A 72,089-nucleotide genomic window follows, 5' to 3' on the forward strand; every position below is an offset into this window, starting at 1 on the left:
AACTCTTCCAATACTTCTACAGGGGTTTGTTCTATTTTTTCCTATCGCAGTCAATTAAAGAAAATTGTAACAAGAATGTATTTAATTCAAGTTCAGGAGAATGTCTATCTTGGGGAATTTGAAGCTATCAACGGGTATCATTGTCTAAGCTCTACCCGAGCACGAAAGGGGGGGGGGGAGAATACACGTCACCAGCGTGTACTATAATGACGTCAGATGATGTCAGTTTTAGTAAACCAATAAGCGGGGCTTCCACATTTGATATCTAAAATTTCCCTCTTGTGATAATTTCTTTAAACGAAAAATCCCATTTTTACATTTTTGATTGGAAAATTACCATTTATTATCCCTCGTTATATTTTGGAGCTTTAAAATATAATTTATATAAATATCCAATTTAATTTCTTTGTGAGATAATTTCTCCACATGCCACGGACAAACGACGGTTTTAAGCGCGGTGCATTAGCTTAAGCTTAGCAGATAACTGAAAGTCGTACAATAGAGTAGACAGTGGCGTAGCCAGAAATCCTTCAATAGAGGGGTTCAAACTATGTAAAGTACCTGAAAGGGGTCGAGAAGGGGGTGACATATTAGTAGATCCAAAGTTACGCCCAAAAGGGGGTTTGGAGACGGAAACCCTCCCCTTGTCTACGCCACTGTCAGGAGAGACAAACATATGTGACTCATAACATATCCGTGGACTAAATATACAATTAGAGTAGACTAGAGCAGGCAATGTTATCAGAATTGCTTCCCGTTTAAAGAACGCTTTTCCCCCGCGAAAGTCGGTTTTCCCTCTTAAATTGCATAATTCCCTTTAAGCGTTTTGAAAGGTTGAAAAATTCTGAAAATGCGAAAAATTCCCCTCATGCCAATAAGATTCCGGACTGATTTGAATTGACGGATTTTGAAATGACGTTTTAGCGCGCGACGGGCACACAGCCTTCTTTGCGTGCTTTTCTGACCATAACATGTAGAGGTATTTTCACGCGCAAAATGAATTTTAAAAGCCGTCAATAGGTGGTTAAATAAACCCCTCAATGACTGTCTTGCCCCCCTGTTGAAAAATGCTGCCAGATCCATGCATAGAAAATTCTCAGCTTTGGCAGTATAAAGATAAACCATAGACAAACAAGTTATAAGTCCAGTCGCGGTAGCACAAACTCTATAATCGGCGATAGATGATCTTTTATTTAAACGCCTATTATAGCTCTTTATATAAAATACGAGAGGTCACGTGATTACGTTAGATTCATCGTGCAGTTAAAGTAAGAGAGCGCGCGCATATTTTGGTTTTTGTTGAGCTCGCGCGAAAACGCACGAGACCCTCTACTCGAAAATATTAAAAATAACACTTTTTATACTATGACTGAGTATATATTTTTTTATATAAAGAGCTATTGGGTTAAGACGAAACGACCTTACTTTTGAAGAATAAATCTTGAGCTCTTCCTACTTATTATACTCCACTATAGCCCTTGGGATATAACCGGTAACAAACCCTTAAAGTACGATATTTCAAAACCGCAACAAAACCAGCGTCCAAAGAGGCTAAATTGGCGAAAAAAGAAACGCATACTGAAGCAAATCTACGAGCAATAAACGTAAAATCTTTCTAATAGGTCGTGAAAAATGACCAGTATCACTACGCCTCGGGCTGTAAGTCGCTATAGCAAAAACCCTCGTTAAAGTCACACTATATACTCTGACAGATAGAACCAAAGAAAAAAAATAGCCCGTGTCCACTGATTTAAAAGTGACCCAGCCTCCCCCACCTTGTTCATCCCCACGGAGTGTCGGACATCGTCCAACCCCCCCCCCCCCCCCGGCATGCGTGGTCCAAAATATGGCACCACATAAATCTTCAAACGTGGTCCTTTTTATCGGGCAAATGGACTGACCGTGTAGATGGACGTCCACTCTCGGACCCCCTCCAAGAAAAAAAAATAGCCACTGCTTTGTTATTGTAAAAATTCGGAGGTGATTACCGGGAGTGGCCATTGCCCAGTAAAGCCAGGGTTCGACTTAGCTGGAAGTAGGTTCGGGATCGGGGACACCCAACCTTGACCATTCGTATTCGGACCCATAGAGCGTTTATTTTTTACGAACGCTAAAAAGAGCGGCTTTCGACCCCTCCCGCGTGTTCCCTCGCTGACCCCTGGAATCATGCTGACCGTAAGCGGGGTCATCTCTCAATGACATTCCCCCAAAAATGCCGATCGAGCCATCCGTATAAAGCGAAACGGGACTAGAGGATTGCAATAGCATTTTTAGGCAATGAATTACATTTTCGCGAACCGTTCCAAAAAGGAAGATTTGATTTTTATGTAAATTAAGTTTCGCCAATGTTCGGCTGATATAAATTGGTAGTCTGGAAAAACGCGTCGTTTCACGCGGGCACAATGGACAGGAAATCACCGGCGGCCGCGTCGCACTCCATATTTTAGATATCAATCTTGACTATATGGTTTTGTCTGCCGCGTACGCCAGTGTATAAATTGCGGCGCTAGAAGTTTCGATATTTTTACTTCGTGGTAAGCCTATTCCAAGATATATACATTTGACTTTTTTACCCCCTCATGGTGCGATTTTAGACGGAAAAGTTGACGATGGAAGTTGACAACTCGAACGACGTTAGAAAAGAGATTTTCAAATAATATCACTCCTATTTACTCGAAGTTGGATACGACTTTGAAGGACGATTATTGACGGCAATTTTGGCGAAAGGGGATACAAAGTAAAATAGCCTTATTCGGGGGGGGGGGGGCCTTATTAATGATTTGTGGGCCCTGAGTTGAAATAAAGGTAGGTTTAGGATAACTATATGAAAAATTCAGATTTTGTAAATGAAGGAGAAGATACTCGTGACGCCTGGAGAAAACCGTCCAAATCCGGCCCTGACTGCAATAATAATCAGCTAGGCTAATACCCAAGGCACCACCTTAGGCCTAAGTCATCAAACGACTTTTAAAGGCATTAATTCAGGTGGCCGGGTTACGATAAAACTGACGCGTACCTGAAAATTGTCGCGGGTCGTTGCGGGAAGGCGGCAAAGGTGTATCCGTGTCCGTAGATTGGGGGCCGCGGATCGCAGAAGGCGGGGTCCGGACATCCATTGGTTCGAAAGGAGAATTTCGCTAAAGAAACGCAGCCTCGGACGCAGGCGCGGATGCCGAAAAAACTTCGCCTCCGAGAGCGAGAGGAACATTTTCGCGCCAGCCTACGACCAAGAGACGCTTTTCCGACGTCCTCGGCTCGGGTCAGATTCTGGCGCCCGTGAGTCGCTTTCCCCGCGCGATTCACGTGTCTCTTAAACATAGTTATTCGGTTTACTCTGTCTTTCACTGGTAGTTGGCGCGTGCATAGCATATGTGTCTTGCAACGAGCCAACTTCCACTGAAAGACAGAGTAAAAACTTTGAGCCCCCCCCCCCTATAGGACAGTGACGATGCCTTATTTACACTTTTTTACATACAGAATGAAAAATATATCAATTTAAATTTTACGAACATCTGTGATAATTTTTAATTATTATTATTTTATTTAGTTACTAAATTATGATTACAATTTTTTTAATTTTAAGCCTACTAGTTTATTGTTTTCTAAATCATACATTTTCCTATATATGTGTTACAATTTTGCATCAAATAAAATAATAGAAAACCATAAATTTAGCCTAAATTTAAATGATACAAATATCAAGGATAATTTTCAATGTTACAAATTTCAATTTTACGAATATCAGTGATAAATTTTAATTATTATAGATATTTAATTACTTAATTATTATTAAATTTTTAAAATTTTAAGCCTACCTGTTTATTGTTTTCTAAAGCATTCATTTACCCATATATGTGTTACAATTTTGCATCAAATAAAATAATAGAAAACCATAAATTTAGCATAAATTTAAATGTTATATATATCACTAATGAATCTTAATTTTACGAATATCAGTTCGTATTATTTACTAATTGTAAAATTTCAAGTTTATCAATTAATTTAATTAAAAACGATAAAACGTTGAATTTAATTATAATTTTGAAACAAACCCGAATTAATTATTCTTAAAAAGCAATAATAGCTATTTCATTGTTTTGGAGACCCACATCTCCGAAACTAATCTATTTATTAGCCGTGATAATTAGCAAGGGCAGATTTAGGCATGGTCTTTAAGGGCTGCAGCCCTGGGCCCTATTCAATCAATTCGACCCTAGCTCACGGTCAAAAAAATTAAAACAATTTTAATTTAAAAATTTAAGAAAACTGGAATTTTTCATTAACCCTGCAAAATGCATCTGATACCCCCCAACTCGAGTAAATTGGATAGACCGCAAACAGTGTTAATCCAGGGCCCCCAAATTTAACGGTCCGCCCCTGATCATTAGACGCGTTGGACTCGGTACGAAAGAACGGGCCCCCGAATGTGGGGCAGACTTATCAGAAACACCTCGCAAACTACAATGATATCCCGGTACACTTCAAAATATCAACGTGGATCAACAGTTCCAGTTTATTTACAAGCAATCAGTCGGAGGCTTCAATTTAGCACGTTCTAAGAAGAACTCCAACAGATGGTAAGCCCGGCGGATAAGATACGAAGATTGCCAGCCAAGATAGGACTCGAATGACGGTGGCAGATTTAAACGGTAGTAAAAAAGTTCCTTTTCAATATTCGGTTCCCTTTTACAACAAATAGCGAAGTTTCTATATAGCTTTTGAGCCAGAGGTTTTGTGTCGCGATACGGGACGAGGGGGTGGATGTACTCGCAAAAAATATCAACCAGGTGGATGGCGTCTACGTCAAGGTGGTTTTCTTTTTGTCGGCCCCTTCTCTAATAAAAAAAATAAGGAACAGCGACCCTGCGAGGGTGATATTGAAGTATTTTACTCGTGTCCGAATGTGTCTAGTTACGCGATAAATTACGGATTCAAAGATATACCACACTAAACTTCAAATACGGAATGACCGCAGAAAAACCTAAAAATTGAGATTTATAGAATTTTATAGGGCTAATTGTTTTAGAGAAAAGGAAAATATAGGATAATTTTTATTGACGAAACAGTAAAATATAGGAGAATTTGTTTGGGCAATACAGTAAAATATAGGAGTAATATTTTAGAAAATAAAGGAAAATATAGAATAATTTTTGTTGACGAAACAGTAAAATATAGGATAATTTATTAATTTTTATTGACGAAACAGTAAAATATAGGAGAATTTGTTTGGGCAATACAGTAAAATATAGGAGTAATATTTTATAAAATAAAGGAAAATATAGAATAATTTTTGTTGACGAAATAGTAAAATATAGGATAATTTATTAATTTTTGTTGACGAAACAGTAAAATATAGGAGAATGTGTTTAGGCAATATAGTAAAATATAGGATAATTTGTTTAGGCAAGACAGTAAAATATAGAAGAATTCGTTTTGGCAAGACAGTAAAATATAGAAGAATTCGTTTTGGCAAGACAGTAAAATATAAGTCATTTTTTAGAAAATAGAGGAAAATATAGGATAATTTTGGTTGATGAAACCGTAAGATATAGGAAAATTTTTGTTGACAAAACAGTAAAATATAGGAGAATTTGTTTAAGCAATACAGTAAAATATAAAAGAATTTGTTTAGGCAATACAGTAAAATATAGGAGTAATTTTCTTAGAAAATAAAGGAAAATATAGGATAATTTTGGTAACAATACAGTAAAATATAGGAGAATTTGTTTTGGAAATATAGTAATATATAGGAGTAAATTTTTAGAAAAAGGATAATTTCTGTTGACAATACAGTAAAATAAACGATAAATTTTGTTAAAAATACAAAAATATTTATTTGAGGTATTCTTAGTTCAAATTTCAAATGCTTGAAATTTGGTTTTATTATAATTGAAGTCTTTTGAATTCGAAAATTTTGGCTCGAATCTGTGACGCTATAATTAACATAATTTTGTTCCATCTACTTTCCAAATTCGTAGTTTTTAATAGTCACCTAAATTAAAATCAATTAATTAGAACGCGAGAATTACGAAGAAAAGGAAAATATAGTCTAATTAGAAGACTTAATATTAGGAAAATAAAATTATAGGAAAAATAATTAAAAGAAGTGGTGGGTAAGACGTGTTTTCACTGTACAAAAATATGTGAATAAGAGGATTAATAATCAGCTAGGCTAATACCCAAGGCACCACCTTAGGCCTAAGTCATCAAGCGACTTTTAAAGCCAGGTCGTTTGCAGAAATACCTCTCACTTCCCCTACAATGGCGACCAAAGATCAAAGGTACAGACCAAGGGGCTAATTTTTGGCGACTATAACTTGGTAATAAACAGTAATTTTTCCGAGTCGCGTATTTAGGTACAGGGGCGTATAAGGACCCACAGATCCCGAGTGATTTCGAGGTGCAATATTTCTCAGAGGAACAATTTTGTAGTCCTTCAAAAACAGTATCGCAGTGTTAAAATTTATGTTAACTAGTCCCATAAGGGCTAGCTAGCCACCCTCTTACGCATTTTAACCCGGCCACCTGTTTAATAAAAGACATTATAAGTCTTGGGTCTAAGATGGTGCATTGAATTATGCAACAAAATTTAAAATTTTCCCACTTCAGTTTTACAACTTTACCTAAGGTATATTTTTAAACACTTGGTAATCTAAATTTTAGTTTAAGCTAAAACGCGAGAGATTACGCGGCAATAACGCTAAAAGGGGGGATCAAAATGGCCTTTTAGCGGGAAAGGTATCCCGTTAATATAGCTGGGAATTGGGGAGTAAGAAGTGGTCCATACTGTTGCTGGCTGGGTTATTAATGACACGGAAAATGATTGATAATGCGTATCGCACTTTCGCCAAGAGAGGTATCGCGGCCGAGTCGAGCGGCTCAAACAGGTAGGCCACGAGAAGAACGGCCAAAGTTCCGGAACGGAGATTTCGTTCCTCCATTTCTTACGCCGCACGTCGTCTTTCACGCGAAGCCCTCGCTTCTAACCGTAGCCGCCATACTGAGCATACGGAAACCCCTTTCGGAAACTTGGAGTGAAAGTGTTGACTCATAAGAAATGAACCAAGTGAACGCCCATTGGATGGAAAATAATACCAACAGTCGCGAGCCCCTCTTCGTAATCGAATCATTTCATTCGCGGATGCCGGCGACCCCTGACCCCGATGACCATCTACGCGCGAACAAGGGCCCCCAAAAAATGGACCTAAAAAAGGGGGAAATCGCTATTTCTCCGGATGCTGGGGTTGAAAATTCTCGATATTGATGAGACGTCCCCCGCAGATATTGATTGGTGGGTCGCGGGGTCCGAAAGGGGTTCCTCTAATTGCGAACTGACCCCCCAGCACCCCCAGATTCTTATAATCCTTTTTGGGGGTCCAGCTGTATAGGGTCCGGAGAGTATATACGTCGGTGGGGATACCACCGATTCGTTTCCCTGGGCAAATATAGATGGGGAAAGGAAGGGGTGGTTCAAAGGGTGCACTTTCGATTGCGGGGGTGCGCGGCTCCGCGAGCTTTTTGGCAATGAAGGGTCGTTCCAAAAACGGTAGAAAACTGATCGATCGGACGAAGCAGACAGTCAGCGGGACTATATACGCGCCCCTAAGCGCCACCATCTGACAACCCCGGTCAGTGTCGAAGGGGTTAGTCCGTACCCCGGGTGCCCGCCCTTACTAGCAGTGGCGAGTCGCCCTTTGTCTTTACCCAGCGTAGGAGAGAAAAAAATAGCGGGGGCAGCCTGGGGGTCTATCAGACATGGGGAGGATAAAAAAAAGGGGTTTGCTAAAGGGGTTCTTCGTCTGGTCAGAGCGCCAGACACGCGACTAATATATTGAGATAAAGCAACCAGCCAGACACGTTCCCATCTTGGCCTTTTTTCACGAACAACCCTTTCAACTCGTTGTTTACCCGACGCGTTCGCGATTTCGACAGCCGAGAAATCAAATACCAACTTACAAAATTGACTTTTCCAGTTCCACTAAGACGTAACGGCGCCGATGGTAACGTCACAGAGAGTTCTAATGGGTGGCGGTGATATTGTTTTTTATCTAGTACTCGAGTGGGAACGGGTTCGACGTTGGCCGGCGTCTCTGTAGGGTGGGAGATGGAACATTCTATCGGCTTGTAGGGCTTGAGTTACCAAGGCGGAGTTCCATCCTGCTATGGTATCGGCCGACGTCGGCTCGGTCTATTTCTTTGGTCAGCCCCGCCAATGACTATAAATAATACATGGCATTGTTTTGTTGACACAGAAAACGGTCGGTTCGGCTCTGGCTCGCGCTTGGATTAAACCGACACCAGGCAAGAGCAGTCGTAATAGCATTACAGACTGAAATGACCCTAGGATAAAAAAAATTAATTGATTAGGACTCAACATAGGGCTGGTTAACGAATAAAAAAGTGTAAAAGTGGTGTAAGGGATTTTCCCCCGAGTTCTTCGGTTTCCCCTTCCATAAAAACTTGTGGAGGTTAACGGTAATAGTGAGTGTAGGGAGCTGTTGGCTCGCGTGGCATGAAGGGCTTGCCACCACCCTCCTACGCATTGTAACCCGGCCACCTGAACTAATGGCTTTAAAAGTCGCTCGATGACTTAGGCCTAAGGTGGTGCCTTGGGTATTAGCCTAGCTGATTATTAATATTATTATTACACCTGATTTACTGATGATAAATATTTAGAGAATTATCATCATATTCCCGCAACTTTTTTACGTGATATACCTACGATTTGTACACTTCAAAATAATATAATAAACACAATACTTTCCTTAAAATATTAACCGATTGTCTTGCCCCCCTACCGAACGTTGCTGCCAGAACTTGGGAAGTAGATGAACAACTGTTAATAGCGGTAGGACAAACTCTATATTTGACTTTATGACGGCGTGTTTATGGAAACATCTAATTATTGAAGTAGCTAGGATAAATTCGTCCAAAAATCTGGGATTCATTTTTCGAAGCCTTCCCCAAAATCGTGTTATATTTGACTAACGTAATAAAATAAAATTCTATAGTATCAAAAGTGGATCCACTTTTGATAGTACGCAATGATAATACAAGACTACGCGTTTTCCCCAAGTACGTAACAACAATTTGTCTTCTTGTTTTCAGGGTAAGCAAGCCCAGTTTCTCCAGAAAGAGAGAGCACCCCCCTATATACTTCCGCGCCTATTTGGTTCGCGGGGTGGCTTCCGTACCACCACCCCAAAACGGAACGAACCCGTACGCCCAAACTTTGCAGACTGTACTCAACGCCGCTACTTACAACCATAGCGTCGGGTAAGTCGAAACCACGGGCGAATATATCCCCCAAACAGAAATACTCTCCACCAATCAAATGACAGAGTTTACGAGGCAAAGGGGGGACGTGACGCTCGGATATAAGCGGTGCCTCCCCCCCTGGCGCCGCGATCGGAAATATAGGGATGCCAAAGGTGGGGGTGTAACTACGAAGGACTCGTGACGGCACCCCTGGAACTGCGGCGGAGGGGGATCCAAAACACCACGCAAAGAAGAAGCGAAAAAAGTCAGGGTCTCTCCGAAGAAGCCGAGAGCGCCGACCGACAAGAGCGGAGTCCCAACGCCAGAGGAGAGCATTTTTTGCCGACCGTTTTTGCGAGACTGCACGCGACCGATCTGATCCGCGCGAAAACTGACACCGGTCATCCGCCAGTTTCGAATTAATTTCATAGCGCGTTGAAAAGCGACGGAAAAGTTCGAGATGTTACGCGTTAAAACAGTTTGACTTTTGGTCGACAAAAAGCGATGGCGAGATCGAGTTCAGGCGTCGAGAAAAGCTTCGGAGAACCGTGTCAAAAATTGATAACTGAAAATTCAAGCCGACTGAAGGGAACTTTGACTAATTAGCAGAAACGATTTGACGATCGCGATGGATCATTCAAAGTCGTTTGGCTCGGATGTAAGTATTGGTTATTCTTGTATTTAATTTAAATTATCAGCCGGGTTAAGTGTTAGATACCTTTATAACTTATGTATAACGTTACGCCTAGATCCAAACTTCTTATCTTACGTAAGAGGTCAATGTTACGGCATTGGAAAAAAACTAAACAATAAAAAACTTAAAAACGCAATGTCAGACGATAAAACACGAAGTTATCAGACTTTGAGGCCTTTCTCGATATCAAGGACAATATGACTGCGATGCATTGCCCTCGCCAGTACTGTCATAAAAACAGTTGCCATATATAACGTAATACTTCAATGAAGTAAAATAAAGTATGTTTATTGGATTTACCAAGAATTTCATACAAAAACTATATAAATATGGAAGTTTTTATTATAAGAAAGATCAACCAATCACGCTTATGAGAAAAATATTTAAAACAGATACATTTTAAGTTACGATATTTATACCCATGGTCTTTGGCATTAACGCCCTGTTATTTAGCCTTGACCTGTCGATGGGTCGGACACTGGCCGATTTTATACAAATTATTTTAAATCACAAAGTTATTTCAAAGTATGATTTTCGGGTCGATACCCAGTTTTTATGCTGATTTTAAGTTATAAATTATTAGTATTATAAATTAGTTTATGCCGAGATATCGGGATTTTAAAGTTGATTTCAAGATTTCTAAAATCCTTTTTTTTCGGCTGAGTAACTATTGTTATTCATTGGCAAATGTGAATTCTTCGAATTTTAATAAATTTTAATTTTTTTTTAAACATTCGAAAATTTTTTTTAATTATTAACTGCCTTTACCATTGGTAATAATTCAATAAACAAATAAAAGATACGACCCAAATATGGAAAGCAGTATACTATTGTTATAAAAGAAATAGTAAATATCAGTTAATACCACGTACAAACAACAAATTAGTATTAATAAAAGCTCGCAATCGGCTAATTTGTAAACAAATTCAAAAAGCCGCGGGTAACCTTGAACTTCCAAACACCCAACGCATCTGCTTAAGAAAAATATCTACAAAAACCAAGCCTATATATAATACAATCTTCGAATACAAAATAGAGCTATTCTTACAAAAATCGGCCGTTTCTGGTGTGGAAATCAGGCAAAAAGAAATACGTAACAAAAAGTTATTTTTTCCCCATAAACCTTACAAATCCTCGCTACCAACGAGAGAATAATAGAGAAAGTCCGGGCGACCCCACGCATTGTGACAATCGCAGAAACTAGGTTAAACTTATATTTAACTAAGTCCTTTTCTGGCGAGCGCGCGCGTCCCAGACTCCGGATCGCCCCGAAAAAGCGACTTCTTTTCCAAGATTCGGGAGATTTATTAACTAGAATTCAGCTCGGAGAAAGTCGCGACTTCGTAACGATCAAGTTGTATCAATTCGGCGAGGTTCTTTCGCGACGGGAATCGCGGGAAACGGGTCCCTTTAACGAAAGAAATATATATTTTTCTCCGTATTTTATATAGAAAAAAGATTCGTAAGAATGGGCATTCCAGTCGTCACCTTCGATAATCCGATTCCCATTTTTTTCTCGAGCAGGGGGCCATTTATATCAAAAAAGATAAAAAAAATCGGGAGAGAGAGTCTATCGGAGAAACCAGCGGAGAGCTTTATTAAGAAAAGCCGGCGTTTCAAGAGCGCGACCGCGCCGACTTTTACAGGAAGTTAGCAATATAATCTTTTATGGCAGTAAAAAAAAAGCCCAGAGAAATCCCCGAGTTATATTTTGGGCTCCCAACTTCCGCGCTAAAAAGTTTGTCGCGGAAGTAGCGTAGAAACGTTTCTTTTTATTGACCTCGGCTTGATTTATGTCCGCGCGCAGAAATGGACGTATCTCTCCGAAGCCGGATTTATTTGTCCGAAATTTCTCTCGGAAATATAAAATCCTGAAATTAAAGATTCAATTTTTAAACAAACGAGTCTGCTAACTATACTCACAAGGAGACTACCCGAGGTGTTACACACCGATTTTGTTCAAACTCGGGGGATTGGTAAACCTTCATGTAACTTGAAAAATACTAAAGGGATTTTTTTCAATCGGCAACCGTTTTGCCATGGAAACCAAAAATGTTTTTGACAACGCAAAATGGAAATTTTCTCATTGAAAATAACATGGGAATTTGACCAATTATAAGGGTACCCCCCTTTAAAAAATTTAAATTTTTGAAAATGCTTAAAATAGAAAATATAAGTCAAAAAATAATGAAAAAGCTTGAAATTAATTAAAATTTTTACAGGAGGGTACCCTTAAAATTGGTCAGATTCCCATGTTATATTCAATAGGAAAATTTCCATTTTAAGTTGTCAAAAACATTTTTCGTTGCCAAGGCAAAACCGTTGCCCATTGAATAAAATCCCTTTAGGATTTTTCAAGTTAGATGAACGTCTACCAATGCCCCGAGTTTGAACAAAATCGGTGTGTAACACCTCGGGTAGTCTCCTTGACAGTTGCGGGTTAAGAATGGTAAAATATCTAGTACATTAGGCGGAAATATACTAGCGCGAATTTCCGGTAAATCGGCGCCGGGAATTTCGAATTTTGCCTATTTTCTGTTGAATTCCTAAAGTTTCCTAAGTGTGTTCAATTAATCGAATTTAGAAATGTCTATTGCGAAAATTTCAAAGTAATCAATAAATATTTAACGTAGATTATTATTTTTAAGCTTCAATATAGCATATTTTTAGTATTTTGCTTCTAAACAATCATCGAATCGCCCGTTAATATACGTCAACGTGGTAGTCTCGGCATTACCCGTATCTATACTTACCCTGGTCTCACCAAACGAATTTTAATATACCTCACTTGTAATACTAATAATCAATTATGACAACTGTTTTTAAATCTTATCTATGTTAATTAATAATTTATCACTGAAATATAACGCAATTCGCGACCGAAACTAGTCTAGGTGTAGTAACGGCTTTGGCTTCTCCGAGGTGGCGCCTAAGATCTAGCGTCTGCTACAAATTAAAAAGTCATAGGAACTTTTTTTGTGAAATTATCTTATCAAAAATTAAGCAAACGATGCAAAAATTATATTAAAATGCAAGTATCATTACTTATACAGTCAAATTTACGAATGACGACGAGGAAAAACTAATAGCGTCTGCTATAGCCGCTACCTATCTAGGTTTCAAAGGCGAACCAAAGGGGGCGTAGCGATAGTTTTTCAATTGCAAACGAAACGGTTTTTTCAAAAAATTATATAACGCACGCAGGTATACTTAGAAATTCAACCGTAAATAGGCAAAATTAGAACCGCTGATTTACCGGAAATTCGTATTAGTATCTTTCCGCCAAATGTACTAGATATTTTGCCTTTCTTAACGTAAAACTGGGTATATCTAGTTTAAACACAGTTTTCACGCTTCCGCAACAAGCTTAACCCTTAACCTATTAAAAAGTATTTGAAATTCGTTGATCAATCACAAAAATATTGTTCTATTCACGACCGAAACGAGTCTCGGTGGCATTGCGGCCCCAAGCTCTTCCGAAGTTTCGAGGTAGCACTTATAATCTAGCGTCTGCTATTGTCAAATTAGACAAAAATGCCTAAATCTGGGAATTGTACTTGCTCCGTGTTAAGATGGAGGAAACGCAAAACAGTGTAAAATTACAATACTACTGGTTGTCGAACACCAATAACTTATGTTAATACGCTACCTATGTAGTTTTCGAGAGTAACCAAAAAGAGGGCGTAGCGATAGCTTTCGGTCGCGAATATTCTCTTGAAAAAAGTACCAAAATTGTCAGGCGTCTGCTAACAAGCGCTACGATGGTCTGTAAAACTAGTGACAGCATGGAACAAGAATCTAAGGGGACTCACTGTTCAGGCTTTAAAAAGCACGCGGTAATACTGGGAATAGGAAAATCACAGTTAATTTTAGTTCAATTTGGACAAACTTGGCGTCGCTGAAGTCGTTTTCCGGCGTAGCTTCGTGTTCGTAGAGAAGCTGGAGCGTTCAATTTGCAGTTTTGCACTAAATGGCGCCGTTGTTGTCGGTTAAATGATTAGGCTTAGTAAATTTTAAAACTTTTTTTTTGGAAATTGGTTCTTTAAAAGTTTAAGTAATGGTAATTAACTATTGTGTTAAGTAAAAATAACCAGTAAGCCGCGTTTGCTGAGAGTTTTTTTAATCAAATTCACTGGAATCCATTTCATTTCTAAACTTAAAAAAAATTAATGAACTAAGCCTAGTCTAACTTTCTCGCGCGTACTGTCGCCTAAGCTCCGACTAAACTTCTCGTAATGAGAGTTGAACAGAATTCTTGAGGCGCTTCAAAGCGGCTGGTGTACCTCATTAACCTTCCTAATTAAGCCACGCCTACCATGTCAAAATATCGGGAACAGCTAGTGAGCCCCCTTAGATTCCTGGTCCATGGTGACAGTTACCCTTTCCCTTTAAATAAACCTGGTGGAAGAAATATTAAATTTGGTGATCCACCAAACTTCATATTCACTTTAAAGGGAATATAACCTCAGGTATTTGGTGTGGAACACCAACGCTTGCAGCTCTGGCCGCTCTTGCCTGTCGCTTTAAAAATGTTTGGCGCCACTGTACAGGGAAATTTGAAAAATTGAAGGGGTCTTCCGTAAAGATTGCTTTGCAGGTTATATTCCCTTTAAGCTCAAGGAAAAGTGAGTTAGGATCTGGAAAATACAGTTTTTCCCAGGGTGTAAGCTGTCTATTAATCGGGGTTGCATTATTTTTCAGGGACGCGTTTTCTTCCGCTAAGCCTCGTTCGGTATACGCTTAAAAAAGAGGGCCTGTATTAGCGACCACCATTTAACCCTTTGTGGTCTCAAGCAGAAGCTATTCGAGAGGATAGTGAATACGTGTCTGCGGCATCTAACCACTGTCCAAGAACGAGACGGGAATGTAAATAGGGGACAATTATCCGCCGACGCGGCAGAAAGGGTCGCGCTAAACGACGGTGGGATGCGTCCAAGACGCGAAAAAGTGGACGCTAAAACGACTTGATTAACTCCGAAAGGGACCTCGGTCTGCCCGTTTAATGAGAGCAAAGAGACTTCTTTCTCTTATTATTGTTATTATTATTTGGCTTTTCAATCAAGGCCGATTGTAAGCCTCTAAGAACGCGTGCGAATGACCACAAACGAGTGTCATAACGATCGCCGGACGATACGAGACGCCTTTCACGGTTGCGGACGCGATAGACGCAAAACTAACTATACGCGTTGATGCCAAGGCTTAAATAATAAACTACGTAACTGAGTCCGTACTTCAATAAAAACTTTCTAACTATTTTATACAACAAAACAACGCTTGAAAACACATACAATAAGCCAATCCCACCCCGCAACTAGATGGCGGATTCATTTATGCTAAGATTAAAGCTAAGATTTTTCCCGCTAGAATCGTGACCGACCTAGCTAGCGGAGAGCTAAGCAGATGACGCCTGTTTTTTTCCCGAAATAATTTGCCATCAGCTTGTAGGGCCACTAGCTCGGTCACGATCCTAGCTTATTTCCCCATTAACTAAGCTAGTGGGATTCTAGAAACTGTCGTCTGCTAAATAGTGGTTCAGTAACGAATCTACAGATGGCGGTATTGTAATAAGCACCGCCATCTATCGACTTTAAAAATGACTATTCGGATGGTACTTGTCACAACAAAGAGACCCCTGAACGGACGTCATAGGTCACCGAGGTCAAGATATTAATTTAAAGTCGCTTATTATAATATTTGGTCTACTGTGAATCTCTAAGCTCGTTTTCCATTTGACTATTCAAAACATACAATAAGAAACGTAGAGCATAAATATATAAGACATACTTACAATGACAACAGTAGTAAACAAGTCAAAATTAACTAAAATTAAAAGCAAAAATTTCTTAACCCTATAACGTACGTTGCTAGTGAACTAATTAGCTTGGTAAAACGAGTGCCAATACATTTCACGCAACACTAGCATAAACGCGAGCGCATTACGTAACCAAAATTGACTAAATAAATTTAGTGAAAGCGGCACCATGCTGTTAAGTTTGAAGAAAAAAACGATTTTGTAGTATTGAAAATAAATAAAAAGTAAATATAACCACCATTTTTGGTCTATTTTCGTCTAATCCTGGAGAATAAATTAATACAAGCAGTGTACTCTAACGGGAAAATGTGCCCTAAAATTAATAATTTGAAACAAAATTTATTCGCATTTTCTGAAATTACGTTAATAAAGGCGGTTTTAATTTTCCTATAAGTTAAACGCGTGATCATAAATTTCAAATGAAATTTCCACAACGTGCGTCAGTTTTAGGCCTATATTAGAAGGTGGGTAAAAATGCTGACCTACCCAGCTAAATTTGAATTTCTATTAAAGACCAATAAGAAACTACTATTTCGTTACAAGTCGTCTGAAACGCGGGCGATTTTAACCCGAAAACACAAAACTACGAAATTCGTCTACATATATATTCAAATTTCACATGGCGGGTCGGCATTTTTACCCACCTTATAATATAGGCGTATTTATGTACAATTAATAACCCAATCACGTACAATCAACAATTTCTTATGTGAAGTAATGCTGTTACTACTAAAAACATCAATAATAGTAACCCGAGACCTTCGGAATGTTAAATTTTTACTGGGAGCCATTTCTAGAATGAGAACAATTTTGGTGGACTTCAGACCATAATCATTAATGACATTAACTATCTACTTACATTAGTTATATACCGTTGTTTGTTTTGTCTCAGTTTATTACAATATAATTTCTGTAGTGTATGGTAATTCAAAAGTATGACGGACAATAATAACACAAGATTTTACCATATCCTTTCCCATATTAACATTATAAACTTAACCTTCATACAAGAAACTCTTATCTAGAAAATCGTACTTCGTGAATCAAAAAGTAAATAAGAAAAAATAAGGAAAATTTTTATTTTATAAAAAAAATACCAATAAAAAACGTAAATCATTTTAAGATTAGAAAAGGGGGGAAAATAGAGATAATTTAATTTTGGGGGAACCAATCAAATTATAATTTTTTTCTAAAAAAATACCAAGCCAATTATAAAAATTATAAGATTAAAATGTAAACGAGTTCAAAATTATTATTTTTTTTACTTATGGATAAAGAAACGTCTAAACAATGGGAAGAAAACGGTTCGTTATTTTGGAGTATGTTATTTACAATCGTAGATTTAAAATTGAAGGGTACAAAAAATTCGGTAACCTTGGTTAAATGGTTAAATTTCCCGCCGCGATTCGAGGAAACAAATGACAATTTTTAAATAATGTAATTTATCAGTTAAAATTTATTTTTTTATTTACCGGACCGTGGTACAAAGGACCATTAAAAAACTACTCGACGAAGCAACCTCACATTGGATCCGCTCGCAGCGCCATTTTTATTAAACGATTAATAATTGAAGTAACTAATTTTTATTCCCGACTTCTTCAGTTAGTCGCGTTAAAAAATGCGGTGATTTTGTCTGACCACCTTCTCGGGACTAGTTAGTTTTTGAAGCGTACAGGCAACGATACTCCAGGATTTTATAAAGACGTCATAATTTTTTTCGGTTTATTTCGTGCATTAAAAACATTAACGGTTTTTGTTCGTTAATGGAAATATTTTGGCGCCTCGATCGAATTTAAATACGCAAGTCAGGATCTTCAAAAAAACGGTAAACATTTATTTCTTTATTATAACTAAAATATATACGATATTTCGAAATAATGTTTTTTTCCGGATAATTCCTCGGAAATCAAAAAGCAGGTTTTTTTTAAACCCTTTTCGCCGGTGTTTGGGGGTTTACAGCTGAGCGTGTGAAGGTCACTCGGTACTTGTTACGGGAATGAATAAGAACAACGCGGTAGTAGGGCGACGTGACCACTAAACGAAAAAAGCACGTTGTTCTGAAAAGAGCGCTTTTTCCCTCGCTAATCCTCTATCGAAGGACAACTCGTATTGACACCACCGCGATAGAGATTACTCGTTACAGCTATTGCTTCGCACCTAATGTCAATACGAGTAGGTAGTTTTGATAGATAGGTCCGCGGGTCGTCCCGGGGCTCTCGAATGTACGTTTAGAAAACCTCGGAAAGTTTGGCCTCGAGCGTTTCGACGGAATTTCCAAAAACTAAAAAGGGTTGCCGGGCTTCCAGGCATTTTCTATTTTGGCTACTTCGGCGGGTTAGCGTAAATTCATTTCGGATTTCGACAGAATTAATATCCTATCCCGACGAAAATGTCTATATTTAACTAACCAATTATTTATATATGTAAATAAATTATCTAAATACGATAACGTAAATTACGCGTTTTAATTTAAAAATTAAAGTTTTATAAATTTGGGCGGTTTTCCGTGTAAATCTGGCGAGGAAGAGACTGGATGATACGCATCGGTGCGGTCGTTCGTGGTGCGGTCAGTGAAGGGCCATAAACTAAAAACAAGCCATTTTGCCATGGTCTAGGACGATACGCGGACCACGTGATACAACCGAAATAATTTACATGTTTTTAATCTTTAATTAAGTCAAGTAAACCCTATCCTCACTACGACTTTATTTTTAGGATCCTAAAACAGGTATCGTTTCTTTTCCTATAAAAATAAAATAACTCCTTTGATTCAAGGCCATAACTAATGTTTATCCTACCTTCTGGAGAACTTTCCATTCCATATTCTCCAATGGATTGGAAATATTTTTATGCCAAGGGGGTATCCAGAAAAAAAGCTGTTCATTAAGAAAAACTCTAAACACTCAGGGATATCTATATTCGAAGATAAGTCGGTCATAAAAATGTCCTCGGTGGTTAGAACGGAGTATTTTAAATGATCGAGTGGTTAGGCGGTTGCATTTTCTAGGGATTTCAGTTCCTGGGGGTATAGAGGCTCGACAAAGAGAAGTGGAATAGCCCGGAGGCTCCAACTGACCATACCAGCCAAGATCGAGGTCCATACGGTAGCCCTAACCTTTTTTCCCCACCCCCTGAAGTGGTCACTAACTTTATGATTAATAGCTTTTCGCAAATGGTCAGAATGGACGCAAAAATACATTCTCAACAGAATCCATTCAAATTTTTTTAAGGTTTGGTTATGGTTGAAATTGACGATTTTACTTTAGGGAGTGTACTTGGAAAACTAAACTTGGTAAATTCTGTCGTCTCAGGTGATAGAATCGCTCTCAAAAGGACATTTCAGAATCCCCTCCCCCCTTTACGAAGCGATAAAGGAGTGGTAACATAACCCGAAGCGTTATTGACCATTTTACCAATTACCAATAGTATTGTTCCTAAGAATTAGGAACTGTTTATCTCGAAAACCACTATATCAAATGAACTTGAAAACACTGATAATAGTAATAATAATAATAATAATAAGGCTTTATTGGGATAACCAGTTCAATCAGAGACTGATTTCCAACTGGGTCCTGAAATATCTTTAATATGGTTTATAGATAAAATGTACAATTTGAAACATGACAGTACAAGTTTAAAGTACAAGACAAAATAAAGAATTAAATAACACATGACGCGGAAGAGCGTGACAGTTAATGGCAGATTATGGCAATTAAATTTGTAAGGTAGATACAAATCCTAGGAGTTTACGTCTGAACTGTGATAGAGTTAATTTTTTACGTAACAAGGGTGACGGAAGAGAATTCCATAGACTAGTACCCCTGAATCGCGGGCTTTGTTTGCGGATGTTTATTAATCGTAGTTTACTTACTAAAGCCGCGCTTTTCCGATATAATTGTATTCCGTGTTTGTTTTTTACTAGATATTTATCTTTTAAGTCTTTGTAATTTTTTGGAGACGGCGAAAGAATTATTCGTTTCGCGATGGCCATGAAGAAAATAATGATTATCCCGGAAAACCGCGTTCCAAAATTATATTCCAAATAAGCTTTTTGCTTGTATAAAGTGTATCGACTGAATTGCGGCTGGGTTTTAACTTCGTAAGTACCGTTTTTATTCGCGTTTAAAGTGCCTCATTATCATTTTTTATTCGTTTTTTTGCGGATAAAAAAGACACTGTTCGTGGTTTTGATTTTTGGAAGCTTCTATCCAAGTAGGAAAGTTACTCTTCCCGTAACTGCGTTTATCCCCCGTCTCTAAACTGTTATGTTCTCCATCCAGCGGGGCATCGATTGTCATAAACGTTCGTCGCTAGAGAGAACCGTTCTCGGAAAGAGAGAGAAAGTGTGGTTTCGTTCGAATACGACTATATAGATTGAGATACTACTATATCAAAATTTACAAAACGAATAGAAGTATTATAAAAATTTACAAAACTAATAGAAGTATATATAAAAATTTACAAAACTAATAGAAGTATTATAAAAATTTACAAAACTAATAGAAGTATTATAAAAATTTACAAAACTAATAGAAGTATATATAAAAATTTACAAAACTAATAGAAGTATTATAAAAATTTACAAAACTAATAGAAGTATTATAAAAATTTACAAAACTAATAGAAGTATTATAAAAATTTACAAAACTAATAGAAGTATTATAAAAATTTACAAAACTAATAGAAGTATATATAAAAATTTACAAAACTAATAGAAGTATTATAAAAATTTACAAAACTAATAGAAGTATATATAAAAATTTACAAAACTAATAGAAGTATTATAAAAATTTACAAAACTAATAGAAGTATTATAAAAATTTACAAAACTAATAGAAGTATTATAAAAATTTACAAAACTAATAGAAGTATTATAAAAATTTACAAAACTAATAGAAGTATATATAAAAATTTACAAAACTAATAGAAGTATTATAAAAATTTACAAAACTAATAGAAGTATTATAAAAATTTACAAAACTAATAGAAGTATTATAAAAATTTACAAAACTAATAGAAGTATTATAAAAATTTACAAAACTAATAGAAGTATTATAAAAATTTACAAAACTAATAGAAGTATTATAAAAATTTACAAAACTAATAGAAGTATTATAAAAATTTACAAAACTAATAGAAATATTTAAAAATTTACTGAACTAATAGATATATAAAATTTTACAAAACAAATAGAAATATCATAAGAATTTACAAAAACGATAGAAATATTATAAAAATTAACCAAAGTAATAAAAATATTATAAAGATTTACAAAACTAATATAAATTTTATAAAATTTTTCACAAATAATAGAAATATTATAAAAATTTACAAAACTAATAAACTAAACTAATAATAGGACAGTTCTTGTACATAATTAAGAGATTAAAATAATTAAAAACCACAGTTGTACAATTAAAAACGAGATCTCATTTTTCGTTTTAATTGTACATTAGCCTGACGACGACGCGGGTGTTTTTTGTAATAAATCCTTTTAATTGTACAACTGTGGTTTTAAATTATTTTAATCTCAAAACTAATAAATATAATGTAAAAATTTAAAAAACTAAACTAAATATTTAAAAATTGACAAAACTATTTACTATTCCAATGAAAAATTAGACAGGTTAAGGCTGTGGTAGAAAACGTGAACTGGGAAACTTGTAAGCGGTAACATTATCGTGAACAATCTCCAACCAATGAGGGGTCGGAATTTGTCGTATTAAGTCTATGAGATGGAAATTCTTGGATTTTGGATTTGTGGATTTTTATCTACATTTTTCCAAATTTCAGCCCGGCTACAAATTTCCCGGGCTGTATGTTTTCAACGGGTGACTTGTCTATTCCGAGGGCTCCGACATTCGAGCAAATCCCGTACATTCTAGGGGAAAATGATTTTAGAAATCTTAAAACCAACTTGAAAATCCTGAAATCTCCGTGAAAATTATTTCCGAAACTCGAAATCCGCCTAAAAAACCATAAATCAACAAGAAAATTGCGCCCTGAAATCTCAATCAGTTTCTTAATTCTGGTAACACTTTGAGATTCCAAAACCCGTACTCAAAAATTTTCAAAGGTTCTACTCTCAAAACTACGCCTGAAAATCAAAACTACTTATACTACTGACAGCGAATCAAAACAGTCCCTTCCTATTTCCTTAATTTTAAAGATTGTAACTAAATTTAATTTAATTTAGTTGAAACAATCAGTTTGTAAGTTCGACCTAAGCCCGGTTTTGACGGGTCAGTGGCGTCTTAGGAACAGTCTTTTTCCATCGGGCATTGGTTTGAACAAAACCTCAAGATATAAAAAATAGTAGGTCGTGATCGGCAGTGAATGTCGAGCGGGGGGTGGCGGGAAATACGACAATTGCACGTTGTGTCTCGCTCGGAGACATCGGAAAGAAGCAGCCCTTGGCCCCTAGACATTATATCTAACGCTCTTTTACGGAGACGGAGGAGCAAAAGTATTAAGACTTTTTTTAGGGGTATTCCTCGACATTACTCTTATCTAAGCATTGTTATGATTTTTTCTAGGCTTCTATATATATTCGTACGCGATCCAGCTCCTTAGCTACGGCACAAGTATCTCCAGAAGTATATAATGTATTTCTTACGTGATACGTTATCCACGTTGCACCCTACCTATTTTATTTTAAACCTGTATGTACTATGCAATTCTATTGGTGACAAATTAGTGGTTCATACCCGATGTACCGTTTAGACTATGCAATTCTATTGGTGACAAATTAGTGGTTCATACCCGATGTACCGTTTAGACTATGCAATTCTATTGGTGACAAATTAGTGGTTCATACCCGATGTACTGTTTAGACTATGCAATTCTATTGGAGACAAATTAGTGGTTCATACCCGATGTACCAATATTTATTGGTCATCTACGATGTTCAATAGTACAACCAGTGGCGTAACTAGGCCAATGCACCCAATGGGATGAATGGGGCCCGTCTATTTTATAGGGGCCTACAAGCTTAGCCATCCAATATAGCCAGGCCCATTTTGCAGTGGGGCCCAATTTTACGCCACTAAGTACAATACTTGTCCATACGAGGGCTAGTGTTTTGAGGTTCTCCAATGGGTTTATTGGGTTTATTCGTTCATCTTTATTATCGTCTGCTACGCTATTTTATATATTAATTTTAGAAATCCGGCTTCGCTTGTTAAAATTGTGTATGTCTCCTATTTCGATAATAACAATATTATATAGTCAGCAGACGACGTGTCAAACATTTAAAAGTTACAGCGTTAGTGACGGCATTGGTTGAATTTCAAATAGTTGTATATCTCAGACAAATTGCACACCCAAAAATTGGTAACCTACCCGATCAAGGTCGAATGTTGGTCACCCAAAAAGTGTACCAAAAATTGCTGTTTATACACTGCTTAATTTACTGCCCATTAGTTGGTCAAATTCAATGGTCAATTAATTATAATAATAATATTTATTAGTCAGGAAAATAAAGTGAAATACACTGAAACACGAAATATACAAATGAAACAGGACAATGTTAACGAAAGTGACATACAATATGGGTATACAGCATATTTTTTTTTTACCAGCCACAAAACTTATCAAGTCGGGTCTTGAACGCTGAGGCTGAGGATTTAGCCTTCACAATTGTCGGGAGCTGATTCCAATCATTTACAACCCGTTGAGTGAAAAACACGACGTTGCGCGCTATTACATCTCTCAATTAATTGAGATGAATATCTCTTAAGATAAATATTATAAACTTTTGGTACGTCGAACGTGTAACTCTTCTTCCAATTCATTTTGTTGTTCGGCTTCAGATATGCCCCTCAAAGACGCGATACAGTCGACGTATCCCTAGACGTATAATTTGCCTTTTTAACCTCGCCTCTGAACGTACTTGAATACTCAAAAATGAAGAGGAAACGTTTTACGTAACCGTCAAGGTCGAAGAGAGGTCGAAGAGAGGGCTATAGAGATAGAATGGGGCTCTTCGCCCCTCGAGGCGCGGGTTTTGGGGCGAGCCCCTTTTTTACGTAACTATAGAAGTGGGCTTCAACGATATGACTTTATTATCGGTAGGAAGTAGCGTTGACAGGTAAATATGACGCTGCGACAATGAAGTGTCCCTCCTGGTATGACCCGTAAGGAACTATGCCGAGTAAGGGCTTTCATAATAGCATCACGCCGTCGTTGGCAGCCAGAATAGAGTCATTTTTCGGGAAGAAAGAGGGGATACCACAATGGGGCATCGTTAAGGTTAGATAATGCCGAAGGGATAGTACACGATACGGGAGGGCGCATTTTTCATTAGATCTAACCGATCGCGGCGCCATCTGATGGTGCATTTCTGACCCATATTTTATATCCTTCTATACCGGTACATTGTCGTAATTTATCCATTCGTAAATACCAATATGTTAGGACGAAAACATGTTTATTAATATCAGCATTCGGCGGGTCCTTGAAGATCTTCGTGGGCTTACTCGGTCTAGTGGATAAAACGGACATTCAAACATTGCGGATCAGAGTATACGGTCTAGTTTGAAGAAATCCCATTGATTGTATTTGAAGGCACGAGGGAAATATCGGTAACGCGGCTTTGAAAGCAAACTCGAACATCACGGTCCTCGCGATAAAGGGAGCTCCCGAGACACTTAACTGACCAGACGGCATTAAAAAAGTCAGACATCCAAATAGAGAGACGGTTGCTGGTCAATGCGATGCCCTTCCCCGCGTCCAAAGCTGTTTACTGGCCGGAGACTGACTGACCTCCGCAAACCGCGAGAGCAAATGTTTTTTGGGGGTCCCGGGCGTCTTTGATAGCGCGTGGCTTCCTTATTACGCTTTTTGCGCGATACTAACCATTCCCAAACTTGACAATCCCATCGAGGCTAGGGTCCCGGTGAAGTTTGCGGGGGTTCGAAAGTACCCCGGTGATGATCGCGGAGGGTGCTGCTTGGCGGGGGTGTAGACAGCTGGGGTATAGCGGCCGATGCCTTTATGACCCAATAAATCAAGACCCCAACGAACCAGCGTTATCCAGATTCCTCCCGGGTCTAAACGCGTCTCCTCATGGTGCACCAACCATCATCCCCGCGTTCGACCCCCCGAAAAGCCATATTTTTATTTAGGACCCCGGAACACAACACAAAATATATACCGTTGTGTTTTTGGGGGTCTTTGTGCGGCTATTGTATACGCGTACTTTCACGCCAGGAGCCATGGCATAAATATGAAAAATATTTTTCATCTCCATAACGTCTATTTCGCCTTCGGCCATTACATCAAAAGGTTCCAAACGTGACTAATACAATTCGTACGTTGCGCGGAGGAAAAAAGATTTATTTGTTATTCGCGGATGAATTATTTCATATTTCTAGCTCTAAGCGGTAGACGTATTAATAAATTAAGAATCCTGTATACTCTATGGAATGAAAGCGTGAATACTCATTTACCAAATAGAGTAATATTAACTTAAGTCGGTAAAAATCTTCTAGAGATTCAACCTACTGTAAATTCATGTCATAGCAGAAGGAATTTAGTAATTATACTACCGCCATCTTTAATTCCATAGTTGAACCACTATTTGGTAGACTATAAAAGTTAGTTTCTTTTCGTCTGTTCTAGGAGTAAAAGTGTACTCTTTTTAACCTAAAACGTTTTATTCGCCTGTTCCGGGGATGAGAATTACTCTGCCCTATAAACTATTCCGGAGTATTAGGGCTACTCTTTTTACTCCTTCTGAAAAGGAGGTATAAAGAGAGTAAATCGGATTTGGTCGTCTGCTAGCCAGAATTTATCTGCTAAAAAGGCCACAGGCAGCCATTTTGGAAAAGCGTTTTTACTCCGACTCAAACTATTCGCCACCACAGAATCGGAGTAAAATGACGTCATAGTTAGTAAGTAAGTCGCCATGACAGAGTGGAATCGTCTTATTTCACCACTGGAAAGATTTTTATTATTGTTGTTTCATTGTTTATTATTTGATTGAAGGAATCATCATTTAGACAAGGTCTACGCGTTTGATTATTGGGCCTAATCTCTAATGATAATGTTCCAAAATTTATCAAAAGCATAGTTGTGATGGGGGAAAAGCTCATTACCGAAATGCTGACGTCACGTGAAAGCTATACTATTGGTACTTTCATTCAAACATCTGTTGTTGTTTAGGTCCTTTTTCTATTTTGGTTCTGTCCAGAATTAATTTATGGGCACAGACGCGCGTTGAAAACTGTCCAATTTTATTGTAGTATCGTAAAGGGAGGGCTGTTTCAGAGACTTGAAAGCAACCGTTCCAAAGCGCACCTTTTAAAACGAAATCCAGCGGACCGGGGGGATGCTATCCTAAATTACTTCCGGGGCCCTTTTCCGCGTTGTATTGTCGCGAAAAGGGGAAGCAATTAAACTTTCACCCGCGGTTTTTCAAACACCGAAATACGCGGTTCCATTCTAAAGAGGTCCAGCAGGAAGCCCCTCGGCCCGGCCAAAGGGGATGTTCCGACGGTGGTGAAGGGTACGCTTTTGGGAGTGGAAGATTTATTTATTTATCCCATATTTGTTCTTTATATTCGACAATTTGTCATGAAGTGAGGAAATCTCCCGTGGTCCGCCTGTATCCGACTTCTTTTAAATGGTAAGAGGTCCTTCTAACGGACAGGAAGAGTATATCCCTACTTTGGTCACAGCTACGGCGACTACCGCGTCACGTACGTCATTAAGTAACTTCGTCCCTCGGGAACAGAACGATCCCCATCTAGGTCCAGGGTCCCTATTGTCGTCAACTCTTTTAAAAGGGTATAGCCCCGATCAAAAATTCCCATTACGTAGTGACGTAATCAGCGAACGTAGTGAAACGCGCTTATGAGGGCCATTTTTCTCCTTTAAATACCGTTCTATATAGGAGGGCCAATTCCCGCGGTCCCTAAAATTTATGGGGGACCTATAGTTTGGCGCTTGGGCAGCTGGAATCTCTGTTAATCGGCGTCGAAGGGCGATTTCCAATCAAGACTTCCGAAAACCCCCTTTACTCGCCATTGTCCGATTTTACTTCGCTCCGGCAGCGGGCAACGAAGCGAGGCCTAAAAGTAGGCGAGTTATAGGCTTAACGTTGACAGGCGAATCGCCGCGTATAATTGACGCCGAAAACGTGTCCATTTTCCCCGCGCGACTATTGATAGCCGGGTTTCGATCTTCTAAATCTCTCTTTTTCCCTTGATTACCGTCTGCGACGACGTAATAGTCCCGCGAACCGCGGCGTTCCATTTTTGGAGGACGCTCTCTTCTCGGTCACCCTTCCTTTCGAACGTTCAATCTCGACCCTTCGATAGAAAAGAAATCAAGGCTCTCCATAAATGTACCGAAAGGGGGAGCCCCCGATTCTGATTGTGAAGAAGGGTGTTACGCCATACCGTTGTCCACTCGAACCCAATACCGAGAGGCAAAGAGAAAACCCTACCCTCCCACCGAACTATACGGTTCCATTTTTCCTGGTTCAACGGACAAACCCGTTCCCCGTCTAGGATAAGAGTACACGTGGCCAGACTCGTTCAGACGACACTAATCCGCTAAACTGACAAGGGTTTTTAAGTACTACAAGACTACTATATTCGTTGGTCTATACCTTCCAGCTTCCGTTAGCGAGGACCCGTGGCTAGGGGACGAGCCTGTACTTATGACTCGGAGTAAAAGTTCATTGCCGTTATGGATTACTCACTCCTTTTTTCGCGCGCGATCCCTAACTTCCGGTTTAGCGCCCCGGATAAAAAGGAAGGAGTCAGACGATGACTTTTACACGCTCGTAAAAAAGGCAGTAATTTTTACCCCGAATTCTACAGTAAAGCCCAAAATAGCGCGATTCCAACGAGCCTACCTCAGTATTTAGGACGTCCTAGGCTATTTTTAGATTTATCATACAATACCGTAATGAAAAGTGCACATGCCAAGTTTACGGTTTTTGCGGCATCATGGTAAACTTTAGCGGGAATTCCTCAGCTTTGAACAGCGTCTATCGGATGGCAGTATGCCGACGCTAGACGTGATCATAAAAATTAAGAAATAGGTAATTAAAGAGTAGATTAATTAAAAGGCTTGTGGTTGTGAACGACTGGTTTCGTTGTCTTGTTGCTTGAGGGTCCAATTTAAAGGTCTCTGATAGCTAGATGACTTGGGTATTAGCCTAGCTGATTGCTATTATTATAATTATTATTAATGTTTAGGATAAAATGTTTAGAATAAAAATAGTCCCCACGACTTGTTTATTTCTGTATTAATTCATTAATTTAAGTATATATTTATTAATTTTCACCGGCTGCCATTCATTTTCAATAGTTTATCTTACAAGGAGAGTACCCGAGGTGTTTATTGCCGATTTTGTTCAAAGTCGGGCGTAATGTAGACCTGTATGAGATATGAAATTTCGATTTGCCATGGCAATCGAAAATGTTTTTGACCACTTTTTTTCCTTATTTTACCCAAGTTGTTACAATTTTATCCCTAAAATGTTCCAAATAACCCAAACATTTCGTGATTTTCAAATAAAAAAAAAAGTTTCGTAGAAAGTACCCTGTGAAACCGAGAAAATCCCATGCTTTTTTAAATGGAAATTTGTTGGTTTTAAGTGGTCGAAAACATTTTCGGTTGCGATGACAAATCGAATGGGTAGTGCAACGTCTCCTTTTGGGAAATTTCATATCTCATATAGGTCTACATTACGCCCGACTTTGAACAAAATCGGCAATAAACACCTCGGGTACTCTCCTTGTTAGTTTCTCTTTTGACGATAGTTGGATATTTAATTAAATTTTAACTTCGCAAGAAATGGAACAGATTTGGCGTCGAAGGGTATTTGCCCCCTGTGCCAATTTCCGCCTAGCCATAGTCGCCCTATTGATCAAACCTATCGGGAAACATTCCTATACACCGAAGATGAAATCGTTTTGAATTGTATCGCTCCATAATGTCCATGCTTATAACTCAAGCTTGTAAGAAAACCAGGTGCCCGACCCAACCCATACGTAATTTCATGTCTGGTTACCTTTCACTTTCACCCAAAACCTAATTACGTTCCCGGTTCTTTAGAGACGTATGCCACGGACTTCCTGTTCACGCAACCCAATAGGCGAGTACACCGCGCGACCAAATCTCAATATTTTGTTCCCCGGGTTCCTTTCCTCTTCCGCCTCCTGTTTATGTCCCGGGTAATATGACGTTGGCTCGTCAAAAACGCCCGGCGCGGTAGCCAAAATATGAAAATGGGAGCCGGAGAGGGGGAAGACAGCCGAATTCGGGTGGCTGGTGATTTTCTTTGTGTAAATCGTTCCATCTTGTTTACAAGAGGCTCCCCGCTCCGTGGACAAAAAAACGCGCTAGTAAACAGCCATTTCACGGCTCGACGAAGACTTTTTTAGCAACTACGGGGACTCTCGCGTGTTGCTGATGGTGATGATGATGGAGAGGAAGGTGAGGAAGGTGGGCTTGTTGTGTCGCTCTATGGGCGGAAGTGATGAAAGCTACCACTTCATTAAAACTAGAGGTTCCTCCGCGCCGTTTCGAGATGCGTTTTTTCCCGCCAATGAGTCCTGGTCCCCCTCTACTGTCGTCTATTATTAAATCGAACCCGCTTTTGTGTCTAAAAAAGGTCTTGGTAACTGTTCCTTCCGCGCGATTTCGGGGCGACACACCATTCACCGTAACCGCGCGCGCGTGTGTGTGTGCTATGAGTGAATTATAATTCACGCCTCGCGTCACGCGCGTCAACAAGTCTTTTTAAGTGACTGCCATTCAGAGTTTTTTCACTATGCACGAGGATTTGAAATGTTCATGGTAGAGATGATCGAATAAAGGCTCGAATATTTCCATGAAAATTTAGTATCAGAAATTGGAAATTTTTTAAAACCAACTTAAATCAAGGTTCGAAATCTAGAAGGAATCCGTTACATTGATCAATGATTTTCAAAAAGCTCAAAATCATTATCATCAGAGTAGTCTCAGATTTTGAAAATCTCTTGAGAAATTAGAGACATGCTTGTATTTTAAAAATCTCTTGAGAAATTAGAGACATGCTTGGATTTTAAAAATCTCTTGAGAAATTAGAGACATGCTTGGATTTTGAAAATCTCTTGAGAAATTAGAGACATGCTTGGATTTTGAAAATCTCTTGAGAACTTAGAGACATGCTTGGATTTTGAAAATATCTTTAGAAATTAAAATCATGCTTGGATTTTGAAAATCTCTTGAGAAATTAGAATCATGCTTGGATTTTGAAAATCTCTTGAGAAATTAGACGTATTTGGATTTTCAAAATCTCTTGAGAAATTAGACATATTTGAATTTTCAAAATCTCTTGAGAAATTAGAGACATGACCAATCCTACGGTTAAAATTAATTGAAAAACATTTAGCAGAGTCCAAAAATAATTGAAAATGACAAAGAAAATTGAAATAAAAAAATTTAAAATATAAATAAATATATTACCGTGATTTATTTCCCTTTCGCTACTTCAAAACCCATTAATAAAATTCTAATAAATATAAATAAAAATAATGATTTTAATGACGAAACCGGAATACCACACACGAAGTGTAAAGCAGATATGTATTTCTAAATTGGAAAAAGCAAAAAAAAAAGGTTGGTTAGAGTCGGGGGAGACCAAAGTAGGTTAAAGAACGAGGCACCTTGACTGCTTATATTCCAGCCTCACCTTACCGCGTCCATAAGCGCCCTATTTACCATAACTATATTTAAAAAGCGCGAAAAGTCATTTTCCTCGCGGGGTAGACAGCGGACGGCACAAAAGAGGGGCTTATACCCCGGGAAACACTGGGCCATCCTTCGTCAAAAAGACCGAAATTTTGAACGCGATGGAATTCCCCCAAAATATCTCTCTGAAGGGAATTCTCTGTTCCAGCACGCGCGAGGGCGGCCGGGAAAATAGGTCTGTCGCGACGTAGGTATACGGTTACCTATTTTTCAGACGGTAAACGTTGGCGTACTAAAAGCCCTATATTTTGGGGGTGTGACAAATTTACGTCCGTGTTTTTGCGAAAAGTTAACCCCGCTAAGTCGACTACTAGTAAATGGAATTTTGAGATGGTATTGTTTTTAGTGGATGAGTAAGCTGTGGAAGAAAAGCAACCGTTTACCTGATCTTCGGAAAAGAATTACCGAGAATGACTGGAAATGTTTACTTTCGGGACGAAAATAGATAACTTCTCTCCCGCTTTCGGACGAGCTGTACGGCTATTTTTAAAAAAATCTTTCGCCCCGCAATTTTATTTTCCAATAGAGCGCAGTTTTTAAAGAGAGCTGGAATGTTTAGTCGCTATTTTAAAAATCCCCCGAAGTCGTTAATCAAACGGGCGAAAAAGTTATCCCAACTATTGCCAAGTAAACCCACAAGCTTACGGTAAACCTAAACAAACATTCGCAACCATCGTAAAAAGTTTGACAACATTTAATTGTGACTGATGTTAAAACGCTTAAAACCTAAATATATTTTCGTCATTTCGGAGGTTTATTAATATAACCATAAGTTCCTCTTAGGCAGAATCAAAGGCAATTTAGATGGATATCAAACGCGCTATATGAAGCGAAACGTATGGAATATAATACGCCACCTGGTGGCCTCCATTGCTACTATGACTTGGAATATATTTTCCCGCGAAGACTGCGCGCAGAGGCTCATTGAATAATCTAATAAATAAGCGTTTGATGAAATGGCGGACGAATTTAGATTAAACTTGTATTTAAATTAAAAGTTGTTACAACATTTTTGTAGATTTTTGACACTTTGGAATTATCAAAATTATTACTTATTGAGCACTGCATCAAAAAATTTGGTTTCGGCAAAGGTTGTACTAAGTTTTGACGTTTTGTTATTAAACTCTATAGTACATGAACAGGGTTTAACAGTAAATTTTAATAACTTGACTTTTTCTCATTTATTTCTTCTTAGTATAACTATTTTAAGGTACATTTAAATTAGAGACATAATAAGAAACCTGGGTGACAAACGTTTACTAACCATCACTGAATCTTTTAAGAACAGGTAGCTCCCTGACGTCCGATTAAAAAATCATTTTAATAAAGATGGCACTCTACGTGAGAGCTTATTTAGGATTCTGACTTAGAGGGACCTAATTTTAAACTTATGATATAACTTAATTAAATGTACAGCGTCTAACGATTTAAAATCTAAATAATGTAAATTTTTATTAGTGTTGTAAGTCGGAAAATTTCCCGGAAAATTACCGAGGCCTTTTTTTCCGGAAATGTTTTCGTAATTTTCCGAAAAAAAGTTTTCATTCCATGATTAGTCTAATATTGTTTGAAAATTTAAATAAAGCGGCATTTTCGCCTAAATTTTTTTGAATCTGAAAGTAAAACTAAGCCTCTATACTAGCTTTAAACTGATTTAATTATGTAACACTATTAATGTTTTGTAGTATGTTTACTGTTATTAGACATTTTATATCGATAAAAAGTTTAAAAAAAATTAAAACCCTTAAAAAGTAATTTGTTTCATTTTTTTATTTTTCCGATTTGCACTAATTTTTACATTGTCTTTATATAATTACTATATTTTCCTTACGTTTAGAAATTAACTTTCTTGTGAAACGTATTTTGAAATAAGCAAATAACATTAGCAGTATCAGATTCGTACCTAGCCCAAATGGCGCCTTGGTAAAATAAAAACAAAATGACGCCCCCAGAACCTTAGGTAGAAATGTTTAATTTTTCAATACCTAATTTAAATAAAAATCTTAGATTTTGCGGCGAGCCGTTTTGTGCCCCTAAATTTTGGCACCCTGGGCCACTGCCCCGCTCGCCCTATCCAAGGGAACGCTCTGAGCGGAATATGGACATTCTTACTTCTCTTGTAAGAGATAAATCATTTACTTATAGCAGAAGTAAATAAACCAAAGTTATCAGACTGCTATACTCCCCATGTTGGAGGCGTTTTCCTTATGAAGTTACATTGTAACCTCAAATTTTAAATTTTGCGCGCTTCTAGGCCGAAAAAAAGTTTTGGTTTTTATTAACCCATTCCCAAGTTAAATTTATCGCGTGAAAAGACGGGGATGGAAAATAGCTTTATTTGACTCGATTTTCTCATCATTTTCATAAGGAAAACGCCCTACGATTCTGATAACTTCGGTTCATTTACTTCTGCTCAGGGCCGGACTTAGAGATCCTGGGCCCATAGGCAGATAAGGAGTCTGGGCCCCCTTTTCACGCGCTGCATTTACTCTTATCCCTGGAACTAGGCTGTGCCTGAAATTCCCTGATTCAGCGTTGAAGTCTGAGCTCTACGGTTATATTACTAAATAAAAGCTCTTAACAATCGTTGACTAAATACGCGATAATTACGCAACATTGCGATTTAAGGATGCGTCCGTAAACTGCCAGGCAGAAATTTCGGTAATTTTAAAACCAAATCTTATACCTAGGAATTTTTACCAATATAAATTACGATTGATATTATAGATTTATGACTTCGAATACAGTAATTACGGTCACTGGAGGGCCCCTTCCAAGGATGGGCCCCTAGGTAGTGTTCGGAATTGTTTATTCATTATCCACAAAGTTTCCGATTTATTTAAAAAAACGTTGGTAAAAAAAATATCATTTTAACTTATTTAATTATTTTTTTACGGAACCAAGCATTTATTTGAATAAAAGTGGTATTTATTTAAATAATTGTTGGTTTTATTTAAATAATAGGCTTATTCACTTTCGATTATTTAAAAATTTTACAATTTTTATTCAACTATTGGTTATTTAAATAAATATTATTTAAATATAGCCGAGCTTATTTTATTCATGGCGGAAATACGGCACTGCTTCTGCTTATAGTAATATTCCTGGCTTGTCACTGAAAATAGACCAAATATCGGGCACGTTTCTTGACCCTAGTTCGACGAATATGGTAATGCGAACGAAACCACGACATTCCCTGTCTCCAAAAAAGCGTAAACAAAGGTAGCCAAGTGTTCTTTATTTCATAAAGAGAGACAGACTCGAACTTGGCCAAGATAGCTAGCGGCTTCTTCTGTATATTTTTTTTCCTTAGGAAAGAATTTGTTCTTTTCCTGAAGGAAGCGGCGAACGATTGGCGCCAATGCTTCCACGTTCGTAAAGGGAAATAAAAACGAAACGATCTTTTTTATCCAGAAGCCATCATCCTTGGCGCCCCTTCCCTGACATCATTCTCTCTCCCGACCCTGATTTCTTCTCCCGCTTCAAAACGATCTTTCTGAGAGCTCGTCTCGGATCTTTTTGGATCGCGTCCAAAAAAAGGGAGGCGGGGAATGAAAAAAGAACTCTGGTGTTAAGGTCGAGGACGGGGAATTCCCTTCCGGACATTGTCTGCCACTCCTTTTCTTCTCCTGACCCGCTGACCCAAAGAAAGACAGAGGCCTCGACCCAATCGCTTTCTTACACCGCGTTACCTGGTCGAAATCAAGTCGAGCCCCCTTACGTTCATTAGGTTGTATGATCAATATAGTTTCATCGGCGATTTGCTCAATCACTCGTATGCTAATTTCGATCACTATCGAAGACGCGAAAAAGTAATAATAGTAATATATTGCTGGTAACTAAGGTTTATTAGGTGACAGTACAGGGTTGCCACACGTCAGGGAAAGTCAAATAATTTAAAAAACGGGATAAAAGTCAGGTTAAGGTCAGAGAATTCAATTTTCTTTTGACACTTTTTGAAGTTAATTTTACTCTAGATCTATGACAAATTTTATGATTATTATTTATTTCCTTGAAAGTTCGGCTAATTTTTTCAACTTTGCGATAACCTTTTTACTGAAATATAAGTCCGTTTAAATTTATTAACTTCTGATAAATGGAAAATATAAAATAAAAATTTTATCCTTAAAATGTTAGGCAAAATCTCTTGAAATGGTCCGGGAAAACAGAGAATAGTTCTTTTTATAAAATAACCTTGGCCATCTTGTTGAAATGTTGCCTCCCCGCTTCAGCTGTGGATCCGTTTTCTCTCCCACTAAAGAGTTTATGAACTCATTCTTAGGCATTGGCTGAACTATTCCAGGGCAACATTTCAACGAGTTGGGCAAGCGTAAAGACATTTTATAAAATCAACTATAGTCAGGGAATTTGAATCTCAAACTTTTGTGGCAACCTAGCAGTAGTTTTTTAGTGGTTTCTATCGTCTGAAACGTCTTTTAATTAAAATTTTGCTCGTTAGTTTTAAGGCCTCTAAGGCCTTACTTTCCCCTAGTAGTTAGTTGTTAATTTCGAGACATTCTTTAATGTTTTATCCCTCCGTTTCGTTACAGGAATCAGTAAAATCTGGCGCGTGATTCCTCATGATGTCCATACCAACTCAGCTACAACCACGAATAAATATTAGCGACGATCATTACCGACAATGTCTGCCGTCTTCATTTCCGTTACTGCTGTCTAATTTGCCACCTCCTCCGCCGGCTCCCAATACCATATCCTCGCCGATTATGCTGGAACAACTGAACGGAACTCCGAAACACGACCAACGAGATCTCGTCGTCACCTACCGGCGCCTGGAACCCAGCGTTCCACCACCTCCGACCGGGGCTGACTTCAAACCTTCCAGCATGTCTCCCGTGTCCTCTCCTAGTCGCATATCCGTGTCGTCTTCGCCGGCCTTGCCCATCGAGTCGGCGTCCACCAACGCCAAAGACATTCTGCGCAACGGGAACCCGGAAAGACGCGACTATCACCAAGACAATAACAATATAATCGAACACGGTCTTCACGGGGACCAAGTCGTCGAAGACCCACTGGCGAAACTACAAAACGCGCTCGAAAATGGCTTCTTGGGAAGGAAATTATTCAGTCCTTTGAACGAATCGCGACCCCAAGACGCGGCGCTAATTAACGAACAATATCAACAAATCCAACTGCAGGTCGCGGGGGCCAACGTCCGCGTTGCGTCCCCCGATTCGTTCGCCAAGAACGGGGTCAATTCGGGCGATACCATACTCTATCGTTGCCATATCTGCTCTTACCAAATTGACTGCAAAATTCAGTTCAACGAACACGTGAACACGCATTTCGACCACAAATGCAACTTTTGCGACTACACGTCCAGAACGGAAGGACGACTCAAGAGGCACGTCAAAGATTTCCATTGCGAAGTCCCTCCGGAGAGTTGGGCGGGCACCAGGGTGCCCCGCAACGAAGACGGCGTCTCGGGTGGCGAGAGCAACGGTTCCACGTCAGCTTCGCAGTCTTCCAAGACCAGGAATTTCAAATGTAAACAATGTAACCACGTGGCCAAGAGCAAAAACGAATTTTGGCAACACAGCAAGAGTCACATCAAAACCGAGAAACTGTTAACGTGTCCCAAATGCCCCTTCGTCACCGAGTACAAGCACCACTTGGAGTATCACCTCAGGAATCACTTCGGCTCCAAGCCGTTTAAATGCGGCAAATGCAATTACAGTTGCGTCAATAAATCCATGCTCAACAGCCACTTGAAATCTCACTCCAACATCTACCAGTATCGCTGCAAAGATTGCTCGTACGCCACCAAATACTGCCACAGTCTAAAGTTGCATTTGCGCAAGTACATGCATCAACCGGCGACAGTTCTCAACTCGGACGGTAGTCCGAACCCTTTGCCCGTCATCGACGTCTACGGGACGCGTCGAGGACCACGACCCAAGAAGAAGCAGGAATTGAAATCGCATTCTAGCCAAAGAAAGTCTTCTAACTCCGTCGTCACGTCGACAATAACGTCTTCACCTTCGTCGTCGGCGCTTCAAAGCATCGACAACAGAGGCCCCTCGTTAGCCAACGTTAACTTCAACCAAATACCTCAAGCGATGGCTCAGAACCATTGGATGTACCAATCTCATCTGATGGCTTCGTTCCACGCCGGCATGTTCGCCACCCGGCCGACGATACTGAACGAATTGGGACATCACGTCTGCACGATCTGCCCGTTCACTTCGGAGGATCCGGATCTTTTCAGTAAGCACATAATGGGCCACGCCGCCGCCGAGAGCCAAGACCTTTTCAACGTCTACGGATATCAACCGGACGTCTGTCGAGACGAAGGCAGCAACCACAGCAGTTTCCACGAAATGAACGAACCGAACGTAAATAGGGACACTCCACCCGTATCGGACGAGATGGAAGTGTCTCTGAGCAGTCCTCCTTGCTCCGGATCGAGTCCCGACGCTTTGACCGAGGAATATAGTCACGAGGAACCGGTTTCTACGTCCCAATCATTCAACGACGACCACCCTCACGAAGTGGCTAGAGCCAAGGTCCCAAACGAAACCAACCCCGCTGGTCGTATTAATCTAGAATCATTGGCGCCTAAAATAGCGCCACCCACGTTGCAAACTCCGCCGAAAAGCGCGTCAGAAAGGAACGAATCCAGCTGTCCCCTGGATCTTAGCAATCCCAGAGAAGAACAAACTCAGTGTGGTAACCAGTCTTCCTCGTCGACCACTTCGTCGAGAAATAGACGCAAAGGGAAAGCTTGCAAGCTGAATCGCGTTTGTCTTCAAGTCCACGACGCGCCGGAAGACGGTGACGACGAAAGCGAAAACTATCCACCGACCGTCAAATCGATCAAGAATCCATCTCCCAACAGAATCTCTTCTCCGTTTAAAGAAATTAACAAAACTTTGAGTTTGCCATTCAAACTACCGATGGCGGATAGCCTCGAATCGCTGGAGAAGATCGATTCGTTCCAAGATGTCCAAGCTACCAGCGAAGGGAGAGATTTCTACGCAATCACTAGTCAAATCGTCGAGAAACAATCACCCACGTCGTCTTCTACAGATACCAAAAAAGTTGCTCTCGAAAATTGGAAGAGCGAAGCGTACAATTGCGAATTCTGCGAGATATCATTCGGGGATTGCGTCATGTACACCATGCATATGGGATATCACGGATATCAAGACCCCTTCAAATGCAACATGTGCGGAGAAGCTTGCAAGGATAAAGTTTCGTTTTTCTTGCACATTTGCAGATTTCCCCATTTGTACGGTTAGACTCGGGCGTGACACACCCAACGTCATAATGCGAATTTGGTCCCGTTTGGTCGTGGACGTGTCCCGCAGAACCGTCAAAAACATTGCGGAACATTTTGCGCTTTATTTATTTCGAATTTTTTCGTTTTTTGCGAGGGGAATCAAAAAACAAATTATATATTATAGTGTTGAAAAATTTGTATTTTTTGTTTGGTTTAGAGTATTTGTGTCCGAATCAAAATAATATTTAAGGAGATATTATTATAATTAAAAACTAGTAGAAATTACGTAAAGAAACTAATAAAAATCCTAGTCATTATAAAACATTTTGCCGTTGGCCAATCACCCTTACCTAATATAATTAATTTTTGTTCTTGTTTTGTGCCTATTTGAAATATAGTAGTAACAAAGATATGATACGATTAAAATCAAAAACACTTATTTTTTTAATTTCCCAAAATCCAACCCTGCCTTAATTTAAATGAGTTAATTTGAACAAAAAACAATTATGTAAAAAAAGATAACATTTTTTTTTTAGTTTATCTTTTCAAGCTTGAAAAGGAACTTAGATGACTAACGAATTCAGAGCTCAGGGTACTAATGTTCCTAATTAACTAATACTCAATTTTAACTATATATGAAAAAAATGCCAAAAATCAAACTATTCTAGTATATTAAAATAAACGGGTTAAAATATATCGTCTTGAAATAAATAATTTTTGAGTGTTAACTAAATATATTTAGATTGAAACTTTGTTAGCGTACAAAAAATGTAACCGAAAATCAAATACTTAAGATCCAAAATTTTCTAAAATGTTGTGCTAAATTTATCCATTTTGCGTTAATTAACGAGTAATTAAAAATTAGAAGCTAAAAATCAAACTATTATTATTGTAAACTCGGAAATTTTGACAATTAAAAAATGTTTAAAGGAGAGAATAAATGAAGAATAAAAAATATCGGTGTATTTATTGCGTTTTTGTAAATCTTAAAATTACTTTTTCGTGAGAGGAATATTTGTATTGGTTTTTCGAGTGTTATTATTTTTGTTTGAGTGAGTGTATAATCAGGTATTATATGCTAAAACCAATTGTCTATAAGAATTCGGAGAAATTTTTTTACCCATTTCATTTTTTGTTGAAACTTTAAAGGTACCAAACTGTGCCAATTTCCATTCATTTAATTTTGGTTTTTTCTCCCAGAAAATTATCGGGTGTAACTAAAAAATAAAATAATACTTTCTATTGCAACATCAATTTGATTTAAATTTAATTGAAACACGTTTGTCGACAGGGGCGCGCTGAAGGGGTAAGACAGGTAAGACATTTTGTTAGTTTCAAAAGCACTACCCAAATAGTTGTAAGAAGGACAATTTTGAGACAATATTTAGCGTTGCCTCAAAACTCACCTCTTCCCACGAGATTGAAGTCCCCGCCGGTAACATTTTATCTCCCCCGTCTCGTGTCGTGTCAGGGTAATTTTCGACCATGATCTCGACATTAGTACGAATAAATATATTCTGGATTTTACAAGAAATCATAAAAATACTTTAAACAATACCAAGGTTTCATATGAAATATAAAAATACTAAATTTAATAAGATTTTACCAAAAAATCTAAAAAAAAGAAATTAAAGATTTTACAAGAAATCATAAAAGTACTTAAAAATATAAAGATTATACAAGAAATCATAAAAATACTAAAATAAAGATTTTACCAGGAATTATAAAATAATAAAAAAAAAAGAAATCATAAAAATAGTTAAAGGCCTAGGATTTCTTCTGCATGTTTTCCTTTAAGTTTACTTCCCGCCGCGCAAATATCCTGGTGGTAGGCCAATCGCAAAACACGTTGGCCTACCACCAGGATATTTGCGCGGCGGGAAGTAAACTTAAAGGAAAACAGGCAGAAGAAATCCTAGGCCTTTAAAGCACCAGAAAACACGCTGCTTCGTTTGTCGATATCGATAACTAAAAGTTAGCCTACTCTTGTGTTCCCTGACAACCAATTTAGTGTAAATGAACCGAAGATATTTTGCTATCTCGTTGGCGATTTTATTAAAGTAAACCGATAGGCTTACTGTTTATTCTTACCCTCGAATCGCCTGGCTTTGGTTTATGCTGAAACCGTAAGCCCCGAAATTTCAACTGACAGGGACGTACCTTTGGGGGGGGACAGGGGGGAGTCTCCCCCCCCCCAAAGTTTTGTAGAGTTGGCAAATCGAGGTGGACTTGGCAAAATGAAAATTATGAAACGTGTTAGTTAATTAAAAAAACTCCGGGATATTTTAACAATAGGTACTTTTGTTTTTTTGGTTTTGTTTGGTTTGCTATTTGTCAAGGATTACAGTAATGCAAAAAGTTTTAACCGCAAGTTATTATTTAAAAAGATATGATCAATGTAAAATTGCTACTTGCTAGCAATTTTTACAACGGAAAATACGACATATTTCGAGATTTCTGTATGTGTTGGATTAGGTAGGACTGTTGACGAGGACGATTCTTTAAATTACTAGATTTTAATACTTTTTGGATAAAGTAGGACTGATGACGAAAAAGAAAAAGGCATTGCTTGTTATTTTTATATCTCTAAAACTATTTGTCCTGGTTCATTCATTCCCAAAAGAATCGGCGCTATTAGAAACGTCATCCGCCACGAAGACTATGAACGTTGTCTTTTTAATCAAGAAACCATGTCAGCCGAGATGATGCGTATAGCTAGTTTCAAGCATGAACTATTTACTTTAAATACTAGAAAACTTTGTTTATCACCAAATGATGATAAGAGATACATTCTACCCTGCGGGGTTCGTACATTAGCGCACGGTCATAAAGATATTGAAAAATTATAATGAATGCTTGTATTTATGTATATATATAAAAAAAACTGCTATTGCTATAAATTGTAAAAAATTATTTTATTGAATACATTTTGCACATGAACTCTTTAATCATTTTATCGTTTACATATTTATCTTTCTTAAACCTAGACACAATGTTATACATTTCTATTCCTTTACACCTGTTTATAGCAAAATAGATACAGAATGCTCCACACGTATTACTAGAATTACTCTGTAATTGATTAGAATTAAAAGTTACAGTTTTACTGTTTCGTTCAATAAAGTCATTAAATTTAAAATAATCTGGCGGGTTTCCAAAGGAATCCATGAATTCACAATTTTTATGTTTAGAAAAATATATTAGAACCCAGTGTTCTCCAGGTTCAGCACTCGTATCGGTATTTACAATAAATAGAGAAGGGAATATTTTTACGTATTTAGGTAGCTTGTCAGCCGCGAACACGCCTTGAAATATACTTTTAGTACTTAAATCTTTTTCAAGAATTTTAGTTATCTGTAGCGAATCCATTAATTACTGTAATCGAAAATCACGGTTCGATTTTTATCAATTTCAATCAAATTTTGAAACTCAGCGTAAATTAGAATGGAAATCGTCTCCGGTAACGGTTTTGCAAATTTTAATTCTAATCTCAGGTTACTGTTTTTTACAAGATGCAAGTGATTAGCGTTGTTATTAAGATCCGAGGTTAAATTGTACGCGAATAAACAATTTCCGTTAGGGTAATCTTCCCGACTTATCTGATTCCCTTCATCTACGTTCCACTGATTAGTTTGAATGAAAAGATTGCAATACGCTTGAATATATAGATTTTCCTCAAAGTTTAGAGATAACGCCTTATGAGGGACGCTGCTACCGTCAATGTACAATCCAATGCTTGATAAATCGAAATGTTGAAAGTTGTACGGGGATTTTTTCAAATCTCCTAGAAACGCTTTTTGTTCCACAAACCCGATAACAACTTTCTTAGGTGCTTGTCCGGTAAATAAATGATCTTGCACACTAGCCATAAGACCAGCGGGTATAGAAAATGAGGTGCACTCCGAACGAGTTACAGGATATTTAGCGGTTCCATATTGTAACGCCTTGGCTTGAGCGAGCGATAGTTCCGGTATCACTTTAACTTTCCTCAGATAAAGGGAAGCTGATAAAATCTCCACTTTACATTTTACGTCGGAATGAACGCAAAAAGCTGCTCTATTTTTATCGAATTTAAATTTCAAATCAACCATATTTAATAAAAAGCGTGGTTGTTGACATAAATCAGTATGGACTACGCCTAACAAGTCAATCGCCCCTTTTTGCGCTAAACTCGCTCGTTTAGAGAAACCATCGTTATCGAAAAATGAATCGAACTTTCCAGGCGTATCCCGATAGAAAAGTGAACTCGTTAAATAACTTTTTTTCGCAGAATCTCCGAACGTTAATAAAGTTTGTATCATACTTTTATAAGCGTAATTTTGACTGGAAGGTGTTACTGATCTTTCATTAAGAAATACGTGGACGTCGCTAAAAAGCGAATGAAGAAACAAATTCTCGGGGGCGATATTGTCGGCTGGAGTTCCGGCGGCCCCACCCGCAACACCTGGAACCGCGGGTTGCGGTAGTTGACCATTATCTTTAGTTACCTTAACTCGAACGTGCAGCAAAGTTTGTGAAAGGTCTATATACGTTTCAGAGTTACCGTTGATAGAAAATGTAATTGATGCGTTATCAACTATATTTGATATTGGATTATACTCAACCCATTCTCCACCAATAATCGAAGATTGTGTCATAGGTACTTGAAACAAATCTAGCTCGGAATTTATACACTCAACTGAGTGCGGATGTAAAAGGGACATTATGAGAATATATCGAAACGTTTAGGGAACCGTCCTTTCGCTATCCTGCCTGCTGTTGAAATGGCGCTTTTCGACTGAGTTCGTTTCCTTTTATTTCCGGAACCCGTCATTCTTTTAATATGATCCGTAGCTGAAGATGTTAGTCTCATGGCTTCATCAGCTGCTGAAGCTAAAGTTTCCCTTCCAGCGTTAATAGAATGCGATTTAAGCGCTGTTTTAATTGGAACTCCGCTAACAATATCGGTCGCTACTTTCGCTCCGGTACTTAAAAGTTTTTTCCCCAAGTAAGAAGCGCCTTTCTTCAGTAAAGGTACCGCGAATCTAAACGCTGAAGATAATATATTTCCTAGTCCATGTCCTCTTTGCACGGCTAAACCTCTATATACAGGTATTCCACCGAAACCAACCTGGTTTAAATAGTAACTTTCATAATCAGTTCTTGAAGGCGAATATTCAGACCTCATGATGTTAACTGTTCGCTCTCTTAAGCTAGAATGAGGGTGTGTCCTGAATGATTAAAGGTTTATAGTGAAGTCCACATTTTACGGGGTTTAAAATGTAATACAACGTGAGCTTTTCCACTATGAAACTGTATTGGCTCACCTAAATCATCTGTTATATTAATCTCTATAGTCTTAATATTATTACACACGACTGGTAGGTAATGAGGTTGTGAAAATATTTTTGTAGTTGTTTTCCCATTAGACTCGGCTTTCTCTTCGACGCTTATGATTCTTAATAGAGGTGCTAAACTATCGCCAACAACGCTATTTTCAACCAGATCAGAATAAACGAATAAGGAATGTAACCCAGCGTTCATATCAACTGGGTAGGGGGTTATCATTGAATTTAAAATGGTGAAATCATTATCTCTTCTATCCTTAAAACCTAGTAAAATCGATAGATCGGGGCCAATTACAGCTCTGATTTTCGGTTGCAATTTAACTTTAATTCGATTAGAATAATTTAAATAAGCGAATGTAACTTGTTCTTCTTCTTGGTTGTGGACGTTCATAACATGTAATAGTTCTTCCGGAGTTTTATAAAAACCCGCGGGAACTTCAATTATTTTATCATATTCGAGAGGGTCTTTAACTAGAGGGTTATCAGTTATTTTATCATATTCGAGAGGGTCTTTAATAACCAATAGATTAGGTTTTCGAACGTTATGCCATGTCCGAGGATAGCTTATTTCCGCTAACCCAACTTCGTACTGTTCCTCAAATCTTAACGGTTCAGCTAAATACGTTCGAAATTTACCAACGCTATTATCTTGGTAATATAATGACGAGGAATCTGAAGGTAGCGTTACGTAAAAACTCATTTTAAATCCACTTCTTGTATCCAAGAATTAAATGTAGGGTCGTAATCTTGCCACTTGACATACAGTTCTACGCGGCCGTCCAATTTTTTCCTCTTTTTTATTACTTTTTCGATTATGAAGTAACAGTCTTTTAAATCTCGACCAACAATCTGAACCTCCTCTCGATAGAATACTCCTAAAATGGGGTTAGAATTTAAATCCATCAGCTTATATACAGGTGGGTCACGTGGTAGTCTCTCAGCTATTTTAAACAATTCTGTAGTAAAATTCGGGTTATATTTCTTATCGAAAATTGATAAATTTCTACTTATTCTACAAATATCTCCAATTTCAAACGCGTATGTTAACGGAGGAGAAAAATTTACCGAACCGTAAAGATTTTTCCATATTTTAGCAGAGTTATCTAGAGTAACTTCCGCGGGTTCATTTAATTGATCTGTGATAACTATTGTTATAAGCGTTTATAATATCATCTAAAACGTCGATATATTTAAGGGTGTTATTCTGCGTGAAATAGCGATATAAACGAGATTTAAAACTTCTAATGAATCTTTCAATAATGGACGCTTTCATTTCCGATCGGGTAGCGAAAAATTTAATGTTCCTTCGTTGTAATTCACTCTGCATTTCTTGACAGACAAATTCGTTTCCATGATCACTTTGAATTCTTTTCGGTTGACGGCCTTTTTCAAAAACGTTACGTAACGCTTCTAAAATTGTTACACCTTTCTTATTTTTAACCGCTACAGCCATAGCGTATTTGCTAAATATGTCGATAATACATAATACATAGCGAGATCCTGAATTATATTTAGACAGCTTCTGAAAATCTGCCAAGTCCGCTTGCCACTGTTCGTCAATTCCATAAACAATAGTTCGATTTCGTTTGAATCGTCTTCTAGCAGGTTTATGCAGCGTATATGTATCCTGCTTTATTAGAAATTGTTTTACTTTTTCCAATGAAACCTTTAAACCTTTATGTCGAGCTGAATTATAGAGCGCTCGAACTCCAGCGAATGACCCTGGGTCTGCGGGGTTAGTATAGATTTGCTCAAGTTCTTTCTCCATATTGGGTAATATTTTGATGTAATGGTATGTAACGCCAAAAAAGGAAATTAAATAATTCTAATATTATAATAACTATGATAATTAATACAGCTGTGATAATTTTCGGTGATTTTGAAAATGATTGTGATAAATAGGCTAAAAGTCCTAAAGAGACCGTTTCTGTACAACCTTCCATTGTAGGCTTATACTATGAAATGAGAACAAAATTATCAGGTTAATATATTTTATTTAGTATGTATCCAAGGTCTTAGAGGACTAGGTGAAGATGATGATAACATTGAACTACTTGGTGGTGTATGAAATACAGCGAATGTTTTTAACAGTGTCAATCTCACAGGATTTTTAATTAAACGTTTTGAAATATTTGACTTATGAATGCCCTCGTAAAACTCAGTAACTCCTATAGGATCAATCACTGTTCCAGACGTTTTTCTCACAGCGTCATACAAAAGATCGATTATATTAGATCCTCCAATCACTTGTCCTCGAATAGAAAGCTCTCCTGAGTTAGTCCATCTAATATATCTCGGATCTTCCGTAGTCGCTCGGTATAATGAAATCGCATCACTAACATAAGTTGCAGGTAGAGAATAAGATATTTGCGCGAACCAAGTTTTAGGTCGTTCAGAGTTTTCAATAACGGGAGAGATTTGCTCTTTACGTACGTAAGTTAACCGTCGTTGGAGAGTTTGATTGTATAATGCTAATTTCTCTGATTCGTTTAAATCTGGATTATCTAGAATAGATTTCATTTCATCATCGAGTGTCTTCTCTTTTTGAAGTTCAGGTGTTTCTTCTGTTTTGGAAGGTGTATTGTTTTTTAATCTCTCCATTACATCTTCAGGTACTAGAAGCATTTTTCGAGCCATCATCGGTTTATAGCTCGGCTTATTGCACTTCCGGCGACTGAGCTAACGATAGATAGCAGTGGCGCTAATAAAAATGGAAGAAAACCACCCTTTTGTACCAGTATCTTTCGTCGTTTTGATATAGGGTTCTTCTTCGACACGTTTCGTATAACCGCGCTATGTTTCTTTAACCGCTTACGATGACGTTCTGACAGTTCAATTGTTCCGTGCAATACATTTATACAACATTCAACGAGAGCCAATATAGCTTCCTTGCTAGCGTATTTAATAGCTGTCTTTCTTTGATTTAGATTACAGGATGTCAGGAAACGTAGAAAGTCTAGGTTTTCCTTTACTCGTTTTGAGACATCCATTTAGAGATTTTCTTAGCCTTTCTTAAAGCGCAATGAACAGTTTCGGAATGAAAAGGGCAGTTTAATTCAACGTCTTCTAGTTCTGATAATTTAGGACAGCCGATATCTTCGATGTTAGTTACTGGAACACCGAGGAGTGTCGATAATACTGCAGCTTTTTCTAAACCTTTAGTGAAAAACGAAGTAGCTTTTTCCGCTATCTGATTGCAAATGTCACGTCTCGTTCTGTAAGGACGTTCGCCGTCATTCCATCGAAGATGACAAATGTTATGAGATATCCATCTGCATTGTCTTTTATCTTCGTTTGAAAGCTCTTTGAAAGGGTATGGAGATTTGAAAGTAAACACTTCCGATTCTTCAGTTTCTAATACTACGTAAGCTAATTCTTTAATAATCCACTCTCGATTAACCCTAAAAAAATTCCCTTCTATAATACACTTCATTTTGGAATAAAGACAGCCGATTCTTCACCCGGTATTAAACCTGTTCGTAGTAAATACTGATCTGGGGTGTGAGGTTTCAAGTCAACTAATAAATACCCAAATTTCCGTGACGTAGCTTGTTGAAACGCATCAATAACGTATTTGCTATTGGTTGGAGATATCTGTCTCGCGAGATGATAAATTGTTGATTTATCTCGTGGTGATTTAAAAATAAATAGATAATGAGCATTTAAATTCAAAGTTCTTATTTCTTTTCCGGGGTAATAAAGGTTTTGCATTAAAATTAGTACGGAGGTGTTTCTGTGATGAGATCCACGAATAAATAAATTAGTTACATCTTTATTATTAGATATCTCGCATAACAAATCGTCTAAAATAACTAAATTCCTAATTTGCGGGTTTAATATATTAACATCGAGTAACCCTTCGTGAAACTCGACTGAAGGTGTGTGTTCTAATATTGATTGAAATAGTTTCGGCTGATACTCGGTATAACACCATATTATCCTCTCCGGAGGAGGGGATATGCAGGTCTTCTTATGTTGAATCAACCGTCCCACCAGGAATGACTTTCCGGATTGGGTGGACCCGGCTACAAGCCCATTCATTGGATGTTGTAAGCTTAAATCCATAATGGTTAATGAGAATCGGAACATTAGTGCAATCAATTTTATTAGTTTTTTAACAAGTTTTTAGCATTGCATATTATTAGTGACATTATATTATTTAAAATTTCTTTCGACAATTCACAGCGAATAGTAAACATTTCAATAATATTTTCACAATCTACCGACATAATTATTTCATAAAAATGCAAATCTACGCGCTTAGAATAATCCGTCATGATACAATCATGCTGGAGTTGAGATGGATGATCAATTTGGCAGCCATTGCACGCTTTCTTCAGAGCTTCGTGTAATTGTTTAATTACAACGTTAGTCATCGCCTCCTTTATTTCCTTGATTTTCTTTAAACACTTCTGAATCGACTCGTACTGGTCGAGGAAATTCAACCAAGAAGATTGAGCGAAAGCTACCCCCTCTTTAGTCGGTAACAGTTTTCCATAGTTTACGCCATAACCATGGTACATTTGTCTAACATCTAAAACCTTTTGTTCGGCAAATATATGAACCGAAAACCGTTTGGTTTCAGAACCTGTGAAAACCCACGAAGTTTCAGCTTCGTTATTGAAATAAGCTTCAATGGCATCTTTCTTTGTCCATAGCTCTTGCAGTTCCGCTTCTGTTAGTTTGATACCCTTTGTTAAATCTAATAGACCGCAGTGGATGGTTTCATCTGCATAAACGATTAACCCTTTGTCAGCAGACACAGGAAATGAACAATTCCTATAAAATAAATACATTAAGACAAAGTTAAGAATTATCACTGAGTATTCCTACTTACATTTTAAGGTTCCTCGGAGTCACTTCCAATTCAATTCAGATGGTGAACTTTCTAAATATGGTCTTACTATTATACGGTTTTCCCTTTTTATACTCTGAAATTATTTATCTTCGATATCTTAGGTAAATGTTAATTTTTCTGAATCTCTGAGAGAAAATTAAGTAACAGTCTTCGATCTCCATTGTTGGACTAGATCTTTAGAGTTGTTACGTGGAGCCGTGTTTCGTTTATTCCACAAATTGACAGATGATTGTCTCTCCCGACGCGTCTTATATATCAGTATTATCTCGTAGTAAATACACACGCGCGATATCAAGTTCTTATCTTATAAACTTATCTCTATAGTCTCGAACTATCACCCAGCTCTATCGAAATTTAACTCTCAACCATTCCTGATTTAGAACTCTCATCCATCAAACAATTCGAATGTAAATTTAACGTACACCTCCGCCATTCCTGATTTAGAACTCTCATCCAGCAAACAATTCGAATGTAAATTTAACGTACACCTCCGCCATTCCTGATTTAGAACTCTCATCCAGCAAAACTCTATGCAAATTTAACATTATGGAGATTTAACACACACCTCGGACCACACCTCCACCACGCGAAGTAAAAATCCCATCCAGCAAAAATGGTATTGAAATTTAACATACACCTCAGCCTCCTGATTCAGAAATCTCATCCAGCAAAATCCTATGGAGATTTAACACACACCTCGGACCACACCTCCACCACGCGAAGTAAAAATCTCATTCCTCCCCTACTGGGCCGGGTTCAACTCTGTCGGGTACCGATTGTAACGGGCCGGGTTCAACTCTGTCGGGTACCGATTGTAATGGGCCGGGTTCAACTCTGTCGGTTACCGATTGTAATGGGCCGGGTTCAACTCTGTCGGGTACCGATTGTAATGGGCCGGGTTCAACTCTGTCGGTTACCGATTGTAACGGGCCGGGTTCAACTCTGTCGGGTACCGATTGTAACGGGCCGGGTTCAACTCTGTCGGGTACCGATTGTAACGGGCCGGGTTCAACTCTGTCGGGTACCGATTGTAACGGGCCGGGTTCAACTCTGTCGGGTACCGATTGTAACGGGCCGGGGTCAACTCTGTCGGGTACCGATTGTAACCGGTTAAACTGAGTCGGGTACCGATTGTAACGGGTTAAACTGAGTAGCTGGTACCGGTAGGCATTTTTATTGACAGGTCGGGCTCATGGTGGTCCACAGACATTTTTCTAAGAGTTGGAAATCTGCATACATAGACAAGGTGGGGACGGGTGAATTCATAGCTCATCATAGGGTGGATTGGCATTTTTTCCGCTCCCTGCGGCCACTCATGGTCTTGTGGGTCTTTTTCGGTTGGGCATCGATAACGTTTTAGAATGTGAGTTCCCATTTCTAGTAGGGTGCTTGGGGAGCATTACCGAACTGCAAAAAGGTCGATCAAATTTCAATTTCTCTAACTAAACTCCCTAGGATGGCTCTAGCATCTCATTTCACCAATTTCAAGGAAGACATCAATTAGATATTTATTTCGAGTGAAATCTCAGTATGACTTCACATTTTCCAATGGTAATAAAATTTGAACTGTGACATAAAAACTGAAAGTGCTGAAAGCTCATACAGTAACTCAGTTTTCATATAAAGCTCATCATTCTTATAGCTGCGATCAGTAACTCCAAACTGTCTAAAGAGCACCTTCTTAAAAAGAGATTCTGGCACCCTTTTGTTTGGGAATCATCAGTAGTTCAAGACTACCAAATGCGAAATTTAATGCTTCAACCTATTAATCCAACCTAGGAGCCTCTTTTCCAAATAAACGGCAGGTATGTGAATATGCACATGCATTTTATCCACACGAACGGGATCGTCATTTAATGTATGCCGGAGATGAGCCCTTGCGAGTAACACCTGGTAACAGAAATAGGTATGACCACCGACACGAGCTCAAATGTTTAGCGGTAGGAATTTTGAGCCAGAGACGAGCGCCAGACAAAACCTTGGCCCAGTGGCGTAGACAATGGGGGGGGTTCCATGTCCAAACCCCCCCTTGGGTCTACCTTTGACTGTACTAAATTTCCACGCCCTATTTGACCCACCTCTTAACATTCACATACTTCGACCCCCCCCCCCCCCAGGGGCGTATTAATCATTAGGCACAGTAGGCACGTGCCTAGGGCGCCACTTTTCTAGGGGCGCCAATATTCTGATATCGTTTTTCCATTTTCTCAAACGTTTTGTTCAAAATTAGACAGACTAATGTAGTAAAACGAAGAAACTGTAAAACAGGTCACATTTAATCATTCATCGGCGAATTTATTAAAAATATCGCTGAAATATCGTCACATTGGACGGACAGTAATCTTGTTGCACAATTATCCAAACGCTAAAAAATACGATAATGGTCCGATCCAAGGTTAAGGTTCTCCGTTGAAGGGAAATCGAACTAGTAGATACTTACAAGTTAGTAAATTATATTTTTTAAATGGTTTTTAATTTTCAAAACAAAACCTGAAATCAACAGCTAGTTTGGATTTGGGGCGATAAAATATTATGTGCCTAGGGGCGCCGATAGTGTTAATCCGCCCCTGCCCCCCCCCCCCTTGACGAATTTCTGGCTACGCCACTGCCTTGGCTAGAGACCAAGTCTAGGTGTGCAGCCAAGGACTCTGGCCCATTAAAAAACTGCGAATTTCAAACTAGCCCAAGCAAATTTAGAAAGTAGCCCAATTTTTCGCCCAAAAACAGTAAACATTTCTGAAAACAGCCCAAAAATACAACTTTTGGCAATGATTAGGCAATATTTTTTCAAGTAATAAGGACGTTTTTAAAAAAAAAACACTTTCTGAACGTTACAAAACCTTAATTACAGAGTAAAATTCACACCAGAGACTCTTTTAGGCAACTATAATAAGCATCGAGCTTAGGAAATATAGCGCCATCTGCCTTAATATCCGCCAACTAAATATTAAAAGATATACCAGACGTGCCTATCTGTGCTTACTGCTCACAGTGCCAATGCATAGTACATTTACAATCTCCGCTAGATTTATCACTCTAGGGGCTTGAAAATCGCGCATAGCTCAAAATTAAGTGGACATTTGAAATTTGGATTTTATCCAGATTACACTATATAATTGAACCAAATAATTCAATTGTGTCTTTAAAAAAAATACTAAAAATAGTAATTCGACAGAGATAGAAGTAAATGAACCGAAGTTATCGAAATAGCGCTCAGAATCGGAGGGCGTTTTCCTTAATATGAAGATCGAGTCAAATAAAAGCTAATTTCCATCCCCGCCTTTTGACGCGATAAATTGCACTTTGGAATTGTGGGTATAGCTATTTCTATGTATAAAAAATGGTTTCATTAAAATAAAAATAAAATTTCGGTCGAGGAGCGCACAAAATATCAAATTCGAGGTAAAAATGTAACTTCATAGGGAAAACACCTCCAACATGGGGAGTATAGCAGTCTGATAACTTCGGTTCATTTACTTCTGACAGAGAGGAAACAAGAGAAGCCCAAAAAGCCCAAAGTTCTACAAATTTCTTGTGAGTGACCTTTGAAAGAAGCCCAATTGAGCTGGAAAACAGCCCTGATTCCTGCACAGATCTAAATCTAACTTCTAAGGAAGACCTCCCAAAAATACTAAATCATTCAACAGGGTTGCCACAAAATTTTGTGATTCAAATTCCCGGTTTTCACTGACATTTTAAGACCAAAATTTTTATTTTATATTTTACTTTTATTAAACGTTAATAAATTTAAATGGACTTCGATTTAACCAAAGATAATTTAAACTCGTACCCTAGATTCGAAATCACTCTCTCGCGCGTTGCCGATAGCGTTTACCCACTTCCCGCCGGAACTCAGAAAAAATTTGCTCCGTGGTTTGCGCCTTACCGCAACCACGGCCAACTTCGATCACGTGCTGCCACGCTATACAGCGTGTGATCGAAGTTGGCCGTGCCGCAACCGATGGAGCCCGATTTTTCTGAGGTCACGTGCCGGAAAGGGGTAAACGCTATGTAACAAAACCGTCAATGGGAAAGCTCTCAGTATTCGAATCTAGGGTACGAGTTTAAATTATCTTTGATTTAACTAAAAACAAAAGTAGCATAAGACCCAAAAGTGTGTCAGAACGGTATAGTAGTTAATGAGAGTTGGTCGCAAAGTAAAAAAGGTAAACGAAGGGGGGGGGGGTCGGAAAATGCGTCATCAAAATCGAGGTACTACAGCGCCGCCGAGTGAGGCGTTTTAGAACGTATGTCTACGGGCGGTAAGCCGGAGAAAGATAATCGCGCCAGACTATAGACTAAATATAATGTTACTAGTACTTTTCCAACTAGTAGGTTATGTAGTCTATAGTGTGGCTAGGTCTCACTAGAAATTTTAATAGGCGCGAAGGTACAGCTGACACACTTTTGGGTCTTATGCTACTTTTGGTAAAACAGTTGCAGTGTTAAAAAAATTAGCCAAAGTTTGAAGGAAATAAATGATAATCATAGAATTTGTCATAGATCTAGAGTAAAATTACCTTCAAAGTCTCAAGAGAAAATTGAATTCCCTGAATTTTTGGGCCCATTTTAAATTAACTGACTTTTCCCTGTTCAATTTAAAGTACCATATTAGGGGCATAAAAAAGTACATAAATCTTATTATAAAGAAAAGGCTTGTTATAATTAACGTAAAATTTTTGAAAATAATTTTATTCATCTTCTTGAACAATGTGTTTCTGTCTTTCAGAAACAAACGGCACTTTTCCAGGTTTGCTGTGAGCTCTCCTATTAGCCTCCCTAAGATGCAAAAATTACTTAGTAAAATGGCCAAAATATCGAAGTTGATATACACAATATGGACATACTTTCGTTTACGAGATTGAATCATGACCCTCTTCTCATTTCTAGCATTATAAACGTGTTTAGGAACGTGACGATGCCTGGCTATACGTTTCACTTGTGGATAATGAGCAAATTTCTCCTTCAGCTTCTCATTATAATTTAGGACTGTTCTTTCCCGATTTCTAACCTATTTCCACCAGAGATAAACGTTCATAAAATGGAAATGACAACTTTGTTCGTAAAAGCGTACCTGTCCCAACTTTTCCCAAGCCACAGCCTTCCACAATCTTATATTCATTTCGTCAGAGCCAGACAAAATGTAACGATTATCCAAAGACCATAATATACACGATAGCCTTTGCATTCTTTTCGTATGATACACTTCTCTATAAATTTAAATTATATTAACAAAATTTAAAACAAACCTAAGCCATTAAACTAACCTGCTATGGCCCTTATCAACTTGAAATATCCTCAACGTTTTATCGTAACTTCCAGAGACAAATTCCTTGCCAGTAGGTGAGTAATCAAGGTCAATTACTGGGAAGATTTTAAATATTAATAAGTTACTACCAGTCCGTATTGTCAAGAAAACTTTATCAAATAGTTCTCACCAGCTGAGACATGATCGGAATGAACCTGTCTGGCAGATTTAAGGTTTCGCAAGTCAAAAGTATAGCAATTATGGTCTTCATTGGCTGCCGTAAATATAAACGCTTCCATAGGATTCCAACATATAGTATTTGATCTCATTTCTAAAGTAACTTTCCTAATCGGAGATGCTTCCCTTATATCGTAGAATATAATACTTCGATCGCTAGCAGTGCTTGCCAAGATGTCAGTCTATTGGAAATATTGTTATTTTTTTACTTGATACAATTTATGGGTATAAAATTAGGCATATTAAATAAAATTTAACCTCAATCGGATTGAATTTGACACTATGAAGACTGTCAACACCCCAAGTTAGTGATCTTAATGGCTCCGAACGAGTCTCTTCCCAAATATCAACTCTTTCTCCGCATGTAGCAAAGATATTTTCACTTCTGTGATGTGTTATTCCAGTTAACATAGTCTAGATGAGTTTAAAATTCACTTATAGAAAACATTTTTTCAATTATAGGTTTAAATAACGTACTCTGGCAATAACTGTGTTCCTAGGTTCCGTAACATCGGGTATAGTCATATCTAAATCCCACATTTTAATGGTTTTGTCATCTCCAATCTGAAATATTTTGTATTCGTTAAACAAAATACTAATTTAAAATCTGAATAAATAAAATAACATACAGAAAAGAAATATTCTCCAGTTGTAGGGGCGCATAATCCCCTTACCATTCCTGAATGCGCCTGAATGGTCGAAACACATTTTCTTTCTGCCAAATTCCATAATCGTATCTATAAACCAGCAAAGTTTAATGCCCATTACAAAACGTATAATGCTATAAAAGGAATACCTCTCCATCACAAGATGCTGATAAAAGACTTGATAAAGATGATGGGTTTTTAATCATAACGGAAATTCCATCTCGATGTCCATCCAAATTACCAAGAAAAGGTCGAGCAAATATTCTTTCAAGTTTAACCGCATTTAGAGCTCTAGTATATTCACGAGGGACCTCGAACGGGTGAAGAGCTGGGTCATAATTCCTTGGAACTAAAAGTAAATGTCAAACATTCGTATGGATAATTTTTAGAATACTGGATTGAATAAATCCAAATCCGGGTTAGTTACCAACTTACGTTTGTGAAGATCATTCTTTGTTTCCCTCAAATAATCATCAGGATTTCGAGAAATTGTTTTAACCCTTAAGGGTTTAGCCATTATTATTAATTACAATTTACAAATTATAAGAAAGGGAAACCACGTGGAATGGGTGCCATTACAAACAATATAGCAGACGACAGAATTCACGAAAAAAGGTCGAAAATTGTTTGTTTCAGCGAAAGTGGCGCGATCTACCGTCATGATTTGAAATATTTCCTAGGCTCGGTTTTTCGAAAAGTGGTTTTTGTTGGACGATTTTAACTCCCTAAATTCAAAACAGTACGATTTAGTCATCGACAAACTATTTGTCGATGATTTAGTGTTGTAAGTCGAAAAATGACCTAGGCTTTTTTTCCGGAAAATTTTACATATTGTTCCGAAAAAATTAAAAAGGTTTTCATTCCATGATTAGTCTAGTAATGTTTGCAAATTTAAATAAAGCGGCTTTTCGCCTAATTTTTTCTAATCTAAAAGTAAAACTAAACCTCTAGACTAGCTTTAAACTGATTAACAATGTAACACTATTAAAGGGGAACGGCCGAGCTTTTCCAAATATGGCCTTATTTCCCTATCAAAAGATTAACAAGACGTTCAATATACTTTTGGCCCAAAAAGTTGAAACGAAAAATAACGCCAGGAGTTTGGGTTTGAATTTTCGCCGCCATCTTAGGGGCTGCCGCCAGCGCCCCTAACCCCGTATGAGCGATTTGCGAACTATCCTAACTTTTAAAATCGCGCAATTTAGGCTTAGGTCTCTTATAACTGGAACGCGCCGCGCGTGCAAAATATATTTTTTGCGTCTTCAGCAGCGCGCGCTTTTACGTTGTTTTTCTGTCTCACCGACTTCTCACCAGGGGTCGCGGCGGACGCGCGCTTTTCGATTTCCCGAAATTTCTTTATTTTATTAAAAATTAACCACTCAATATTTTTTGATGCGGTTTTCGCCATAAAGTTTAGTTTTTAATGGGCTATATGGCTATCTAACTGGTTAAAGCTTGACCGTTCCCCCTTTAATGTTTTGTAGTATGTTTACTGTTATTAGACATTTTATATCGATAAAAGGTTAAAAAAATTAAAAAACCCGTAAAAAGTAATTTATCTTTCAATTTTTTATTTTTCCGAATTGCGGAAAATTACAGAAACTTTTCCGCAATTTTATTTTCCCGGAAAATTAACAACACTAGTACGATTTATTTCAAAGATTCTAATTTAACCAATAAGGATAAAAAAAATCACTTTTCCAATATTCGAAATACAAATAAATAATTAGGAAAATGACAAAGAAACCCGTCTCATTATTAAAAAACTCAGTAGCGTAGATTTGACATCGTTACCAAACAAAATAACGATGATATCAAACGAGTACCAAAGAAACAATTGTCTTAAATATACAACTATTAGAGCAAAGATGCCACCGTGAAGTTATTAAAAACCGGCTTGGGTTTTTGATCTAACTAGGATGTCCCAATAAATCAACAATTAGCAGAATGGGGAAAACTAAAGACAAAAGTTTGTTTCTTGTTCGCAAGATCGCCCCCGCCTGTTTTCACCGACAAAAAGTGAAAAAGAAATTCAATCAAAACTAGTTCCTAAAAGAAAAATAATCGACAAAGGGTGCGTAGAAAGAACGGGTTGTAATTAGAAGAGTTCAATGAAATTGGGTGTTAAGTTCCGGCATAGTTCATCGCAGGGTTATGGAAATTAAATTTTCACTGTAAACGGGAAAACGCCTCATAAAATTGTACATATTCACGAATTGATGGACGTAGGAGGATCTTAGTCCGATTCGTGGTGCTCGATCCTGGTTTACTCACTCCCTCTCTGTCCGTAATAACGTGAAAATAACGACATCCAACCCTGATTTTGGGCTTTGTACGGTTTTGTACCGATTTTCCTTTGAAAATTTAATTAAATATTCAAAATAAAGGCAAAAAAAGGAGGTTAAAGGTTTAATTTAGCTATTGAAGTATTTAATTTTGGAGGGCGGCACTTCATGGATTTCTTACGCAAAGAAATGTTTTCACTTTTGATTTTTGTTTTCCAAGTTTGCTCTCCATTTGGGACAGTTGTGTTGGGTTTATTTTATTTAACAACATTTATCTTTTCAAACGCCTTTTAGCAAGCCAAGGCCTAGTCACAATGGTCTAGCCGAGGGGCTGCACAGTGGAAATGTGACCCCAGATTTGTATATAGCACCCAAACCAAAATACTATCTACGCCACCGCGTCATTTCGGCCTAATTTTGACACAATTAGTTCCTCATTAATAAATGACTGACTAATTACTATTACACCTTATTACGAAACGTTAATTATAACATAATTATAATAAATTACGTTACGAACTAGACCAGTTAAACCGCGAATGCAAACAGTAAACAGCAACGCAGTCTTTACCCCGTAAGTAACTTTCTATCGAACAATGAGATTCCTCGAATTTTTAAGGTCTGGGCCGTCAACTGAAGTTGGAAAACAATGGTGTTATTTCACACGGTCACACCAACAGTCAAAACAATCGTCGGTTGTCGAGAACGGGGACTCTCGCTCGCCTCAGAATGTGTCTGACTGGAGGTCCTGCGATTTGCGATGCCGATACGGAGGTTTTTGGTCGTGTGAAGGTACCGAAAACACAATTCCAGAACTAGTTTCAAATGTATTTTTTTCCCAACATGGAAAAACCTAGAGTATGAAATGTAACCATAAGTAACGTAACACCATAATAATACATAAGTAAGAATGGATTTATTTAAACTTAGGGAGAATGACAAACATTTGACAATTTGAATTGAATTTAATTTAAAAGTGTTTGTCGACTGGGACGTGCTAAACGGGAGTGACAGTATAATAATAATAATAATAATAATAATAATCAGCTAGGCTAATCACCCAAGGCACCACCTTAGGCCTAAGTCATCGAGCGACTTTTAAAGCCATTAGTTCAGGTGGCCGGATTACAATGAGTAGGAGGGTGGTTGCAAGCCAACAGCTCCCTACACTAACTACTACCGTTAACCTCGACAAGTTTTTATGGAAGGGGAAACCGAAGAGCTCGGGGGAAAACCCCTTAAAAAGATTGGATTTATTAAGCGCAATAGTTGAAATAATAAGATCGTCGTTGTAAGATAATAAGAATTAAAACAGTAGAAAGTGTCACGCTTATTGTGTTTATGTTACTTATGTTGCTACTCCTAACCAGAGTCAGAAATGGACACATTTTTTTCCCGAGACGGATTATAAAAACTTGGTCGATCTCCTAAACAATAGCACGTGTTTCTCGTAAAACGAAAATATCCCCCTACCGGTATTTAAGAAAATCAAGATAGTACATGGTAGTTCCACTAGTTTCTAGAAATGCGGATAAGTGGGTTGATGGATTGTATTTCACTTGAAAATAAGACAGATTAGATTCGTAAAGTTCGAGAAAGTACTTTTTGATTTTAATCCAAAATCAATTCTATTGTTTTTTATTTAAATCGTACTTTTTATTTGATTGGTTTTTAAGAAATTAAAGGCTTTTTCGATTTTATTGATTGATATCTTGGTTAATTAATCGAAATTTTTTTGAAATTTTAATTAAATTTATTTGCAATTTAATATTTTGATTTTCTCAGATTCGCTTTGCATTGTAATTTTTTCCATTTTTATTCCCTAATTAAATACATTAAATGATTTAAACTAATTATTTTTAAGTAACTTGACCACAATCAAATTAATTTAAAGCATCAACCCTATTTGAAACCATTGTTTGAAATTCGGTCAATTCAATTTCTTAAACGTCTTCATTAAATTATTTCTGATAATAACTGAAAGTAAATAAGATAATCTGGCATAAGGTGTATCATAAATATTTTCTCAGGTCAGATAACGTAACTGTTATCCTATACTTTGTTAAGGGCTACTCCAAAGCATGACGTAATTAATACGTCACCCATTCTTTTTCCAATTGAAAAAAAAAGAATACCAGCATGGCGGCCATAGCTAAAGGTACGGCGTGACGTCATAGATAGATGGCCAACTTTCGGAAATTCGTCTCCACCCCCGTTAAGTGCATGCAAAAGCGCCTTAAAAAATAGTACACATCTTCCCGGGTCTTTTGTGAGCCAAAACGCCCCGTGGAGGTCAACAATTGCCCAATTCGCCCGAAAATAAGGGTGATCTATTACTTTAGGATGACAGATATCGGAAAATTATAAAAGAAAGTTAAAAACAGTCCATCATTGAAGGTTAAAAGGTCAAATTCAAACTGACGTCTTCGTTAATTTTTTGATATTTAACTGAAAAAAAATACGTTTACCGAAAAATCCAATCAGCCATTGTTTTGCAAACTTTTCTCGGACACGGCCACGTACCTCGATATTCCAAGTCCATATATTCCGGTTCTTATTTTAAAAGTCATTATTATTTAGCAAATAAATGGTCATAATATCAGAAAATCGTGACCGAGGAATCGTGTGACCGAGAAAGGCCCTAATCGCGCCTTCAGTTGGCAGTAAGGTCAAAGGAGGGGGAGATGGACCGGACTTAACCCATTTAATGCCAACTGATACTCTAGAAATACGTTAAATAAAAGTAAAATTCGGGTCGCTCACGCCCTCTACCGGCTACAGTGTTAAATATCAGTGGGATGAATTGTGACCTCACTCACTCTCTCTCTAAGAAAAGAAAACGCTCTAGAAAAAATAAATTTTTAAACAATAGAAAAGAGAGAGAGAGTTGGGCAATCGAAAGTAAAGTTTTTTGGAGGAAAAAAATTCGGTCCTATTATCAGGGGACGTCCGGTTTCCAGGAGGGTGGAAAAGGGCCAAAAGAAAAGCCGACCGCTTCGTAGAAAAGTAATATAATTGGCCTATTAGATTTGACAATAAGAAACCGTTTGTATTTTAGTCAAATTGTCATTGCGCGAATAGGAAATCGGTAAAAATAAAAATTTAGTTTTTACGTTTTTCTTACAGAAAATCTTTAAGTGGATTGGCGAAAAAAGGGAAAAGCTACTCCACCCAAATCTTGTTAAAGGATTTTCCAAAAAAGAAAGTATTTTTTTTTCATTCTCTATCTAGTCGTACATAAAAGATATTTTCGTTCACATTCGCTCGATTTTGAAGTTTGAATTGAAATAAAAGTAGCCCTTCCCTTTTAATTCTCGAGCGTTGGTTTTAGCCGTTAGTTGGGATTTAGATCAGGATTGGGCAGATGGTCTCCCCGCCCTTGGACAGAGTGTTAGATAAGACGAGGGTGTTTTATGGGTCGGTAGAGAAAAACCCGGGCCATATATGGGCTCACGAGGGTCCTTGAAACGGACGTTGAAAAGGTTAGCTTAAAAAATGAAAGTTTACACTTTTTAGTGGAAAAGTCTCCGAATAAAAGATAAAAGCTGGAAAACCCAATTGTATTCGCTTTATTTTTTGAACATTGTTATCATAAAATATCGTAATTTATTTTTAACAAATTTAATTGGTATAAAATTGTTTGAAAAAATATGAATACGTAATGTCAAGATAATGGTCGAAACACCCCCGAAAAAAGGTCATTTGTTAAACACCAACTTCGCAATTTACGGACCGTGCACTCAAGCTTTTAATTTAGGTATAAAAATCGAGTTTTCTGTCTTTATTGTAGTTTGTAGAATTTAGATCGGTAATACTTTTTCTCAGGAATAATATGTACAGACTAAAATTGGACTGAAAACGTAAATTAAGATGATAATTATTTATCTTGAGCTTTGAGTGTTAGATAGTGAGATCTTTGTCAAACAAAATTAAAATTGAACTCTTAGACATTAATCTGAACCGTAAAAAAATGTGTATATTAGTTTAACTGCTATACCAATAATACAATTTTGAATGTTTCAACAAATTTCTGCATACATTATGAGCACAAAATTATCCCATAGCTCATAGGGTTGTTCTAAATGCTTTTTTTTCCAAACTGCAAAATGCAAAATACTTTATCCATAACTCAAAATGCAAAATGCAAAATACTTTCTCCATAACTCAAAATGCAAAATGCAAAATACTTTCTCCATAACTCAAAATGCAAAATGCAAAATACTTTCTCCATAACTCAAAATGCAAAATGCAAAATACTTTCTCCATAACTCAAAATGCAAAATGCAAAATACTTTCTCCATAACTCAAAATGCAAAATGCAAAATACTTTCTCCATAACTCAAAATGCAAAATGCAAAATACTTTCTCCATAACTCAAAATGCAAAATGCAAAATACTTCCTCCATAACTCAAAATGCAAAATGCAAAATACTTTCTCCATAACTCAAAATGCAAAATACTTTCTCCATAACTCAAAATGCAAAATGCAAAATACTTTCTCCATAACTCAAAATGAAAATGCAAAATACTTTCTCCATAACTCAAAATACAAAATACTTTCTCCATAACTCTTTAAGCAAAATACTAGGCATGTGCGATCCTTGATTTTTGGGTTTCGAGCCGAGCTTCGAGTATTAAAAATTTCACTTTTCGAGTATCGAGCCGAGCTTTTAAATTTTATCGAGCTTTCGAGTTTTTAGGCTTGGCTTAAAAAGTGGTTTCGAGTACTCGAATAATTAGGCTTAGCTCTATCACTAGGTTCATTAAAAGAATATTTACCGCCAGAGCTTTTACGTTTATTTGAAGCCATATTTGTAAAGTCTAAATTAATAACTGGCCATACAAGGGATTATAACAAGAAAATAGTGGATTGATGAACCGCCAAACAACTAACAATAAACAGCTAGGGCACCCTACTTTATATAAGTTAAAGTTTTGGTTTTGTTTTCTACATTTAAAATCAGTGACCAATCAGAAACCACTAGGACTTCTACATTTAAAATCAGTGACCAATCAGAAACCACTAGGACTTCTACATTTAAAATCAGTGACCAATCAGAAACCACTAGGACTTCTACATTTAAAATCAGTGACCAATCAGAAACCACTATGAATTTACATTTAAAATCAGTGACCAATCATAAACCACCAGAACTTTTACCTCACCCAATAAGAGATCTTAAGGCGGGACCAAAGGGAATTTTTAGTAGCTTTTCCCGCCATTTTTAAAAGCTCGCGAGCAGTGCCTAATAATTTCGAGTACTCGAAAGTTAAGCCTAGGCCTCGATTATCGGCTCGAGCCCTTTTCGAGCTTATCACCTAAGGCTTTTCGAGCTTCGAGCCGACTACTCGGCTCGAAGCTCGATCGAGTACTCGAACGAAATCGAGTACTCGCACATGCCTACAAAATACCAATCGAAATTTGAAAATTGGTTTTTCTAAATGCAAAATGTAAAATGGTTTATGCAAATTCACTTTTAATAATTAATTATTATTATTATTAATTACAAATAAATAATAATTACGCAGAGATTTCAAAGCTACCCTCGCAGCTGGCGTGTGGAAATAAATTTAAGCGGTGGCAATGTACCAATGTTGGTCTGCTTCTGAGTAAGGGAGTAGTTGAGTATCGCCATCTATGAGCGTTTTCCATTTGACGGCTCTCGAGCGCCGGAGATCGCTCTGATCAACATTTTATCAAGATTTTATGTTCTATTTGTGTGCTCGGATCTGCTTCGATCAAATTTCGCGAGCTCCATTTCCCTATCTCGGGTGCTCCGAGATCGCCCAACACCGATCTACCGATTTCGACAGATCAACAGATCGAGATCGAGATCGGAACAAATTTTTGCGTGTTCCTTTAAGTTTTTTGGGCAAAATGACAGACCAAGACGCGAAAATTCAAATTACTAGCAGACGGAAAACTACAAAGCGCGGGAATATGCTAATGGAATGTTCCATTTGCGGTTTTACTCTAGTCGATTGGGGCGAGATCTAGGACGTCAGAGACAGATTCGGAGCGAGTCTCGAGCAATCAAATGGAAAATTCTGTAAGACTACTGAAGAGTAAATATCAGAGGAGCTTTCTCTTCAAGAGCTGCGATTATGGTAACAGAGTAAAAACGTTTTGAAAATGTTTTTCCATTTATCAAACCAACAAAATACAAAATGTAAAATGCAAAATAGTTTCCTAGAAACTCAAAATGCAAAATGCATTTTTAACCACCCTGATAACTCATGTTACTTTTCCATCCTTTATGAGCACATTTAAAATTTTCTCCCATAGCTCATGTTACTTTCCCATCCTTTATGAGCACATTTTAAATTTTCTCCCATAGCTCATGTTACTTTCCCATCCTTTATGAGCACATTTTAAATTTTCCCATAGCTCATGTTACTTTCCCATACATTATGAGCACATTTCAAATTCTCTCCCATAGCTCATGTTACCTTCCCATCCTTTATGAGCACATTTTTAATTTTCTCCCATAGCTCATGTTACTTTCCCATCCTTTATGAGCACATTTTTAATTTTCTCCCATAGCTCATGTTACTTTCCCATACATTATGAGCACATTTTTAATTTTCTCCCATAGTTCATGTTACTTACCCATACACCTCGTGTACATTTATCAATTTCAACAATAGGTCATGTTACTGTCCCAACGTGAGCACATTCTTAATTTTTGGCATTGCTCATGTTTATTTTCCCATACATCATCATGGGCACATTTTTAATTTCCTCCCATAGCTCATGTTTATTTTCCCATACATCATCATGGGCACATTTTTAATTTTCTCCCATAGCTCATCTTTATTTTCCCATACATCATCATTTGCACATTTTTAATTTTCTCCCATAGCTCATGTTTCTTCCACACATAATGAACACATTCTTCATTTTCTCCCATAGCTCATGTTTCTTCCACACATAATGAACACATTTTTTATTTTCTCCCATAGGCCATATTTATTTCCCATACATCATGAGCTCATTCTTAATTTTCTCCCATAGCTCAAGTTTATTTTCCCATACCTCATAATGATAAAATTTTTAACTGTCAATCATATTTCGTGGTATATTCCCCTAAACCACGAGTATATTTTTAATTTTCAACAATATTTCGTTTTACTTTCCCATACATTATGAGCAAAAGTTTAATTTTCAACCATATAGTTCATGTTTCTTTCCCATACAGTACATTTTAAGTATTTTTCTCAAGGTGAAAGGTATATTTTCAAGGTAAGAATGTAAACCCCAACTAATTCAATTAAACACCCGTCTAATAGTTACCCAAAACGAAATAACGGAAATAGCCCGAAGGAAGACTACCAATTAACGATACAATAAGAAAATTCTACAAAAGAAAAATCACGGTATTGTCATGTCAGAATTGTCAAATTTAATTAATACCTTCTTTTCACAAAACGTTTGAAAACGAACGGACATCGAAATCGTTTAAGATCGCAATCTTAAATTTTCGATTTTGATGAACGTTACGTGACAAGGCTAAATACTTTTTGGAAAATTCAGGGGTGGAGTATGTTGAGAAACGTTGAAAGCTAACCTTTTAGAGAAGTAACGAAAAAGAGTTTTAAACAATTTAACGCTTCGAAAAATTGGCTAGCGAATTCACGCGATGGAAACCAACCATTAAGCAAAACAAACCATTGAATCAACACGCAAGGTCGAACGACGGAATTAAGTGATTACCAAATAGTAACGAATTTAGAAGGGTAGGGTCCAGTTACTATCCCTTAGTGACGGAGGTCACCCGCTACTTAATTTTACCCGAGGATCGTGGGTACGGTCTGTATCTATCCGCGCTTACGCGGTTTTAATGGCGTTTGAGTCCATGAGAAAGTGCTAGTCAATTTTTAATATAAATCTGACGATAGAGAAACTACCTTAATGGTATATGAATAGCGTGGAGGAGACAATCTAGCTCCGACGACGTAGAGCCGAATTTAAAAACCATTAAATTTACACTAATGGTTATTTTTTACATTCGCCTAATTTAGAAAACAAGGCAGTACATTGTTAGGGATAATAGGGTTACCATACCATAGCCCGAGAAAAAATCCCCTAGGGTATAAAATTCAAAAAAATACAGATACAGTAAGCGATTCAAAGTAAATCTCTCACTTGTAGAAACCTTATAATTTTTTTAAACTGTGGTTCAACTTGACGATATTTTTTGTAAAAACTAGAAACACCCAAAATTATACTCGAGATTTTCAATTAAAGGGCACCAAAAGTGTTTAAAAATTTTTGATACATTTTGCTCAGCTTGTCCGAAAATTTTCCGCAATTCGGAAAACTAAAAAATTTAAACATAAATTACTTTTTAAGGGTTTTTTTTAAACTTTTTATCGATATAAAATGTCTAATAACAGTAAACATACTACAGAACATTAATAGTGTTACATTGTTAATTAGTTTAAAGCTAGTCTAGAGGTTTAGTTTTACTTTTAGATTCGAAAAAATGAGGTGAAAATGCCACTTTATTTAAATTTGCAAACAATATTAGACTAATCATGGAAGGAAAACTTTTTTATTTTTTCGGAAAAATACGGAAAATTTTCCGGAAAAAAGGCCTCGGTCATTTTCCGAAAATGTTCCGATTTACAACACTACTTATATCTTTTCCAACAATCAGAAGAATTCATGGACCATGCACGCGAAGGGTTAATACTTCAGACCGCTTAATCCCGAAACAGGGGAAATTTTAAGGTGGGTTTCGTTTCGAAAAATATCAAACTTGAAAAATAAAGATAGAGGTGGAAGGGTGTGTGCTCCGATCTCATAAAATCGAAAAAAAAAGGAGTGGAGACTCAGTAAGAAGTGTTTTAACGTTCGTGTTCCCTCTATTCTCCATCATTTCCACCCACTATCTCAAAGAAAGGGAGAAACAGTGTTCGAGAGCTGACAAATTTTCCATTTACATCCACGATAAAAAGGAGGGGATAATTGGATCGAGCTTATTCTTCTCTGAATTCGAAAATATCGTATCTTCGTTTTTCCCGAAATTGAAATAAATTTTGCTTGTTATATAAGAAATTGTTCTTATTTAAATAATAAAATAAAATAAGCGTGTAATAACAGTGTAACATAAATTCAAAATTATTTAAAATTACGGTTCATAAATTATTTTTAATTTTATTTTACGAATTTAAAATTATTATATTATCAATTTAAGAGAAATGTTTAGGTAATATTAAAAAAAAACACTAAAATGTTTAGTGCCAAAATTCTTATAACATCGAGCTTCAATTTTCCTCTACAGAAAACCTTTAGTAAAATTAGAAATAAGGAAAAATCTTTGGCCAAATTCCTATAACTTGGAAGTTAATTTTTACACAGTAAAAAACATTTTACGTGGTCAAATATGGCTAACGTTTTAAAAGGTTTAAATACCCACATTTTAATCAATATTTTAACAAATTAGCTAAATTACGAAGTACCGAACTTTTTGTGGTTGCTATATTTTTGAGCTGTCGGGTCGTTATGCACGTAAAGTGGAGCAGAGTTAATTTCAATTTGCTGGGCCCATTCAATCCCCGGGATAACCTTGAAGAGAGAGTAATTTTTTAAATTTTCGGGCCAAAATCTCCCGCGCCCGTAATATTGGTGACTAAAACAAGTTGGCAAGCCAAAATATACCTCTCCTCGGTAGAATTGTCCCTAGTGGTATTAATTTCTCGTGATAACCCTTAAAGATATATCTCCGCAATTTAGAGTTATTTGTTAAAAATATTAACCCATTTCTATCCCGCCCGGTATAAAATTTTAATTATAATTAAAATAATTGAGACGAAACGACCAATTTTAATTTATTCAGAATATCATAAGTTAAGTAGTTACAACAGTACGTTAGACGTACTATAACAATGCACAATTGAATTAAACCCTTTTACAGAACAAGTTTATCAGTTAAATATAATACGACGCAAATTTTAATGAAAGAAATATCTACAGAGGCTTTTTGGAATTACTCGCTTACGAAATACTTGCCGCATCTTTAACGCTCATTTTATTTCAACACTCGCCCTTGATGAAGATACCGTAGATATCTGGTAGTGGACAACTCGTTCACTTCCTGTTGACGTTGTGACGCATACCACATGAAAAAGACCAATGCCGTCCAATTTCCAATATCATATAATGACTCGCACACCCAAGAAATCGTAGATATCCAAATATCCACACCAAATGTATTTACAAGAAGCAAAAACCTTACCATCAACAAAGCACAGAGAGCCACTTGACTAACCGCCAGCTTTTAAAGCAATTAACGTTAAATTATCTCCTTTGAATTAACAGAACTATATATAGGTCGTTAAGAAAGTGGACTACCCACAGGGTCTACCCTTTAACCCTCTAATCTCGGCTGACTGCGCTAAAACAAGATTTAACCTTTAAAAAATACCAGATTAGGCCTTCATAAATTCATTAATAAAAAAAGACTTTATTACCTATTATGCTTACGATGCCTGTCTTAATTTCAATGAATCTAAGCAGCTATCGGTGGTTCTGTGGTAGAGCGCTCGACTGCCAAGCCGAATGGTCTGGGTTCGAAACCTGGGTGGCGCATTTGTTTTTAATCAATAGAGAAACGCTAAATTAGAATTTCTTCGATGCAATAATTTCAATTTCAATTCTATTTCAATTAAACCAAAATTTCGTACTCTATTAAATACGCTTCCGATAAAGCTGAAGGTCTAATTTTCAATAAGGCGTAACAAGTGTCGGTGGTTCTGTGGTAGAACGTCCGCCTGTCAATCAGGAGGTCTCGGGTTCAAATCCCGCCCGATACGATCGCAAATTGATACTAAGACGAATACCGTGTACAACTGGTGGAAACCCTGCCATTGAACGTTGAGAGGTAGCATTACACTCAGCACTCGGTCCGTCCCAAAGTCATTAAGAAGAAGTTGGAGAGAAAACGCCCATATAAACACAACAGACTCAACATGCACATCCATCAGAACACAAACACAACAAATTCAACACTCACAACCTACGCATAAACATTACAAAAACGTAATACACCAAACCGTCACGACGGTGAGTGAAAAAACACCATCCAAACCAAACCGCAAATGCATCCGTTAACGCTCACCGTCGCACGGTGGTTTTGCCAACCCTTTGAGAAACTGCGTACGCAGTGATTACACTTTGCACCGAAAATGCGAACGCGTTCGCTGTCCTGACAGACAGACACACCCACAGACCCACCCACAGACCCACCCACAGACCCACAGACAGACACGGTCGTTGTATAACCCCTCCTAGGGGACTTTGTCCCCTCGGAGAGGTAATTAGCGTCACCAGACACCCCCGTTGCGTCGTCGAAGGCGGGAGACGTAAAAGTATCGCTACCTACGGCGGCTCAACCAGGTAACATTGTTCCAAATTACGTCAGAAAGTACAAAGGAAGGGGGCATGGCTCTTTTCGATCGAGAAATGTCGGCATTTGACCAACGCCTATTGCCCTAGGGCCCCAAAAACTAAATTTGTAACAGTATGAACGGGGTGAAAATTGGACTCCGAGATAAAAACAAGTTGGCAAGCCAAAATATACCTCTCCTCGGAAGAGTTTTTAATTTTCAGTGCAGTGTAACTGTATCCGTGGTTCTGCGGTAGAACGCTCACCTGTCGTGCAAGAGGGCTCGGGTTCGAATCCCGGCCGATTAAAAAATTATACTACACCCAATGACACAAAGAGGGCGCTTTTGGAAAAACCTTTTCCCTGATTCTAAGAAACTGGGTACGCAGTGATTACCCTTTGCCCCGAAAATGCGAACGCGTTCGCAGGCCTGACAGACAAACCCACAGACAGACAGACACGGTGGTTGTATAACCCCTCCTAGGGTACAACGTCCCCTCGGAGAGGTAAAAAGTGAGCACGTCGAAATTTACAGTTAGAAATATAAAAGCAACAACGGAATTTTGAAGAGACGCGGGTATTATTACGATATCTTTATAGGATGACAGAGTAAGCATTTAGAAACCTTGGTTTCGTTTTAATCCACGGCGATTTCTTCATTCTTATCTTTGGTGAAAGGGCGCGCGCCATTTCAGACACAATTGGGCCAATTTAATCCACGACCACCGAAAAAAAGAATGCTGACGATCACGTTTTTTAAATAAATTAAAAACACGCTCTGTCCTTAATTTCGGATTAAAAGGTTAATCGAGAATGTACTGTCTGCTTCCCCCCGCCCGATTTGCCACAATCGTGACATTGAAATGGCATTTAATCAACGTTGAAAACCATTAGGCGCCCCTGATACGGAATTAACCGCAAAATCGTTTGCGATTAAATATAGTTCAGATTAAGAAAGCTACTATAGAAGGTGGTTTCTTTTCGCCTGTTCTCGGAGTAAAAGTGTACTCTTTTTAACCTAAAACTTTTTATTCGCCTGTTCCGGGGATGAGAATTACTCCGCCCCATAAACTATTCGCTTGTTCCGTAGCATTAGGGCTACTCTTTTTAAAATGAGGTATAAAGAGAGTAAATCAGATTTGGTCATCTACTAGCCAGAATTTATCTGCTAAAAAGGCCACAGGCAGCCATTTTGGAAAAACGTTTCTACCCCAACTCGAACTATTCGCCACTACAGAATCGGAGTAAAATTACGTCATATAGCGTTACTTACCCTACTCCAAAATCCCGGAACAAGCAAAAATAAACCACCTAGTGTGAGTTTAACTACCTGTGTTACGAGCTGGAACGTCTACTTTGCAAATGTTAGTTTCAGTGAACTTGCTAGTTCCAAAAATAAATTCAGGTACCTAAGACTATGAGACTGCAGCGATTCTACAAGCTCGCATACTTTGTTGTGAAACGTACTTCCTATTTTTGGTGACAGTCTTTCACAAAGACGATCGCCATTTTTGTTTACGTTTTGTGGTAAAACGCAAACGAACATTCGCTACAAACTATGCTAGGGCAGCGGTTCCCATTTTTTTTGCTATGGAACCCTAAATTATCCACCTAATTTTGGCGGAACCCCAACTCATTTTTTTTACTTATCTTAAAAGACTCTTGACACAAACAAAGATGGCCGCGTTGTGAATTATCGGAGCCCCTGTGACCCTTGCACGGAACACCTTTTCGGATCCGCTCGGCAAAACCTTTTAACCACCACGATCGTAATTTTGAGATATTTGACTTTTTCAAAACCTAAGTTATAAGATTTTAACGTGGTTTTTAATGCGAAAATTTTAAAATCCAAAACCATTTTTTAAGTCATAAATAGTTAAATATTTATGACTTTTACCTGAAACTTTTACAGTACTTTTGTATATGCCTTAGTAAAACTGATGCGTAAAAATCTAATTTTTCAAAAATTTGGTGGTTATAAGGTTTTGCCATGGGGCAGCCGCGCTGTGCTAGGGTACCAGAAACTAATAATATTGCTCCATATGCTTAAGTACCAGAATTCATTCTTAGTAGCACGTTATGAACTTCACGTTAACACGTCCATCTAGGGTCCTCGGGGGTATGTACAGCAAGTTTCTGTAAAACCTGATTGGCAGAAATGTAAATTAAGTGATCCACCATAGAAATGAACCTTCATACTCCACTTAACCTCTCAATTCTAAAAACTCTCACACTTTAATCAAGTCTTAACAGCTTTCATGTGCTACTAATTTTAGTAATTTATGGTACTATCTGTTCCCAGGCATCAGCTTTTCGAGTCTACGTTGGTAGAAATGTGTTATTTTTAGAACGAATATAACATGGTCTATTTTCCATAAATATAAATATACAAAACCCCATCTATAGTCGTCTACAAATATCATTTCGACGAAGTTAATTAGCGGTCGGTATATCTATCATTAACCCACTTTCTCCTGTTCTGTGTGTTTGGAGATCGCTTATCGCTAGCATGATGAAGTTTCGAAATTTGCATAAAGAATTCCATGACGAAACAATATTCTCGGGTTTAAGCAAATTGTAACTTCCACCGCATTATAAATAACAGTCTATATAAACGTGTTGCTGAGAGCTAGTTTTTGCATCACTGGTCATAATCAATAAGCATTCTTGAGACAGAAATCAATTGCGTATACTTATGTTTCAAATTACGATATTAAAAAATATTAGTTCGAGGTCATACGGAGATATTTAGAGCATTATGTTTTTGTAAATATATCCAAAATATGTTTATCTTATTAAGTCGTCAGGGTTGATTTTTCAGTGTCCGATTAGAGACGAAAAAATCCTGTTAATACATTTCACCCTGAACACCGGCGCCTTGCACGTGGAGCAATGTTACAGGCGTTGTCTAAATATCTCGAGAAATTCATATATTTACCACTAGGAGTTCTGAAGGTCTCTTATTTTTAGTGACAAAATTATAACTTCTATAGAAAGACGATTTCGCACTGGACGGAAATTTGTTCGCGTAAATCTGCGTGTTCCATTCTGCGATTACCGGTTCGCGATTCCGCAATATTTTGAATCTAGTGCGAAACCATCGTAATACTTAAACGTAATTAGATTGAAACCAGCAGTTACCTGAAGTGATAATCAAATATATAAATAGAGGGTTTGGTCAGTTAACTGAATGACCAGCTAACCTCCCCGCCTTTAATAACTAACCATTAGAGATTCAAGTCTCGTCCAGAGAGTAAAACCAATTTCAAATCAAATCGATTTCGCGTCTACCCCTTTAACGAAAATTGCGCGCTTCCCCACCCTGCCCAAAAAATTGGTGCATAAATCAAACACCTAAGACAGCTCCTCCCTGGTACCAAAAAAATAAAATAAAGCACATTTAAAACTAATATATAATCCATAAAAACCGCGTCTCTCTATACGGACTTTTGTATGTTTAATAAGCTGCAAATATCCTTCAATGATTCAGCACGTTCTTCGATCAAAGAGATATGGGGAAAGATAAATAGATATTGGAATTATTTCCGCGGCCCGCACCCAAAGATTAATGGGTTAGCCATGGCTGCGAGATTTGAAAACTATTAAATGAACTAAGAGCGGCAGCACCACCCACCCCCGGAATAACAATTCCTTCGGCCCATCCGGGAAAAGAGATTACCCGAATAATATTAACGACTATTAAATTGAAAATAATTTCGACTTTCAATTCAATGTGCCTTAGTTTCTGTTGCTTCTTGAAAGTAACGGGTGAATATTTACAAATTGTACCCAGAAATGGAGAAAACGTTATGGTAATCAAGAGATTGATTTGATTTGAGTTAAAACTTTCAATTACTTTAGGATTTTAAATAATTAGAATTACAATTATGGTCAAATTAATTGAAATTAATTAGAGTTATAACTCGTAAAATTAATTTAACAATACGTTGCGTTATGTATCTTATAACCATATCGATAAGGTTTCCAAATATGTTGCGTTATAACTCTTAAAGACCAACAGATAAGGTTCCCAAATAAGTTGCATTATAACTCTTAAACACCAACTAATAAGGTTTCCAAATATGTTGCGTCATAACTCTTAAAGACCAACAGATAAGGTTTCCAAATAAGTTGCATTATAACTCTTAAAGACCAACAGATAAGGTTCCCAAATATTTTGCGTTATAACTCTTAAAGACCAACTGATAAGCTATGCCAATAAAGATTGTAAATATGTTGCATTATATATCATACTGATAAGGTTCCAAACTATTTTGCGTTAGAACTCTTATAATTTTACAGATAAGGTTTTCAAATATGTATGCCTTATAACTTTTATACC

The 72,089-nt window shown here is 37.6% G+C and overlaps 2 protein-coding genes and 1 long non-coding RNA gene across 4 annotated transcripts; 1 reads left to right on the top strand and 2 right to left on the bottom strand.

Annotated features, from left to right (window-relative positions):
- Positions 1 to 5,856: 5,856 nt before the first annotated feature.
- On the bottom strand, positions 5,857 to 15,783 carry LOC149936290 (uncharacterized). Its single transcript, XR_016472226.1, has 3 exons — positions 15,741 to 15,783; positions 7,957 to 8,329; positions 5,857 to 5,992 (listed from the first exon to the last, which is right to left on the bottom strand). It is a non-coding gene; the product is annotated as an uncharacterized LOC149936290 (long non-coding RNA).
- On the top strand, positions 9,887 to 38,712 carry LOC149936291 (uncharacterized). 2 transcript variants are annotated; one of them, XM_090153333.1, is made up of 2 exons: positions 9,887 to 9,916; positions 35,066 to 38,712. In XM_090153333.1, the coding sequence occupies exon 2, from the start codon at positions 35,096 to 35,098 to the stop codon at positions 37,772 to 37,774; it is 2,679 nt and encodes an 892-aa protein (XP_090009459.1). In that variant the 5' UTR covers positions 9,887 to 9,916; positions 35,066 to 35,095; the 3' UTR covers positions 37,775 to 38,712. The 2 variants fall into 2 exon arrangements, with proteins under 2 accessions (XP_090009459.1, XP_090009458.1); XM_090153332.1 differs by lacking the exon at positions 9,887 to 9,916 and adding an exon at positions 17,370 to 17,568.
- A 13,893-nt stretch (positions 38,713 to 52,605) lies between these two features.
- On the bottom strand, positions 52,606 to 54,649 carry LOC149936292 (DDB1- and CUL4-associated factor 13). The gene is made up of 10 exons (XM_090180717.1): positions 54,508 to 54,649; positions 54,222 to 54,421; positions 54,055 to 54,162; positions 53,903 to 53,989; positions 53,684 to 53,839; positions 53,379 to 53,607; positions 53,208 to 53,304; positions 53,015 to 53,150; positions 52,788 to 52,951; positions 52,606 to 52,719 (listed from the first exon to the last, which is right to left on the bottom strand). The coding sequence occupies exons 1-10, from the start codon at positions 54,587 to 54,589 to the stop codon at positions 52,632 to 52,634; spliced, it is 1,347 nt and encodes a 448-aa protein (XP_090036843.1). The 5' UTR covers positions 54,590 to 54,649; the 3' UTR covers positions 52,606 to 52,631.
- Positions 54,650 to 72,089: the final 17,440 nt, after the last annotated feature.

This window comes from Leiobunum rupestre, chromosome 7 (assembly GCF_980474605.1).
Source record: "Leiobunum rupestre chromosome 7, qqLeiRupe1.1.hap1, whole genome shotgun sequence".
Classification (NCBI taxonomy): domain Eukaryota; kingdom Metazoa; phylum Arthropoda; class Arachnida; order Opiliones; family Sclerosomatidae; genus Leiobunum; species Leiobunum rupestre.

Bases quoted from the DNA above. Each gene is read 5' to 3' on its own strand.
- LOC149936292 (XM_090180717.1), bottom strand. From the start codon at position 54,589: ATGGCTAAACCCTTAAGGGTTAAAACAATTTCTCGAAATCCTGATGAT. The intron at 53,840-53,902 runs GTACGTTATTTA...AAACTCATCTAG, and splicing joins GGAACACAGTTATTGCCAGA to ACTATGTTAACTGGAATAAC. The intron at 52,720-52,787 runs GTATGTCCATAT...TTTGCATCTTAG, and splicing joins ATTCAATCTCGTAAACGAAA to GGAGGCTAATAGGAGAGCTC.
- LOC149936291 (XM_090153333.1), top strand. From the start codon at position 35,096: ATGATGTCCATACCAACTCAGCTACAACCACGAATAAATATTAGCGAC.